Genomic DNA, 72,089 nt, shown 5'->3' with positions numbered 1-72,089 from the left:
CTAAGACTAAAGGTCTTAAGCCGGATTGTATATCCGACTAACAAAAAGTTATATTCGTACTATAGGTGCGAGATAACAAGGGAAAGACCCACGGACGGTGTTGGAAGCCGATCCCAATCAAAAGGTGAATACGCCTCAAACTTTTACAAAATTGTTTTCAAACGAGTCAACTTGCTATATGAAAAAACTTTACATGAGACTAAGTGTCTCTATAAACATTATGAATAAGAGTAAAAGCCTAGCCCTCAGGCTGTAGTATACGTTTTTCTGGATCCTTACATATGTGGTAAAATGCGGTGGGCACATCACACCATGCTTGGTCACTACCTCCAGCCACGATGGGCCGGACCAAAGTACGTTCGAATGAGACTGACCATGTGTATATTTATTGTACCTAAGTATGTCGAAACGCTGCGGTGTTTTGCTGGGTTGACCTAGTGTAGAGACTCAAGTATATAATGATATTGTTTTAACTTGATTATTCCTAAGCCAAGATGGGCCGAGGCTTACGTGGTCTCGAGGGGTAATTAAGTAAGAAAATATTTTTAACGTCAGCATATTCACCAATTCGTTGCTGACGTATTTTCTTAACATTTTGCAGGTAATCGAAAATAGGGCTTGAAGAACGAAGTGCACATGATTCCGATGGCTCGGATATTTTATTAAACTTATTTATAACTAATGGTGGTTTCGTAAACTTATAAACAAGTAAACTTAGATGAGACTTTTGTCTCATCTTTTGTAATGTAAATATTTACAACTTAAATCCGCATGTTTTATAAAGTCTTCCACATTAACCTGTAACTCTGATTTATTTAAAAATGTGGTACCAATTGTTGGTCGCACTCCTAGGACTTAGTTGGGGGTGTGACATAAGTGTCTTTATACAAGTCTTGATAGCTAGAAACACACTTGTGTGTTTTAAGCGAGTGAAATCAGTTTAGTTCATTTTGGTTCGGTTTCCAATCCGGAATAAGACCAAGAATGGTTACCACATGCCCAAACATCAAAGTACTTGTATAATAATTTATAAGTGATGATACTTAAGTTTTACAACCGAAAAGTTAACAATAAAGTCTTTAAATGAAAGTTTGGTTTTCGGTTCGGATCTTGTTTCGGGTTAAGACCGAGGTTAGATTCTACAAACCCATAACCATGGAACTCGTAAAAATGATTTTAGAAACTTAAATCTAACATAAAGCATGTGTATACAATTATTTAACAAAACTAGTAAACAAGTTCGGTTTATGGTTTGGAGCTATTAACGGTTAAACCGAGGCTAGTCTCTTCAAACCCATAACCATAGAACTTCATAAATATGATATACAAACTAAAATTGTGCAGAAGTTAGACATGGTTAGTAAGCATAAACAAGTTATATAATTATATATATATCAAGGACCATGGAAGTCCTCCATGAAGCCTTGCCGTACGAGGCCCGACACTCCACCGACCGAGGCCGAGAAATGACCACCAAAGGTAAAAAGGGGTGTATATTATATATATATATGTTGTGCCACCAGTTATAAGTATTAAGATGTTAGTTAGAACCAAGTATTATGGTCAGTTTGACTTTTGAAAGTCAAACTTCCAAGAACAATGAAAAACAACCTTAAGAAAGCTTGAATTTGAGAGAGAAGATGAAGTATGAGCAGGGAATTATGAATAGGAGGGTCTTGTATATATAGGATAAGATTGAAAGGGTTATGCATGAGGTCTAATATATAAAAATCGGATTTGGATAAAAGGATGTAAAGCACAAACAAGAAACAAACATGCTGCTGACCTGCAGGGCATCGTGATACGCGATCCCATAGGGTCCTCACCCATCGCGTGGCGCAATGGGGTGGGAGGCCAGATTTTCAAAGTTTGCTAAAATGGCAGTTTTGGTCCCTAGAGTTGGTTTTAAGCGTTTTTAAGGCATTTTAAGGACCAAAAATGATGTTTTTGAGACTCGACAAGTATAAAACAATATTGTAACATGAAATCTATCATTTTGATTATATCGGAGGTTTTGGTTTACAAAACGAGTCGGGTTACATGATAAACGAATACAAATAGGACCCGAAATTGACGAATGTCACAAAAAAGACATTGATGATCTTGATAAATTTGAAGAAGGTTATCTACTCCTAATTGTTTATTATTTGTTCATGAGTCAATTTAAAAGTTAACTCCTAATTGTCCATTATAATATTATATGTTCTTGTATCTTGTAGAGATGAGACTTCTATGGATCAAATAAAGACTTGGTGGCCCTTTTGGTGAAGTATGCAAAAGGTACTTTTATAAGTTTAGGGTTGACTTATGAGGTCACTTGTTAGTGTTTTGTAAAATAACTTAACTGATCATGTCAACTTTATGCATATCTATTAAGGATAATGGAGCATGTTGATGTGCAGTGTGTTTTTTGGAACACAAAGACTTTTTGTTTGAAGTTTGGCATTTGTCTGCATTGTTTTAGTTTTCTTAATTATGATGGATTTAGTTAGACTTTTTTATGAAATTTTGACTTTCGTTCATGTACTGTTTTTATCTTTTGAATTGCGATGGATTTAGACTTTGTTCATGTATTATTTTTATTTTCTGAATTGTGATGGATTTAGACTTTGTTCGTGCACTATCTTATTCGTGATTTTCAGTTTGTATGTTTATTTAATTAGAATTTTATTTGTATGTTTGTTAAACAGATTATTCAGGTGATTTCGAATAGTATGGATTATCCAAATCCGATCCGAATTAATTCGGATCGGATAAGAAAGTTCCCAATTCGAACGGATTTCGGATAGGGTTCAAAAATTTTCAAATCCGAACAATCCGAACCTAATAAACCATTATCCGACCCGATGAACACCCCTAGCGCAAGTGGTCAATTCAGGATCGAACCCGACACATCATGTTAAAAAATCGTAACGGTCGGCTTGTTGTAAGGTCGTGCGCATGCACCCTTTGAAGGTTTCACATAAATGATCAAATAAGAAATGCTTCTCCTTATAACCCATTCAAAGTTTTGTTTCTCTAGTAATGTGGGACAAGTTCCCTTTTCTTTCACTTAATTTGTTAAAGTTGACATCTTTAACATTCCAAACACCCAACTTCGGACATCGATATCCCATTCATCTTATGTTCGTTTTACTCCTTTTGGACATGGTTTGGTTCGGTGCGAAGCTCTTACAACATAGAACGCAAACAAAATAGTTAGCAATTATATTAACCTCAATCACTAATAAGTTAACTATGTTGCAAAGAAACTCATTTTTTCATATTTTATCCAAACTTTTCTAACATTATTGTCTTTTACATTTGAACATATGTTGCATTTTCTATCAACAAAAACTTTCTTTCTTTCTTTTTGCAAAAAAAACATTGGTTATTTCTTTAAAATATTTTTTTCACTTTTAATACTGTTAATTTATTAAAAAGTATATAATTTATGTACTTTGGATAAAATATTTATTTATTTTTGTGTATGGTTTTTTTGTTATTTTGAATTAACAAAACTGATTATTTTTTAAATATATAATTTAACTTTATTTTGAATTAATGAAAATTAATTTTGATTATGTTACTTAGTATTTTATAAGTTTAAATTTATAAGTTAAGTTTCATATTAATATTTTTTTTTGAAAAGTTCTCCATAATTCTTCATAAACTTTAATACATCCGTATAAATCTCTATTCATTTTCTACTTTTGATATTACACTCTCTTATCGTTTGATCATTCTCCATCCACCCATAATACCTTATGTACATTTAGGGCACTAGGGGTACTTCTCACGAGTACCCTGAAACTCCACCAATTATGCATTGTCACGTAAATTTTCCAATCAACTACTTTAAATAACTCTAGAACCCTATCTTTAATATCATCACCCCTTTCAAGTACATGAACCATTTCTCTTCTTCATTTTCTTTTTATTAAATAAAACATAAATTAAAGTTAAAAATAAACTTTCATTATAAATTAAAATTTACATACTTCAGCATAAAAAATCTAAAAATCACAAGGCCAACCATATTTGGGTTTCTCATCGCAACGGTTCAAACGGTAAAAATGTCAACTATTGGCTCGCTACAACGGATAGTAGGAGGTCTTGGCATTACCGGATAACAAATTGGCTGGAACATATACATTTGTGGGTGTGGGTGTGGGTGCGGTTGTTGTGTAAACATTTGTTGTAATTGGCATTGACTTGGAGTCAATCTCGAACCACTTCCTCTCAAGCTAGATACACCTCTTCTCGTGACAACTCATTGAGATATGTTGCTAACACCAACGCATGTTTTTTTGTGAATGCATAGAGATAACTTTTTGTGTGTGTAAAATATCGGTAGAAAATAGGTTTTCGATGAATTGAATTGATAAAAAGAGTGATATTTAAAAAATTAAAAACCCCTTTTTCATTATTGCAACGGTATTATAGTTTTTCTCCAATGGCTCATGCACGCACAACTTATCAGCAAAAAGAATCCGAGTGTGCTACTTGCCCGACCTACCATAATGGAAATGTGTAGCGGTGGTGTAGCCGTACGACAAACTCAATCTGGGTGGGTTACCCGAATACGCCCCTACCCCCTTATAAACTTCAAATAGTTATTAAATTATAGTCAAGATTTATATATTTCATTTTTCTTACTTTCAAAAAAATCCTAACATCCAATTATATAACATTGAAACACATAATGAGAGCTAAGTAAATTTAATGGTACAATTTCTTTTAGAGAATTCAATTGAACACTTAAAAAAACTTGATTACTATTAAGTGAAGTTATCATTTTAACTTTTGTAATTTGCTATAAGATATCTAATTATTTTCTCGTTTCTCATCGTCGTCAATTCGAGACTTTGTATTTTTCAAAATACAAGTTAAAAAAACCTATTTTGACCAACAATATAATCTAACTATACTATTAAACCAATAGGCTTTAAGTCCATTTTCCCCATTCCTATTGGTTGTTGATTAAACTTTCCATGTATATGAACGAGTTCTCTAATTTTCATGTTAATAAAATAAATCAATAATATATTTAAATAAGATTCGTCAATTCATTTAAATGTTCTCTTTCATCTTTCATTTAATGTTTCATTTTAAATTTTGAATTTGAATTTTGAATCTTTTATAAGTATGTTTCTAACTTACTAATTATAACTAATATTTAATTACAATTTGTTTATTAGACAAAATAAAAACAATTTCATAAATATAAATTCATTAAAGTATCATAAAGGTATTATCTAAGTATCTTTTAAAACTAATTTTATTTTATTATTTTTGTTTAATTTCATTCACAAGCTTTGTTTCTTCCACCAGGTTTAATTTAATTTAGATAATAGATAATATATAATTTAGATAATTCATTTCTTTATTATGTATACTATAACTATAATTATCTTTTAAAACTAATATTATTGTATTATTTTTGACTGATTTCATTCAGAGGCTTTATCTAAATTATAGATAATATATAATTTAGATAATTAAAATTTAGGAAAGAATCACCCTTTTGATTAATGAAAATTTTGAATTACGGAATTTGTATATTTGAACTAATTATTGTATATTATTTGATTATTATTTGATTAACTATTTGATTAACCATCATTATGCTTTAACATAATTACGAATGTTGACCCATTCAAATATTATTGATTACCCATTGCCATACCATTTCTTTATTTGAATTACGTTAATGGTGTGTGTGTGTACGGATACAGATGTTGGCCCATTAATGGCTCAATTGATTTAAGGATTTGATTAACCACCCTTAACATTTACTATAAATACAAATGTTGACCATTCTAAATTTACCATTTATTGATTTAAATATATGGTGTTCATTTTAAATATTCTAATTGATTATATTGGTTTTGATAATTAGTGTTCAACTATATGAAAATTGTGTAATAAATAATTATATTATGATGAGTATTTTTATAACTTTCGATCATATGATTCAGTAGTTCATTATATCAGAATTTATTCTAATTTTATATATTACATACATGGTTATTTTATAAATTATATTTTACATTAATCATAAGATTCAGATTTCGTTATTTCAGAATTTATTATAATTTTATATATTAGATACATGGTTATTTTATAAATCATATGATTCACGGTTATTTTTATAACTTATAGTTTTCACATTAATAATATTACATTTATAATAATCTAATTTTGGAACATCACATTTTAGTAAGTAGTAATTCAAAATTTGAAAATCCATTAATCCTTGTTCCTTACTTTTCGCAATTTTCATTTAAGTTTTTTGAAATTACCTTTTTTTTGTAGATATTTAATTCGGTGTATACCTTCCTTCTAACATCCAGTCCAGCATATTTCAATCCGATAAATACTGAATTTTGATACAGTAAGTCTTGCACCATCAAACCATCTTTCGCAAAAATCATTATCTTTGTGTGTAAGGTTTTGATTTTGTGTTGTGTTTATATCGTCCATTTTTGTATTAATTTTTTGGCTTAAAAGTTTTATTGTTCATAAATTAATTTTTTTTATTATAATTTTTCACCTCTATGAATATGGAGCCAACGAACATCACCATGTTGAACCAATTGGATGTTCTCAACAGTGAGTGTATCATAAAGGTGCGTATTTTGAAACTTTGGCGGCTGAAGGACAATTCAAAGCCCGGGCAAGATTGGTCGATCGAAATGATCGTGCAAGACGAAATGGTATTGTTAACACATTCATTAATTTACTATATCATTCATACAACTTTGTACTAATCTTAAAAATAATGTCGCAAGGCAACAGAATGCAAGCCTATGTAAGGAAGCAATACATTCCCAAGCATGATGTTTTATATCAATTACAATTATTTTTGTTTTATGTTTTTGTTTGTATTTATATTAATAATTATATGATTTTTTCTTATAATCTCTTTAGTTTATATATCAAAATCGAAGATTCAATGGAGATCTTCACTATTTCCTTTTTCCGGTAACGCGATTCAAATTTTCCGGTTGTAAATTCTAACATCAATTTTACATTTTTTCACATGATTTAAATCTTCCATAATTTGTAATTTATTAATTATGTGATATTAATATTTAATTTTATTATTTCAGGTTATTGTCCCCAACTTGATATAGCTAATTAATTTCATGGATTGAGGATTGTTTGATAAGATGCCTTTTATTTTTGTTTAATATTAATGTATATTTCTGGTAGTATTCATGTATTTATTTATTTTTCACAACTTATGTAATTCAATTGATTATTTTATAATCCGGAAATGAAATTTAGTTGATTATTCTATAAGACATTAAATAATAATAGTAAGATAATCAATCTTATATTGTTGTTGGTCAAAGTCCAATTAATTTACCAATGTCAACGCAATTTAAAACGTTATTATACTTTCCAATATTATCTTACGTTACATTTTTATATTTATACACATTTAATATGGCATTTTCGAAACCGATTTCCCCCTTCAAATGTCATATATATATATATATATTTAAATTCAATTCTCATCATTTATATGAATTTTACAAAATATGTTATAGAGTTTGAATTTCACCATTTGTTAAAAAATATCTTTGTCAAATCCAATTTAATATATTTTCATGATTTTCATTATTGGTCAAATTTTATTTAATATATTTTCATGATTTTAATTACGTAAATACAATAATAAAGTTTCCATGATTTTCATTTATTTCCACATTTTTATGATTTTTATTATTGGTCAAATTCTACTTAAAAGTTTCTTGTATTAAGTGAAGTTCATATGGTTTTTTAAAATTTTATATTATCTACATAATATTTCCTATTAATATCAAATGTATTTTATTAATATAACCGTCTATTAAGCATAACTAATTTATACCATATTAAATACGTAATTTGAAAAATTTTAAATATGTTTATAGTTGTCAATCTCATCAAACTTTACCTTTACCTTTTATTTATTTTAACTATATATTATTTAGTTAGTCAACTTAAAAAAATGGAAAGTTTTTTGAATTTTGAATTCTAAAAAAATATTTAATGCAGTTGATTATGGAAATTAATTCAGATTCCTTAATAAGTTACGAAATTTGACCATCAATTTAGTATTAAGTATAACAAATTTAGATCTTATTAAATATGGAAATTGACAAATTTAAAATATTTTTATAGTTTATAATCCCAACTATCAATATTAATGTCTTCAATATTAACAAACTTTTAATCTTATATATTTGACAAATTGTTAATTAAACATAAATGTCAAAATTAATGTATAAAATTGAAAAAAAATAAATATATAATGAAATTGATTGTTAAAGAAGGTACTAATCATCATTATTTATTTTTAATATTTGCAAATATTATTTCACCAATCTCAACAAAAGTTAAAAGATTTTTATACTTTATAAATCAGTTGTTGTCATTTTCCATATTATTTGTTCGATATATTTTCAAAAACCGTTTATTATAAACACAATTAACATTATATTATGATCATATTACCAAATATCAAATTTCTTAAATATTAATGATTTCCAAAATAGTTATAAATCTAATGGTTTTGACTATTAACGCTTTCCAAACATCCGGGTAATTATGGAAGTCAAATTAAATCATTTAAACTCTAATTTATTTTAATTCACACTAATAATATTGTTACAAAGATTTTTATATTTTAAGAATGATTTCAAATATTATAACAACTAACTATCATTTGACCAAAATGATATAATCACAATTAATGATACTATATTTTGTCAACTTCAAAACCATTTATACTTAATCGTTTGATTTTAAGCCTTTACAATATATGTTTACCACTAATTAATTTATTAGTTATGAGTTATGACGTTTCTTTAAAACCAATTTTGGAGGACATTTATGACACAATTAGACGTTTTACTTTTTCAATAATTCTTAAAATGGACTTTTTTTCAGATTTTTCAAACGTTTACGTATTACATATAATAATTTTTAACTTTTATTATATTTTTCATTCGTAGAGAAAGTTTATGTCTCAAATTCCTATGGCTCAGCTGTCAGTCGTGTGTTTATCTTTGATTATTTGTTGAAATTGAAGATTACAAAAACCAGTATCATAAAAAACTACGATACTCATTAATTATACACACACACACATATTGTTTATATTTGTTGTAAAATTAGTTATGCAAAATGTGTATAAGACAATACATTTTTATGTTGATTTCATTAGAGTATTATGTTTTAATTAACATATGTTATTTGTACTCATGATTTATAAACATGTTTTAAATTTTCATTTATCTCTGATTGTATGTGTATATTTTTGTATTTGAATTAAAATAACAATGCTACGTCTTGTAATTAATGTAAAATGATCTTTTTTTAATTTAACATCTACATTTCTTGAAAATTATAATAGATGCATATATATGATTTTATAGCTTCCAATATCATCAAACGTTACATTTTATTTATGTGTAAATGTAAATAATGTCTAAATTTCAAGATTTATGCCTTAAATAAAACCCGCATATTTCCGATAACCAATTCTAAATATATATGTTTAAATTCACATTGCAAACTATTATCATTATTATTTTTGGTTTGAATTAGCAAGTAACTAATGTAACCACAAAACATCTTTGTTTCTATTTGTTTGCTTTCTATGGTAATAATGGAGTTATTTGACGTCCGGTAACTATTTTCCGTTTAATATTACAGTATGACCGGGTAATATTATCATTTATTTATAAATGCAACAATTGCATGGTAACTATTTGTTAGTCTTTGTATTTTTTTGTATTTGATTCAAATAAGTTATGATGTCTTATAATTCATGTAAAATTATCATTTATTTATAGATACAACATTTGCATTTCATTAAATTTATATGATGTTATGTATATATTATATTTTTAAATATGTTCCACCCGTATGTAACATATGTATTATCCTATTATTAAATATGTTATGATTTTAACTATATGTGTATATTTAATTAGGATGCTATTGTTTTTTTTATTTTTAGGTGGTGAAACAAAATTAGTTTCTTTATAGAATGTTGAAGAACTTGATGGTGGGTTAATATGAAAGAACAATGTTAGTCTCTGTGAATGTTTTTTTTATTCGGTGTATATTAAGTTATTTTAACTTTGAACTTTTAATATCTAGACAATCTAAATGTTCAACTTTTTGGTCAAAACCTTGTGTATCATATTTGTGTTGCTTGAATATGTTGTGTATATTTATTAGGTTTGTTGATATGTCTTTCCGCCCATGTATATTAAACATCGAAGAAGTTGATAGTGAGCTAATATGATGATAACATGTTCATGTCTTCGTTTGTTTTTTTAATTTAGGTGTATAGTAAGTTTTTGTAAGTATTAAGTTTTTATGTACACAATCTAAATGTTTAATATTTTGGTTACAAGCTTATGTTAAATATTTGTGTTGGTTTAATATGTTAGTTATGAAATTTTATGGATGTCTATATTTATATGGTTGTTTCTATGTTTTCAACCCATGTGTAACATGGGTTTCTATTATAGAATATATTGGTGGGTTAGATATTTTTACATAAATGAATTTCTGATCATCTATGTCGATTCAAGTTATCCGATAGTCTTCATATCCAGTTGAGTAAGTTGTGTTATTGTTGTTTCCTGTATAATATTTCTAATTTTCATGTCTTTAATATCTTTGTAAACACCAAATATAAATAACCTACAATAACAACTTATGTTGTCATTTCAAATGACATGTATTTGTTCGAAAAATTAAATATTTTCACACGCGTCGTACACGGGTTAATAACCTAGTAACATATATATATATATACATATATATATATATATATATATATATATATATATATATATATATATATATGATCAAGGTGCACTAACCAGTCCATTGACACCTTTGCTTCCTACAATTAAATAATGTAAAAAACCAACAGTTGGAATTTTGAACTGAGTTTAAGCGTTTCTTCTCAAGTTTATGATGTACGGTTCCCTTCTTAATATAGCAACCACGAATATAAAAAGGGATAATTCCCAAAATGATCCTAAATAGGAGAGAGAGAAAAAAAAGATCCTAAATTGATCCACATTCCCAAAGTAACCCATGCAATATGTACTGACCAGACGCTTTGGGAAAATAAACGACGAGCTTTGTAATCCAATCAAAAGTTGACACTTGTAAAGGTTATGACACACCAGACGAGATTTTTAAAAATCTCGTCTGTTCCGACCATATTCCTAACTAAATCCACTTTTTAAAAAACAATCCACCAAGACTGTTTAATAATGTTTCTTATCTGGTCAGTCCATATTTTTTTTTCTTGAGATTCGAGCTTTTTAAATTTGGTCTTGGTAGACGCATTAACATTGAATTTCGTTTTCCAAGTTCATATTCTCAAATTTTCTTTTTATAAGTTTTAAGAGTTTTAATATCGTCTCGACCGATAGGATTATTAGTATTCCGTCTTGACCGACAATATTTTTTATTATTCCGTCTACTCCGACGATATTTTTAATTAAGTTTTAAGTGATCCCACTTTCATAAATAAGTATTGATCTTCTTCCTTGTTCTTAATGTTCTTCCATGTTCTTCGAATTTATCTTCAAACTTCTGTAATTATCTTGTTAATCTTCAATTAGGTTTCATGGAATTTGATAATATTGTAGTGTGTTATGGTGGTGAATGGCAAAACAAACGTGGAGATTATGTTACCGGCGTAGTACGATCCCAAAAACCCGGGACCCAAATCCGAAACCTCTACTCGATCTCCTCTCTTATACTTCATCTCGCTAAAGTGTAGTTATGAGATTGATGGATTATAGATGGTTATAGATATAAGAAGATGAAGATATAGATAGGAGAATAAAAGATGATTTGAACTTACAAGATAAGAAAATTTGAGAATATGAACTTGGAAGACGAAATTCAATGTTAATGCGTCTACCAAGACCAAATTTAAAAAGCTCGAATCTCTAAGAAAAAGAAAATATGGACTAGCCAGATAAGAAACATTATTAAACAGTCTTGGTGAACTGTTTTTTAAAAAGTGGATTTAGTTAGGAATATGGTCGGAACAAACGAGATTATTTGGTGTGTCAAAACCTTTACAAGTGTCAACTTTTGATTGGATTACAAATCTCGTCGTTTATTTTCCCAAACCGTCTGGTCAGTACATATTGCATGGTTACTTTGAGAATGTGGATCCATTTAGGATCTTTTTTTTTTCTCTCTCCTATTTAGGATCATTTTGGGAATTATCTCATGTAAAAAATATCTTTTATTTAATCTTATAAACCGACTAAATTCAAAAAGAAATTTTGTCAACAAACGTTAAAGAAAAGTAGTTTTATAATCAACACGAGAACCTGCTACAATAAAAATAATGTTGACCGCTGACTTGGAACAAAAGTAACCAATAACAAGATACCGTGAATCAACGATTATGGGCTGAGTCAAAACGAGGTGGTTTCACCAAGTCCCACGTGAATGACTTTAGTCACATGCTTTTCATCGAACATATTAAATTAAAGAAAATATTCATATAACATAAAATAAAACTATGTTTGGAATGATAGACGATATATAAATCCCTTGTGCATCTAATATGTTTACAACGCTACATTTAGAAGTCTTCTTTATTCATGTAACACTATCTTTTATGTTCACTAAATTAAATAACTTTTCTAGAAAAAAAGCATATCTGTTATAATGTTACATAGTTTTCGAAGTTCCGGGCAAACACTCAGCTCGTGCTAACATTAATGTACATGTTTCGAAAACGAAATAATCCCAAACCGTGATACGAAACCAGAACCGTAGTAACTGTTATGTTTGGTTTCACTTTTTAGGTTAGAAATATCTACTAATGATTTGATATAGGATCTAACCTAGCAATTAAAAAGAAGCAAAGCAAACAATTATGAACACGTATATATAAACTAGCTAATATTTAATTATATATAATAGATTTAATTTTTTCTACTCTCCACTTAAAATAAAATAAGTAAAAGGTATGAACGTACATAGACTTTAGAATACTAATGATATTAGCTGTAATAAGTGTCGTGATCCATATCTTATCCCAATATCAAACCTAAAAGTTTCTATAGGTGCATCTAAAATCTAAAACGATATATGGCTTGAGAATAATATTATTAATAATTAATTTTCCTTGGGTCTTTTTCATAAAGACTAGCTACAGTTTGCACCGACAGTAGGACAAGTTAGGACTTAGTATGCATATGTTTTTATTGTTAATATTATATCGTAATAATTGGTTGTTATGCACTTATGCTTGTTTTATGTTTATATAACATGGAGATGATTTAATAAAAGAAAATTAAATATGAGAACGTGATGAATTTTAACTTGAAGAGGTTGGATTGCATGTGACGGTGATGTATCATAGATCCATGGGTCAAACATTCATGTTAAGATCAAGACCGCATGCTTTCATGGAGTTGGAGTTGGTAACTGATCAAGTGGCTATAACTACCACTTAAAGCTGAAGGTGGTTGTTAATAAAAGCTAGGCATGTCTTAAATTCTAAACGGATTTGAAAGACATAAATGTTAAATTTTTATGTCGACAACATTAAAAATATAACATTTCTGTTATTTTTTTATATATATTTTTATCAATATTTATAAATAGTTTAATATATTTTCTGACAAGTTTAATATTAAGCAAACTTTATAGAGACAACTTCTCCTATGCGTCCTTGGAGAACGGCCATTGAGAACATGGAACTAAGGAGGGTTGTTTGCAAACGTGGAGAGGAAAGAGGACGTGGCCACAAGTGTGGAAGAATTAGTCGGTTAGGTTTATCTATATCTATAATATATATAAAGGAGGAGTTGTTAGAACCCGTATGACTCGTATCAATAACAATAACAACGAACAGATCTCAGATCTGTGAATATACTATTAATACGTTTAAGGATCTAGCTCATAATTAACTTTGATTCAGTGTTATGTATGTGTATATATTATCAATATGTTGTTTGTATAATATTAGGTTGAAGCTTGAGAGAATTTGGACAGCAATACGTTAATTAACTCCAAAAAACTTATATTAAACAGTGAACATGGTTCACTATATATAGAAGGTGATCTGGTTCGCTAACATCTCCTAGCGAACCAGCCTCTCCTTCGTTACATACATTAACATAGCGAAACACCCCCTGATTCGTTAACATCCCCTAACGAATCAGGAGGGAATACATTTACTGACTAGTTCGCTAACATCCCTTAGCGAACTAACTCAATAAACAAACTATTATTACATTAAATCATAAATAAAACATTAACGTTAAATACAAAGACTCTAGACGCAAAACCGTGCACTAACAGACACCCCCTCGTCTTGAGCTCTTTGTCTTTAACTTATTTGAAGCGCTTTGACTGCCAGTCTCTGCAACTATGAATTCCATGTTCATGACACACACGAACGACTCGTTGGAATTGCATAGCCAGGTCGTAATCTTCTTGGCGCTCGAACAAGATCTGCTTCCTGAAGAGCACATCATTGTCTGTCTCTGATAAATTAACCAACCACATCGGGTCGATTATCTTAATGAGTTCAGTCTTCAGTCCACTTCCAAGAACAATGACGGCCTCGCCAGTACGATTGTCATAGTACCAGCGGTTGAAAGAGAGATGTATATGTTGAGGCATCGTCTTCACAGGAACCTTTTTCATCGTCTTTGGCGGCTTCACTTTCAAGACAAGTTTCTTCCAGCCGGTCCTTGGATCAATCTCGTCAATGCGCTTACGTCTTGGGACCTGGGGCTTGAAGAATTTGAAGCCATGATTGACCTCGAACAGTAAATGTTGGTGAAACCACTCAGCTGTTCGGTAACCCCCACGATTAATAAATGGACGTCTCGCGAGGGTACGAACATCCCACCGCGGCAATGTAAGAACATCCACTATTTTCTCGTAATACTGGACACCCTTTTCCCACTTGACTATACATACTTTAAGGTCAGAATCATAGAGCCAGGAGACAATATCACCATGTACCTTAGAAACGGTCTTGAAGGTGGTCACTTGATTTGCTTTAACCCAGGCTTCAGCTGTGTCTTTGCGTTCTTGGTCAACAATGCGATGTGCCTTAATAATCTTACCCACTGCTTTAAACCTGAACCAACTTTTAATCTCATCAACAGTCGGATCATAAGGCTTAGCAGTATAAAAGCCTTTTCCTTTGGACTTCACTTCAAGACAATCCTCAGCTTCTTTAATTACTTCTTCATGAAATACCGGAGCACCTTGATCAACGTTTGCGTGTTGATACAAGTCCGGATACTCTTCAGCAGTCACATCCTCCATCTCTACATCCTCATTCTCATAAACAAAATCCGTATTCATCTGAATCGACGGATCAACTTCCAACCCTTCCTCATTCCCTACCTCAACATCGGGCTCAGCTTCTAAAGCATTTAGCTGATCATCATTCAGCCCAAGTAGTATAGAAATCTGCTCCCGTGTCAAAGATCTTTCTACAAACTCCCCAACCTCTAACTCATCTCTATTCACCACACTCTTAACCACCCCTGATCCATCAACAAATATCACTGTGTTAGCTGCAATCATTTCAATTGGCTTGGCAGCTGTTGGATCTTGATAAATAATAATTTGTTTGCTCGAATCATCACCGCCACTAACACCAGCACCAGAGGATGAACCATGCGATTGTTTAGGCTCACCTCCTGCACCAGATTCGTCAGGATCATCGTCGTCATTCTTGAGTTTCTTGAGGGCATCTTCTTTACAAGTTAATTGTAAAATCAACTCTTCTTGTTCCTTTAATTTCACCCCCTGAGACTCAACAATCGTACGCAACGACTTAGTCTCCTTCTGACAGAAAGAAATATAACTCATCATTCGTCGTTGATTCTCCATGAGTCGTTCTTGATTTTGACGGTTAGCTGCCATTTGATTTTCATATAGATGTAGCAGATTTAGCAGCATTTCAGTTTGACGACTTGGCGGCAAGTTGTATAAAGATGGATGAACAGGTTGAACTGGTCCTTGAGGCCGAGTAATTCTCATAAATGAGATATCACTACGCGGAGGTGGAGGAGGAGGAGAAGTAGTTGTTGGCGGAGGAGGAGGTCTCATTGATGTAGTAGGAGATACTGTAGACAATGCAGTAGGAGGTCTCAGTATCTCGATTAACGCCATTTGAGGAATAAGACCGAGCCTCTCGTGTGACACCAACGTCGTCGTCAAAGTAAGCATCGGAGTGCTAGTAGTTAGCGGCACCGCCGAGCTTTGAGGCGTTGTATGACGTGGTGGTGGGGTTCCAATGATTACCCCAGCCCCAGCAGACACACGGGGCTTCTTTGATGGTTCACCAGTAGCTACAGCTTTACCCTTTCTTTTTCTTTCCAGTTGAGCTTTCATGGTGGCAGCTAGAGCAGCATCGACTGCATCTTGTTGTTCTTTAAGAGCTCGTTCACCAGCTCCACCATCACCATCATTCCCATCATCATCTCCACCATCATTGTTCCCACCTTCTCCCCCTTCACGCTCGGAATCCGAATCATCATGAATCCAGCGTTCATTAGAAGGACATACATAGTCCGGATTGATTATATGACCAATCATCCGTTTGTCCTGTGGCTTTTCCTTTCTATAAGTTAACATACGATGCACTGTCTCAGCTGTCATATGTTCCATATCAAGAACATCGTTCACCAACGTCCGATCAATCACCAAATTCGGAATCAAATCTTGAATAATTAGCTGTAAAAAGCGAGGATACATCAAGAATTTCTTTGACTGAAGAGTTTGCTGAACCTGTTCCTTCAAATGATCAAATACTAACTCTGAATAATTATACGGCTTGTTCAGAATCAAGGCAACAAAGGCCGACTGCAAACTCAGTCTACACTCATCAAAACCACCGCGACGTCCACTCATACAATGAAGTAGAACATGCAACAGATACTTGTATGGTGCAAACACCCCATTCTTATTCAACATGGACTTAAGAATATTTCCATTATAGTGCAAACGGGTGAATAGTCCTCTAACTAATGACCTGTCAAATTCACTCGGGTAATCGTCATTATCATCGAATTGAAGTACTCGGCGAATCATAGCAACATCAATTTTAATTGGAGTTTGATTGATTGTAGCCCTGATGATCTGATTTTCTTCAACATATGCAGTTGTGTTCCAAAATTGTCTGATAATACTTAGATACACCTTTGGTCTAGCAGTGATAGCATAGTGTATCTTTGATCGTCGTAAGAAAGTCAACAAATCTCCAAATGTTTCCAAATCAGGTACATCTTGATCAACATAAGCACAAATGTTGTGCTTTTTATCAAACGACAATAAGATCACTTCAGCTTGTTGATCTTGTTGATCCTGTGGAGGTTGTTCTGGTGGTGGTTGATTTTGTTGTTCTTGATCAGCCATGTTTTACTGTATAAATAAAATTGAATATGAGAAGAGATATCAAAATATATCAACATATCTATAGATGGTGTATATACGTAATCAAAGGATATGTATAATTAATATATTTACGCGTATTAGACGTTTTAAATTCTTTAATTAAATTAATTGAACATCTAGTTAATATAATTAAATTAAAAAAAATGAAATGTCATTCGTTAACTTCTCACTGATTCGTTACAATATTGTAACGAATCATGCGATTCGCTATCAAGTAAATTAACTAACGAACTGAGCATAGCGAACTACTATTTAATTATGACGAACTAAGATCTAGTTCGGTATATTTTAGACGAATCCACAACTTATTCGTGTAATGTCTTATTCGCACAGCTAGTTCGTGTAGAATCTTAACGAATTGGACACGAAACAGTCCCAATTCGCTCAGACTAACGAATGGTCAAAAATTAAGACTTTCTCTTTGACTCGCATAGTCAAGGTCAAAATCAGGAAGAACAACAACAGTCAACATTATAAACCCAGATTCAATTAGGCCATAACTATCGTTGAACCATCGAGATAATGATCTCGTTGTACTCGGAATCACGCTCATAAGCTAAGATCGATGAGATTGAGGCTCAACATCTCTAAATACCTAAGTTAAACTAACTAAACATAAACACCGAGACCATGAACACATAATTAACCCAGCAAACAATAATCAAATGTTGATTAGAGTCCACCAAGGGTATCGAAATCACATTCAGATCACAATGACATCTAAATCATCAAGTTATTAACATAAATTATACATAAATAGGTTTAAAAACTCGGAAACCCTTAAACCCTTAAAAAAATCAATAATTTAGCTAACAAATCACAACCATTTTTGACGAAAATTAGATCGCAATGATCATCTATACCTTAGAAATCCAAAGATATCTTAGAAATATCAAAACGTGAAGGTTGAAATTTCAGAAAAAATTTTGAATAAGGTTACTTTAAGGTGAAGGAAGAAGGCGAACAGTGAAGAACTGTTCGTTTTCTTGTCTTGCACACAACCCGAGGTACAGCTGGCATGAAGTAGGCACTTCGTTTGAATTAAAGTTAGCGAATTAGATCATTCGCTAATTCATTCGTTACCTTAGGTTAGCGAATCACTTCCTGATTCGTTTCATTAAGTTAGCGAATCAAGATATGATTCGTGGCTTGATTCGTTAAATATGCATAACGAAGGGATGATTCGTTACAGAGTGCGGAAGCGAATTAGGTGAGCGAGCCAGAAGCTAGTTCGCTAAAGAATCACCTAGTTCGTTATCCATAAATAACGAATTAGATTCTATTAAAAAATCTTTTATTTAATTTTAAATTAAAAAATTAAAAAATATATTAAATAATTAAATAAAATAAATAAATTAGGTTATCGAAAATCTTTTTATCCCGACAACCAAATACCTTAAAAACGTTTCATTTTTCCGAAACATAACTTAAAAAAATATGTACAAAGAAAAACGAAAATATTTTTGGTATTTTGAAAAAATAAAGAATGTATTTACAAAAGAATATCCGAACAATTAAAAATAGACAATTTTTTTTTGTGTTTTCATTAATTTTTCAAAAACAGAACATATTTTGTATTTTTTATTGAGTTTGAGCAGAGAATCATATTAACCAAATTGCCCTTCCATCACAATTTTATATTTCAGCGATATTATGACTGGCGATAAGTCGGTCATTGGTATTGTTATCCACATAAATCTAATAACACACATTCAAGTATTTTTGTGATATGATTAATTTGTTCAATTAAAACACAGAATACCAGAAACTATAGCCTCTAATCTCGGTTCAGGCTTAATTTGATTTTTGCCAAATCACCCCAACTTGACTTAAACCATTATATTGTTGATCAAAATTTTTGATACCAATTTTGAAATTTTGAGCAATGCATCAAGTTTCCTTTACTGTGAGTGAGTATGCACGAGTTCATCTGTCGGCTTATATACATTGTATCCCCTGGGGTCCGTTTCTTAATGGTATTAAGACGCGCGCAAGGGAGGAACAAATGTATGACTAACAGTGGATTTTGATCAAGTCAGTAATTTGGAAATTTGTACTAAGTACAGCAGTGATCAAGTTTAATGACTTTGGGTTTGCTCTAGAAAGCGAGTGAAATATTCATGCTTATGAATACCCAGATGATTAAACCGCATAAAGACTCACAGTGTCCAGAATCCTAACGCTTGTTATTTGCTTTATTTTATTTTTGGATGATCAAACAAGTATAAGGCTTGAGTATGACTGGTTATTACATTTCTGTCATCCTCACCGATAATTTTGCTAGAGACTAACACCCCTTTCAATTTAGCGTTTCTTTATGTTTATATCACATACTTTACTCTACTGGGTTGTTTTAAGACCTACCAATGCACCAATACAATTAAGCACACAATCTTTTAAGCTTACTTTTTGCTGGATTTGGGGTCAAGATAATCAATGTACTATCATGTTCTCTTTTTGCTTCAAAAACTCAAAATTTTGAGGAGCATAAAATAAAGAAAAGATAAATTTAATCGCCCAGTTAACTTAAGTTTATAAATAAATGGCTAACCATCAATTCACAAGTGAATAATATGACCAAGACATGCAAGCATGCTTCACAAACTTAAATAACCGACATAATTTTCAGCGAGAAAATAATCTAAAAACGCCTGCAAAAATCTTTTTGGTTTTTCTCTATAAAACTTTAAAAACACAATATTTTTGTCTTTTTCAATTTTCTTATAAACAAAATAAACTTCACAATCTTTTTGGATTTTCGGATTTTTCTGTACAAACATAAATCACATTCTTTTTGGTTTTTCAAAATTTTAAAATGTTTTTGGTTTTTCTAAATATTTAAAAGAAAAACATTAAAGAACAGAAATCACAATATTTTTGAATTTTGAAATTTTTTAATGTTTTTGGATTTTATCTATACAAACGAAAAACACATTCTTTTTGTATTTTCTAGAGTTTCACCCCTTAAAACCAAAATAAATTTTAAAAGAAAAATATGACAGAAAATAAAGATAGTCATCCTTGTTTAAGGATATCAGCGAGGGTCTTCAATCCGTTTAAATCAAATAAAAATTTAAAACGCATTTTGTCAAAAGCTTTAGTAAACAGATCGGCTTTCTGAAAGTCAGTCTCAAGGTCAATCAACTTCTTCTCAAAGCAATCCCGTATAAAGTGATATCGAATTTCGATATGTTTTGTTTTCGAATGTTGTACGGGATTCTTTGTGATAGAAATTGCAGCAGAATTATCAATCAAAATAGGAGTAGTAAGAAACTTCAAACCGTAGTCGCGAAGATGTTGTTGTATCCACAAAACCTGGGAACAGCAACTCGAGGCTGCAACATACTCAGCTTCGGCGGTTGAAGTGGAGACCGTTGTCTACTTCTTACACTGCCAGGAAACAAGCCGGTTTCCTAAAAATTGACATCCTGCAGTCGTTGATTTGAAATTGATATTGCATCCTCCATAATCTGAGTCTGAGTAGGCGGTAAGATCGAAAGTATTATCTTTGGGGTACCATAACCCGATGTCAGGATTTCCCCATAGATATTGCAAAATACGCTTGACCGCTGCCAGGTGAGTCACTCGGGGACTAGCTTGATACCTAGCACAAAGACAAACAGCAAGCATAATATCAGGGCGAGAAGCCGTTAAATACATTAAAGAACCGATCATGGCACGATAGAGGGTAGGATCAACGGAATCCTCAAATTCATCCGGTGATAAATTGTGCCCTACTGGAAGAGGAGTAGAAGGGATTTTTCCGGCAGAAATCTTGAATCGGCTCAAGACGTCGTTCACATACTTAGTCTGGTGAATAAAAAATTCAGTGAGCAGACTGGTGAACCTGCAACCCTAAAAAGAAATTAATCTCTCCCATCGAGCTCATCTCGAACTTTGTTTGCATGTACTTCTCGAACTCCTTACACAATGTGTCGTTTGTAGACCCAAAAATAATATCATCGACATAAATCTGGACTAGGAGAAGATCGTCACCAACAGTTTTATGAAATAAAGTGCAGTCAACAGTCCCTCGTTTGAAGCCATTATCAGTCAGATGGTCGGCGAGCGTGCCATACCAAGCTCTCGGGGCTTGATATAGTCCATACAGGGCCTTGTTTAATCGGTAAACACGGTCCGGATAATCAGGATCTTCAGAACCAGGAGGCTGTAAAACAAACACTTCCTCGTGTAATTCACCATTGAGAAAAGCACTTTTAACATCCATTTGATAGACCTTGATATTCTTATAAGCTGCATATGCCAGAAAGATTCGAATCGACTCTAATCTTGCCACTGGCGCATAAACCTCAGTGTAATCAATACCCTCTTGCTGATGAAATCCCTGCACCACTAAACGTGCCTTGTTTCTCACAATTACTCCACGATCATCCTTCTTACACTTATATACCCACTTAGTCGGAATTGCCTTCTTGACTCTAGCAGGTTTATCAATAAGATCCCAAACACCTAAACAAGCAAATTGTTGTAGTTCTTCTTGCATAGCTTCTACCCAAGAAGGATCTTGTAAAGCCACACGAGGAGTTGTTGGCTCGACTTGAGATAGAAAATAGGAAAACTTAGCAACAGCTGCAATTTCAGATGCGTGTAAGTCAGCATGAACACAGAGAGCATTATTGTCACTTGAAGAGGCGATTTTATGTCGTGTCTGAACCCTACATCAAGGTCTCCAATAATGTTTTCTTGTGGATGATAATTATGAATCCTGATAGTCGGATTTTCAGACACGGTAACATTTTCAAATAAGTTAGTATAATGTTCACCCAATTCAGGAGATGAAACATTATTCCCAATTACTGAAGCATTATCATAAGATGAGGTAGAAGCAGTATCAAAATGAACAGGAGCTTCGTTTTCAGGTTCTTCAGTTGGAGCAGCAATTGGAGCTTCAACATCATTTGAACTTGCAAATCGTGGAATTTCCAAATGTTCTTCAAAATACGCACGAACTACATCTTCATCTGGATGATCAGTTGATGAGGTGAAAGAATTAAATAGGCCATTATAATCAAACATCCATTCGGGACCTTTCCCTTGTGAAGGAGTAGTGTACTTCTGACAATTAACATGGTACCACTCTTCGACACAACCAGATGTATAATTAAAAACCCGTTTCTTAGGTGACGCATACCCTAAGAAATACCCTTCAATGGCTTTCTCTTCAAATTTACCCGCATCCTTCTTCAGCATAGTACAAGGGCACCCAAAAGGTTCCAAATACTTTAAGTTAGGCTTACAATTGTTTAATAATTCATAACTGGTCTTCTTTAGTCATTTAACCGTCAGAACTCGATTAAGAGTATAGCAAACCGTATTCACAGCCTCATTCCAGAATTGCACAGGAAGCTTAGAATCAGCGAGCATGGTTCTTGCAGCTTCAATCAAGGTTCTGTTATTTCTTTCAGCAACGCCATTTTGTTGAGGTACATAGGGTGCACTATATTTTCGGTGAATTCCCTTTTGGATACAAAAGAAATCCAACATAGTGTTCTTGAATTCTGTTCCATTATCACTCCGAATTCTCCTCACCTTTTGTTTGTAAAGTGATTTGATTTTCGTGATAAGGTTTTGTACCAAAACAGGCGTTTGATCTTTCGAGCTCACGAATATCTCGAATAATCATCAGTCACGACAAGACAATACCAGTCTCCAGAAATACTCGCACGATTCACCGGACCAAACAAATCCATATGAAGTCGTTGTAGCAGAGTATTAATGGAATTGAATACCTTAGATGGGTGCGATTTCTTCTTTTGTTTGCCCTTCTTACAAGCAACACAATGATCTGATAACTTAAAATTTTTCAACGACACCCCCTCAACCAAATCGTTCGCCATTAAATAATTCATCTTTCTAACGTGTATGTGACCCATTCTTCGATGCCAAAGTATGGAGTCTTTCTCGGTTGCTTTCGAGACAAAACTCGTTTCGATCGATGTAGATGCTTTAGAGTTCATATTCAAGACATAAATATCATTTGATCGTGGTGATCTAATGACAACCATATCTTCGGGAATCACATATCCCGGTTTCAAAATAAGACACTCTCTATCAGTAAAAACGGTAGTGTATTTCTTATCACAAATTTGTGACACACTCAATAAGTTATGATCAACTTTATCATAATAATTTACTTTCTCAAATGTAATCTTCCCATTCGACACTTCACCTTCTTGTGTGATCATACCCCCAGAATTCCCAGCAAACGCCACATAACCCCCTTGAATATTTCTCACATTTGATAAGAGGTTGAGATTTCCAGTAATATGGCGAGAACATCCGCTGTCCATAATCCAGTTTTCACCAGAAATGGTCTTGGATGAACCCTACACACAAACAAAAGTGATTAGTTCAAAAAGCAGCCCAGGCCTCGGTCTTGGGCACCTCTTGGTTTTCTTGGGAAAAATTAACTTTACTTGCATTCATTTGTTGTTCAGAAACTTGTGAATAAGTTGCAAGTTTCTTTGACTTTCGTCTTAGATACGCTGCCTGAACCACATTTGAATTTTCATTCTTACACAAAGGAGCAGTTGGAACAAACTTGGATTTAACTTGACCATGAGTCTCATTAACATGAACCACCTTACGAGGATTCACATTAGAGAACATAATATGAGTATCATCAGCATACGACACAGGTCATTTCAAAATCTCCTTTACCACAGGAATCGGTTTGGAATGGTCCTTGATAAAAGGATGAAGATTCTGCTGATACTTCTGACTACAATCCCTCACAACATGACCAAGTTGATCGCACAAGAAACAAGTTCGCATGTCTACACGATGATGATGCGATGTATTTGGAATGAATGACTCAGAAGTTTGTTGATGACCCACATTTTTAGTCATGCTCTTAGCAAACTCATCAGATAATTCAGATTTCTTCTTTAAGTAAAAATCTAAATTAGAACAGTTTGAAAAACTTTTCAAGGTGTCAGTTCCTGTTGACTTAACAAATTTAACTTGCTTAGCTTGTTTTAAAACTTGTTTTGCTCTTGTCATTGGATCTGATGAAACTGATGTTTTCTCTTGAGCATATTGACGTTCAAGTTCACGAACTTTGGAAGTTTCATTGTAAAACACACTTTCAATTAGTTCAGGTTTAATGATACTAATTGGAATGTCTTTTTCAGTGAACATTGTGTCCATTCCCCTTAACTTAAAAACTCTAGCAGCAGATGGCTTAGAACTAGAAGGATTAATGAAACGCATTAAATCCTCATCAGAAATTTTCGGTTTTTCCGACTTCTTTGCCTTCATAGAGTTCACTTTCATTGAATTTTCCTTTTTCCCTTGAGGTTTGTGTGAACCATACACTGCTTCCTCAAATTCGTGAGGCCGTCACAGAATATGATTAGAACTAGGAATGTTCTTATTCTTGTGTATAATCTCGGGTTCAAACACATCTTCAATAATCACTTTGTCAACATTTTCAACAAAAACCTTTTTACTTTCCACATGAGGTTTTTGAGGAGCAACTTGGGGTTTGACAATTTCAGATTTAACCAATTTAGGTTTTTCAGAAATCACAGATTCTTTTTGAATCAAATCCTCTTCTTTTCTTGCAAAAGGATTAATTTTATAATCATTATGGAAAGGTAGTGGAATTTCAACAAAACCAATACCTTTCTTGGAATCCTTTTGTTTTCCAGATACCTCAATGATTTCATTCAACAGAAAAGATGAATTTCTAAATTTCCCCAATTTGTTCTTCAACTCAAGAACCTCATTCTCAAGCTCAGTTATCTTTGAACGATGTTTCAAAATCTCTTAAAATTTTTGTTCATTAATTGTCATCTTCACAGATAACTCAGCCTTGAGATCGTGGTTACTTGTCGACAATGCTTCAATCTTTTCTCGAGATCTCATTTGAGACTCAAGAGATTGTCGATAAGTATCCTTAAGAGAAGCAATTTCTCTTATTAGACTATCATTTTGATTTTTCAATGCTTCTAACTTAGATTTGTTAGATTCACAGTCAACACATGATGCTGTAACAGATGAAGTAGCAGAAATAGAATTACTAACCTCGTTAATCTTGGCCATGCAAGCAAACATTGATTCGGAAGGCTTGTCGCAAGAGTCGTCAGAATCAGATCCAGAATCATTATCAGAAGACATCTCACTACCAGTTGCATCTTGACAATCTTTATGTAACCCAAACATAGCCAAATTTGCTTGAACATCATTGCATAGTAACCGTTGTGACCAGTCGGTTCCATCTGCTAACATTGCTTGTGTTGTAAAAGAAGATGGTTTCTTTTCAGCATCACTTCCTCGTGGTGTAGAAGCATTTTGACTTTGACCACGAGGACCAGTGTATTCTTTCCTTGGTTTGTCACATTCCTTCGCAAAATGCCCAAATTCTTGACAATTATAACACTTTACTTTTAATTTGTCAAAACCCAACTTCTTGTTTAAAGCTGGAAGATCTTTTCCAGTTCTCTGCATGAATCTTTTAACTTTACGGACGATCATAGCCATGTTCCATTTTAAATCCATGATTTCTAGATCATCAGGATCTATCTGATCATAGTCATCATCTGTTAAATCACTTGTGGCAATCTTACTACTCACTAAGTTTTCATATGAAGACATAAAAGCTGTCAGAAAAGCAAAATTTTGCTCAGTTTTCTTCATATTAACACTAGGTGGTGTAGCAAATGGATTTGTATTAGTTGAACTTCCAGAACCATCCGAATTACCAACAGAGTAGAAACAAACTTTTGGATCATTAACCATAGTTGATTCTTGTTCACTTGCAGCATGAGTAAGAAAAGCAGTGATTGGAGAGATCGTTGAACTAAGAGGCATACTTCCACCATAGAAAGCTGGATCTTGATTTTCTTTGGAGGATTTTTGACACTTAAGATCATACTCTCTGGCTTCGATCTTTTGTAAAAATTCAAGTGCCGTCAAGTCTTCATTCAAGAAATAGTCATTTTCTTTCAAGACCATTAGAAATGTTGAGTAAGAACTTGGAAGCACACTTTTAATAGTGTCAATTTTATCCCTTTCAGAAATTTCCATTTTCATCTTGTCCATTTCAGCAATCAAGTGATTGAATCTTGTTGTCATTTCTTCAACCGTCTCACCTTTCAATATATTAAAGTTTCGAAACTGAAACTTAAGCATTACTTTTTTACTCTCTGCTGTGTTACCCATACTTCTCATGCGAAGATGTTGAAATAAAGACGCACATCTCTTGATACTACCAACTTGATGAAAGATATTTTCTGGTAATGCCATAGTCATAGTAGAATAGGCTTTTATCTCGATTTCTAAAGTTTTCTTCTCTTCTTATGAGTATTGAGAAACAGCTTTAGGAGTATACCAAATAGTATCACCACCAATCATTGGTGCCACATAAACTTCATCAAGACAGTAAGAGCAATCAGGATGAACATATCCCAAATGTGCACGAAACCGAGGTTCCCACTTGGCAAAGTCACTGAACTTCATAAATCTTGGACATTTAGAATGTTAACCTATCTCGGTATCAAGTTGCAACATCTGTTGCATCAACATGTTTTGAGACACCAATGCATACATACCGGCCATATTTGAAAATTAAACAAGTTTAAAGAACTAGGTTTAATGAACTGTGTAGCGAATTGTGAACTATTATAGCGAACTGAGAACAGTTATAGCGAACTGTTAACAGTGTTTAACGAATCAACTCTTAACGAAGTTAAGACTGATCAGCAACGAAGTACCTTAACGAATGAGGTGTGTGTTTTAGCGAATCAAAAGTTAACTTAACTCTGACACCTTATGCCACGTGGCAAAGGTTTTTAGGACACAAATTCCAAGACGAACACGTGTCACACGAATCAGTTAATCTAAATAGCGAACTAGATTACACGAACCAATAACTCACATGAACTGGCTAATGAACAAGGTAACGAAGTAACAAATTTGATAACGAATCACGAATAATCACGAATAAACATATAGCGAATCACCAGGAAGATGATAGCGAATTACGTTCATCTTCAAATCTTCAAATATTCAACATAATTTTCCAGAAATTATGAAGAACAACCCAGAAACCCAGAATTGTCAAATTTTAATACTACCTCGTTATTCAACCAAATCGCACAAATTACCTATCAAACTCCTCGTAAACACCTCGCGATTTCAACCATACAATCCTCATAACCGATTAACACCCATAATCAAACCAATTTATCCAATAACAATACTCTGTTTCGGACTTAAACCGAAACTAAAACCAAAACACACAAATCCAATTCAAATCTCAATTCCTCTAATCCGAACCCAGCCAATACCTTAACCAACACAAACTCAATCCAATCCGTCCATAATTCAACCAATTCAAATACAAATTGATTCAAAACCTCTTAAACAGAAAATTTAATAAAAATGATAACAAAATCAACACCAAACCAAGTGTATGAGCACCAACAGCTCTGATACCACTTGTTAGAACCCGTATGACTCGTATCAATAACAATAACAACGAACAGATCTCAGATCTGTGAATATACTATTAATACGTTTAAGGATCTAGCTCATAATTAACTCTGATTCAGTGTTATGTATGTGTATATATTATCAATATGTTGTTTGTATAATATTAGGTTGAAGCTTGAGAGAATTTGGACAGCAATACGTTAATTAACTCCCAAAAACTTATATTAAACAGTGAACATGGTTCACTATATATAGAAGGTGATCTGGTTCGCTAACATCCCCTAGCGAACCAGCCTCTCCTTCGTTACATACATTAACATAGTGAAACACCCCCTGATTCGTTAACATCCCCTAACGAATCAGGAGGGAATACATTTACTGACTAGTTCGCTAACATCCCCTAGCGAACTAGCCTTTAACTTAGCGAACTAACTCAATAAACAAACTATTATTACATTAAATCATAAATAAAACATTAACATTAAATACAAAGACTCTAGACGCAAAACCGTGCACTAACAGGAGTGAAGGACCTCTTAAATTTTAAGAGGTCCAAATTATTATGCAACTTGTACAACTTTGAATGCATATAATTTTATTTGGTATTTACACAATATTCACTTGTTTCATTTCTATTCTATACTTACAATAATTACCCTTCTATAATTATAATAATTGTCCTTGAACTTTAGATAAGTTTTGTAATATTTAAGAATAGTTACACATTCAACCCCTCATCTTTATCCAAAAAAACGACAAGTTGATTTATTTGTTTGTTTTTGTCTATATCTTTAAATATAAAGTGTCTTTTTAAAAACCGAACCTACCATTACGACGTGTTTATTTTTGTCGACGTTTTGATATAAAAAATTTTCAAAACGAATGCTTAGATTATAATGTACAAGTCAATAAAGCATTAAAGTACAACTTCTTTATGCAACTATATAAATACATTTTCATTCTCATTCTATATTTACAATAATTACCCTTAAACTTTAGATAAGTTTTTTAATATTAAATAATTGTTACTCATTTAACCTCTCATCTTTACAAAAATATGACAAATTTATTATTTTTTTTTTGTTTTCCTTTATATCTGTAAATACATTATGTTTTTAAGAAACCGAACCTACAATTACGAAGTGCTTATTTTTGTCGACGTTTGGATATAAAAAAATTTCAAACCCGATGTGTAGATTATAATGTATAAGTTAATAATAAAACATTTGTGTACAACCCTATATACATGTATCAACCGAACCAATTAAACAATTAACGTAAGAAACTTTTGTAAAGTATAACACAATTAAGAAAACTAACATACGTATAAGTATTGTACAATATATCACCAGATGATTGATAAACAAACATAAACAAGTATCGCATTGAAAATTGTTGTTGTCGTAGCATCGCGCGGGTTTCATACTAGTTGATTGTTAAGTATGACATTCAAACAAATACTAACAAAAATTACTAATTGAATATATCTTTTTTCCAAGGCCATGTGCAGTGTAAGAACTACAAAATTAAGCGATTTGTGACATTTAACGCCTAGTTAGCAAATGGAAAATTTTTGTTTTAAAAGTGTAGTGTTGTTATAGCCCAATATATATACACAAATATATTACATCACACGCATAATAATAAAATTATAATATTTCCAAAATCATCAACAATGACAAAATCTCCCCCCCCCCCCTCCGCCCCACTTATCATCGGGGGGGGGGGGGGTTGTTTTCTCCACTTATTGTCCAATTTTGGGCAAATTGTCGCCCCAACACAAGCCCTTAGGCTCTCCGTAGTGGGGCGATAAATGCCCATAATTTGAGCGATATTCAGCCCCCAACACCTGTCCCTGCAATATGTGGGGCGACATGGGGGAGGCGACGATAATTTGTCGCCTGTGTGTTTTTTGATTTTATATTTTTATATTAACTATGTGTTATATATATATATAGGATTAGGTGTATATATATATATATATTTGATTTCATTTGACAACCGCTTTGAGTTTTAACAACTTGAAAGAACTCAACGTAACTTATTTTTTTATTGAATTTTTTTACACATGTAATATATGTAGGTTACATGTACGTAGAACAATTACAACATTTTTACGCACCGAGTCTACTTTTTACATAGGTGTAACATACGTTTAAATTAATATAATCACTGTACATCTTTGTTCTCTAACTTACTTAATTATTTAATCAAATTTAATATTAACCACACAATCTAACTTATTTAATTAAATTTGTGGCTAAGAATGATGTTCTTATAGTTCTTAAAACTCAACAAGTTCTCAAATTATTCCTCCTATATATATCTAGGGTATGGTTAACATAAAAAACAATAGTTTTGTGAGAAACATAAGTATAGATGTAGACTCTTGGATCTAGGATATAGTGGTTGAGATTGATAGTTTCTAAACGTTATATAGTTTTCTATTTACATGGTATAGTGTCTTATTTATGTGGTGTACTTTATTTTAAAGTCTTCTCACACTTCTTACAAAACAATTATTTTTTATTTGAACACTTTATATATATATATATATATATATATATATATATATATATATGTTTGATTTCTTTTGAGAACCACTTTGAGTTTTAAAAACTCGAAAGAACTCAACGTAACAATATTTTTGTTTTTGAATTTGTTTTTATACATATATAATACGTAAGCGTAAGTAACGTAAAAATAATTACAATATTTTTTTACATACCGAATCGACATATTACACATGAGTAACTAACATTTAAACTTGTATAATCATCAAAAATATGTATTCTCCCTCCTGATTAACTTTTTAATCAGATTTATTTTCAGCCACATATTTCATACTCATTTAATTAAATGTGTGGTTTATATTGAGTTTTTAAAGTTCTTAAAACTCATCAAAGTTCTCAATATATCATTCATATATATATATATATACACATACTAGTTTTTATCCCCTGTATTACGGGGGTTGTTTTATATTATTTGTTTCTAATATTTATTTATTTTTTTAATTTTTATTTTTTTAATGTATGAAATTTAATAATATATTTACGGTTTGATGATAAATTATTTCACAAATAAATGAGATGTTATAACCCGGTTTAAAAGCTATGTGGGTTTGATGAGACCCAAGACCCATTTTTTTGAAATATAAAATTGGTTTTTTAATTATAAATAATATATATTTTTTAAATAAATCAGATATTAATTTTTAGTATATCCCTACTTTATAGGATTTTTATATCAAATATTTGGTGAGATTAGTTTTTAATTTAATGAGATGTTATAACCCGTTTAAGGACTGTATGAGTTTAGTAAGACACATACCCGTGAATTCTGGTCAAATACATGAGAAGCCTCCATTTAAAAATTAAGCAATCTGGTGGCTTCCAAAAAAAGGGGGAGCGACCACATCGCGACATGTAGGATTTTTAGGTTTTCGTATATATATATATATATATATATATATATAACCTGCGTAATTATGAGAATAAAGTAGAGTAATTAAATATGGTAGTTATTACAAGATTAATGTAACTAATATGAAAATATATTTTTAACATGAATATTTATTTAATAAGTGATTCTTACATGTGCCATTAGGGCACATGTTATGGAAATTAAAAGTGATGAAAAAGTATTTTAGAGAGAATTAGAAAATTTATATTAGATAACCATGAATGAATGGAAGATTTAGGAGAGAATAATAAAAAGTTAAATATGATAGTTATTAAAAAATAAATACAACTAATATGAAATTATAGTTTCAACAAGAACATTCGGTTATTTAATGTTTTTTACATATACCCTTAGGACACATGTTAGAAAATCCCATAATAATAAAGCAATTTCGTAGACCATTTCGTTCTTGAAAAGACTGAATTAATGTGTGACTGTCGCATGTAGACCTATTTGATCATACCCACACATCCTCCTATTTCATTTATTGTGATTTGCTTAAGCGGTGCCATCAATTGGCCTATTTCACTCCATTCTACATTTGACGCCGGATCTCTTCTACATTTAGAAATTAAATCTTCAACAATTAATACAAAATATATAGAAATTAAAAACCATAAACCGACCATCATGTTTATATACTCACAAGTCAAATTAGATGTAGAGCCGTAAATAGTGTATATGAACCCAAACATAACATAAAATTGTAAATCGTGATACACACTTATAACTCAAAACATTATAAACTAGGATTGTCCACAAATAGTTATTTTTTCAAACAACAAACTTTCATTAAACGTGACAAACTAGTAAGATGCTACGCTAAGATAACACAAATTTTTTCTATTTAAAGACTTAAACAAGAATTTGTTTTTTATCCATAAAACTTCAAAGATTCTAACGTTTTAGATCACCCCGCCGATCATAATCTCATTTCCTTCAAAAATAAATTTGTTTCTCTCTTTCAAATGCACAAACAAGCTAGCTTATTTTCATGTTTAATAATTAATAATGATTTTATTATAAGAAATATAAAATTCTTTTAGCCCAAAAGCTATTATTATTATTATAAAATTATTAAATTTTTTAAAATATAAAATTCTTTTAGCCCAAAAGCTATAATTAAAAACAATAAAAAAAGAAAAAAAGAAGGCAAATTTCTGAAGAGCCAAAAACTAATAAAAGTAGCCGTACAATTTCTATCATTTATAAAAAGTAAACAACCATACACCTCCAAATTCTTCCCAACCAATATACGCTAAACTAATTACTTCATCTTCTTCTTCTTCTTCTTCTTCACACACAAGCATTAAACTTAATACATAATATTCTTCTTCTCTCACTAAAATGTCGCCTGAGTCACCACCAGTTCACCACCAGTAACCAAACTACATAATGGGTAAGGCTTCAAGATTCTTCAAAGCACTCCTGGGATTCAAAGCCACCACAGACTTACCACCAGATCAACCTAAGAAGCCACTAAACCGACGCTGGAGTTTTGGAAAACCAAGAACAGCTGTTCATGTTCATAATCGTCGTACCAAATCTATCGATGGGTCCTCGGTTCAACGTACCATGTACAAGAATGAATTAGAAGATCCTAACAAGCAAGCGATTGCATTGGCTGCTGCTACGGCTGCAGTAGTTGAGGCAGCTGTAGCTGCGGCTCACGCGGCGGCCGAGGCGGTACGGATGACCGGTGGAAGTGTCTGCGGCTATGGTGGTCGTCATGAATTGGCTGCCGTTAAAATCCAATCATGTTTCCGAGCTTATCTGGTATGTATGTATGTATAGTATAATTACGTTATTTAGTCTTTTGTTGATGTTTTTTAACCAGATTGGTTACCGAATTGAATCTGTTGAGACCGGTTTAAAAAACGGATGAAGTCAGAAGTAAATATATATATAACTAATTTATAAGACAAAATGTTAACTAATTTATCTTATGAAATGCATTTACAAAATGCTAACATGAAAATATGAAAATTGTCATGAACGTAAGATCTAGCCTCAAGTAGTATAATTATTAGGAAATGAGATTTTGTAAGAACAGAGAGAACAAATATAATATTTGAACCACTTGTCTATTTCGCATGTTTAAGTGTTTATACCATTGATAACTGGTTGATCAACATTAAGGTCGACTCAACCAAGTTTGTTACATAGACGTTTCTAGTTTGATTGTATGTTCTGTGCAGGTAACAAGAACATTGGTTTTTTTTTTTTTACCGATAATTAATATGTGTACTAAATAAGGGTGGCAAACCCAACCTAAATGGATTGTTTTGGGTCAAGATAGATAAACTTTAAATATAAACTGGGTTAGGATGGATCATAAAATTTCTTCAAGTGGGTCAGGACGGGTTGGAAATATATAAGTGAGTTTCATTTATATCATTATATGTTACAATGGGTCAAAACAAAATATACAAGTTGTCCAAAATTTATCTAATTCAAAATACCCAAACTATGACGTGCAAAAAAAACCTCATCCGAAACCCAAAAAAACGATCAAAACGAAACAAAAACCCGAACTGACTAAAACAAAACTGAACCGAAATAGAAAAACGACCAAAACGAAATGAAACCAAAAAACTGACCAAATCGAAACAAAAAAAAGCGAAACGCAACCGAAAAGCTAACCAAAACTAAACGAAAACACCGAATCAACCAAACCGAAACAAAATTGAATTGAAATAGAAATACTACCTTAACGAAACAAAAAAACCGATATGAAACCGAAAAGTTGACCAAAATGAAACAAAAAAAAGCGAAATGCAACTAAAAAGCGGACCAAAACGAAACAAAAACACCAAATCGACCGAAACAAAACAAGAAAACCAAAACGAAACTGAACCAAAATAAACGACCAAAACGAAACAAAAAAAAAAAGCGAAAAGCAACTGAAACCTGACCAAAACAAAATAAAAACACTGAACCAACCAAAGCGAAACAAAAAAACCGAAATGAAACTGAACCGAAATAGAAAAACGATCAAAACGAATAAAAAAACTGAATTGAAACTGAAAACTGATCAAAATGAAACATAAAAAAACTAAATGCAATTTAAAAACCGGACCAGAACGAATAAAAACACCGAACCGACCAAACGAAAAAAAACAGAAACGAAACTAAAACCGAAATAGAAAAACCACCAAAACGATACAAAAAAACAGATATGAAACCGAAAAGCTGACCAAAACGAAAAAAAAAAAACGAAATGCAACCAAAGCGAAACAAAAAAACTGAAACATAGCCGACCAAAATAAAACAAATGAATTGAAACGAAACAAAAAAACGAAATGAAACCGAAAAAACTGACTAAAACAAAACAACACTGAAATCGAAAAAACCGAAAAATCGAAACCGAAATCGTTGAAACTGAGCAGATACTGAACCGACCGAAATGAAAAAAAAAAAACAAAACCAAACCGAAAAAACCCCCCGAAAAACTTGAACCTGAACCGGTACAAAACTGCTTTTTTTTTATGAACGAGGATGATGGGGGAAACATTTTAGTTATTTTACATTTTGCGTTTGTATTTATATTTTGAGATATTATTTAAAAAAAATTGAATGTTTTTTGAGAGGTTTTTAAAACCATTTATATGTCAACCTTCACTTGGGTCAAAATGGATTAGTTTTACCCATCTTGACTCATATCCATCCTAACCTCATATTCATCATGACCCATACCCATCCTAACTCATCACCCAAATCCAACCCAACTCACTCCCATTGCCACATCTAATACTAAACATTGTATGGGGGCGTATATGAGCATACTTGTTTGTGAGTAATTCAAGATCGATTTGCGAAAATATGTAATCGAGTCGATGAGTTTGAAAACTTACAACCTGAGTTTGATATATGAATATGAAGCTCTAATTAAACGAGCCAAGCTAGAGTTATATCAAATTAATCCCTAGGCTAGAGATTGGTCAACTCATTTACACACTTATGAGATTGCAGTTTATTTTTAATTATTTTATAAATCTTATAAAAAGAACCTGGTTAGTAGTTAGAAATAGAATAAAAAACACACCATCCAAGTATAAATGCAAATATTTCAATTTAATACTGATGGGTGTATGATGTGTGAAATTATTGGAAGACATGGTGACTTATGTGTGGTCACTATCGTTTTTCTGGTTTAAACCACATCCCGCAATTAAATGCACAAATAATTCCATGAACGTATTTGTAATGTCATGATGTGACGTTTATATAACTATTTATCAAATTCGATCTGTTTGGTTGTTTATTCTAATTAATTTGTCTTATATATAAAACGAAACAAATTGTTTTATTTGTAAAATTAAGATAATTTTTATCTAAAATACACATAATCTATAATATATATAAACGAAGATCCAAAAATCCTAGGTGTCGCGATGTGGTCGCTCCCCCTTTTTTTGGAGTCACCAGATTTGCTTGATTTTTAAATTGAGGTTTCTCATGCATTTGACCCGAATTCATGGGTATGGATCTTACCAAACCCATATATTCCTTAAACGGGTTATAACATCTCATTAAAAAAAATTATTCTCACCAAATTATTGATGTAAAAATCCTATAAAATAGGATATACTAAAAATTAATATCTTAATTATTTTAAAAAAGATATATATATATATACTAGTTTTTATCCCCCGTATTACGGGTTTGTTTTATATTATTTGTTCTAATATTTATTTATTTTTTGTATTTATATTTTTATATTGTATGAAAGTTAATAATATACTTACGGTTTGATGATAAATTGTTTGACAAATAAATGAGATGTTATAACTCGGTTTAAAAACTATATGGTTTTGATGAGACCCAAGACCCAAATGAGATGTTATAACTCGGTTTAAAAACTATATGGTTTTGATGAGACCCAAGACCCATTTATTTCTTTTACTATAAAATTGGTTTTTTAATTATAAATAATATTTATGAAAGTTAATAATATACTTATGGTTTGATGAGACCCAAGACCTGTTTATTTTTTTTACTATCAAATTGGTTTTTTAATTTAAATAATATATATATCTTTTTTAAAATAACTAAGATCTTAATTATTAGTATATCTTATTTTGTAGGATTTTTACATCAATAATTTGGTGAGAATAATTTTTTATTTATGGAGATGTTATAACCCGTTTAAGGAATATCTGGGTTTGGTAAGACCCATATCCATGAATTCGGGTCAAATGCATGAGAAGCCTCCATTTAAAAATCAAGCAAATCTGGTGACTCCAAAAAAAGGAGGAGCGACCACATCGCGACACGTAGGATTTTTTTGTTTTCGTTTATATATATATATATATTATTTAAATTAAAAAACCAATTTTATTGATAAAAAACTAAACGGGTCTTGGATCTCATCAAACCATAAGTATATTTCATAAATATTATTTATAATTAAAAAAACCAATTTTATATTAAAAAAAATAAACGGGTCTTGGGTCTCATCAAAACATATAGCTTTTAAACCGGGTTATTAACATCTCATTTATTTGTGAAATAATTTATCATCAAACCATAAGTATATTATTAACTTTGATATAATAAGAAAAATATAAATTCAAAAAATAAATAAATATTAGAACAAATAATATAAAACAACCCCCGTAATACGGGGGATAAAAACTAGTATATTAAATATATGTAGTTAAATAATCACAAAAATAAGTTTATAAAAATGCACCACAATTACCAAGTTTAATGTCTAATTTTGCAAATTTCATCTCACTTTTGGAAATACTTGACAAGTACATTTTTAAGTTTTTAACAACTCTATTCGTATGCCGAGTGACAAATTACAAGTTTTGTGACTGATTTCTTAATTATCATATCACTTTGATAAATATTTGATCAATGCATTCGAAGTTTTCTAACGAGTTTCTTTGCGTTTAGTATTTATATCGAGTAAGAAAATTTGTAACTGCCGGTGAATTAATCAAAGTGAGAATTAAGTTTAGAAAACTATCAAAACGTTTGAGCTAATAATTAACATATCAAATATTATCTATAGGTTTAGTTTTTAAATTTTTATCATTTAATTAAAATTTAAAAATCAGTTAACAATATAACAAGTGTATTAAATAAAAAGATATTCACACAATAATATTTTTCTGGTTGAACAATGTACACACCTACATGGCTACATTCCTACATCATGATCGCTATGTGTCGCTATTATTGTTGTACTTTAAAAGTTATGTGCTTGTGACAATATTAATTTTTTACGTTAAAATTTTGTAAGATTATTGTATAGTACAATAATCAAACTGCTAAAGATGGTAAAATTAAGACTGATTTTGAATTGGATTTTGCAGGCAAGGAAGGCACTAAGGGCTTTGAAAGCGTTGGTGAAGCTGCAGGCGGTGGTGAGAGGTCACATTGTGAGGAAGCAAACCACGGATATGATGCGACGTTTGCAGGCTTTGATCCGGGCCAAACGTGCACGCGCAGTGCGGTCCCAGATCAATGGTTCAACCACCAAACAACCATCTCACTTTCAGCGCCATGTAAGCCTTCTTCACCCTTTACTCCCTTCTTAACTTTTTAAAATTGTTATAACTCATATTTTAAATATGAATTTTCAGGAACCTCCAACTCCCGAAAAAGTTGAACATGTTCCACATACGAAACATTATCATCGCTCCATATCGAAGGTACGTTCACTATAAGTATAAGCATTCATAAAAAGTCTGTGAGTGTTAAATGGATCGTGTTCATGGGTCGGTGAACCAAACCTCACATGAACCAAAAAATCGTGTAAGATATATGGACATGAATGCAACACGAGCTCTTGTGAGTTGACATAAACACGACTCATTTACCTGAAACTTCATTTAATTTAGTTTAATTTTTTTTTTTTTTTTTGCATATTATTACTCTAACGTTAAATTGACAACAAAAACTACAAATTTATATAATTTAGTTGCATTTAAACTATAAACCATCATTGTCATTTTCCTTTTATCTTTTAAATTCTATAGCATAAATTAGCAACCAGTTTAAGCTATGACATAAAATATATGTTTATGAGTGTATAGATATAAATGTGTTAAACTGGTTACCTCACGAAGTAAGAACCATCCATATATGTTGATCCAAACAGGCGAACATGACTTGTTTAGCTACACCTGTTTGTGGTTTGGCCCAAAGCTGATCACCTCCACCTGTTTAGACTAAACCCAAAAACCTGTGAATTCATGTTAGGTTCGTGTCATGTTAGAAAATCACACTGTTAACGAGGAAAATATGAAAACTAATCAAGGTTGATATATCAAAAGAAAAGTAAAATCATTGTATAATTTGAACTCCACTATAATTATGAAATCATTACCAACCATATATAATGGCTATTATTTTGGTCGAATGTGGTGTGGATGGCTGCAAATTCCAATCACTTGTTACCAGTACTTTACTAATCAACGGTTAGGTTTATTAACTTAAGAAAGTTAAAGCTCAACTTGCTAATTGTGAGATTTTGGACATGTTATACACAATGATACTAACATTAGCCCAACCATCGAGTGCAGAGGAACGGTTCAAAATCTTATGTTCGAGGTATAACTGGTCAAGAAAGAATGTTTCTTGACGGCTCAACAAACCAAGAAATTGACAAGATAGTTGAAGTAGATACTGGGACATCCCATGTAATGAGTAAAGGAAGAAAGCTCTATCAACCTGACCAAATAAATAGTCAGAGTTTGACCACATCAAGAGGATCAACACTTCAACAACCAACAAGCTCAAGCCCTTGTGCATCTTGTGAAGTGAATTCTTTTTATGATTCCAGAAGTTGCATTAGCGGCTACATGGCTAACACACAGTCGTCACGGGCTAAAGTCAGGTCTGTTAGTGCTCCTAGACTAAGGCCTCAGCCCGAGGTTTCTAATGCAACAAAAAGGGATTCGGGTTACAAGTATGTTACAAGTATGCAACACGGACCCACTACGCGTGATAGTTACACTAAGAAGATATATCATGGGTCTGGTCGGCTTGATCCAGTTGAGATGTCGGTTTACGATAAGGAAAGCGAATTTTGTGTTGGTTACTGGAATTAATGTTTTATAGAACGGAGTTGGTTGTTGACGCTTATTTGTATGCATGTAATAGGTTTATATATGTTTTGTTTGTTGTATCATGAGGAGACATGTTATAGTATGCGGTAATATGTCTTTTCAAGATACTACAACTTGCTTATCAGAAATTGATGTTATAGTATGCTTACTTTAAACATGTGTGTGTATAGCTCTTTCTTGCGTATTATATTCAATCATAAATTTATCATTCGGAACGTTGAATTCACAAACGAACCAAACCTTTATATTCAACGAAAAAACCAAGAGAAAATAAATAAGGTCTGCAAATGACCTCATGTAACTTTGTTTTAAGATTGCTTCTCTACTAAGGTCTTTGTTTATTCTTAGCTTTAAAATGCATCACTATTTGAGTTCAGCGGTTTTTATTGTTCTGCACACAATATAACTGGAAATGAAAACAATACATACTAAATCGGTGTTTGGATGTTAACATTTACTAACAACATCCAAACACCATGATATCTAAACAAACTGATATCATTAGAAGGTGCGTGTTTTGAACTAAACGCAATCTTTAATGTAAGGTCAGGCGGACTCGAGCAAGAAAACCAGCTGTTTTCATGTTTAAAACTGCTTTCTAAAGTTGTAGAGTCACCATTTTCAATAATCCCGAGTGTACGTAGATGAACTAACAAATGAAGACCCGAGTTTCAAATCAGTGACACCATTAGCCTTAAGCCTTTTAAGGGTTTAGACATCATAGGGGGCAGTTTAAATCCGTAACCTTTTGCAAATCAAGCAAAGCCTAATGCCAAGTTGGTTGAGCAAACATTTGAATCACTTTCTAATACTTTTCTTTGATTCTTAAATTAGTTGGCAGAACGGGAGGCCTATTTAGATCCAACTTCCTGATCTTGCATTATTAGACCTCCCTATGTATAAAAATAAAAAAAACACCCAAAACAGATTTGGCAAATAGAATATGTTAAATTGATCAATGAAAATACATTGTGACATTTATAAATCATTTTTGAAGGTACTACTGCGTAAAATTGGAATGAACCTATTTACCTAAACATGTGATGAACTTTCGTTACATTAAATGCTAAAATTTTAAGTTCATTACATTTTTCAGTAATTATACTAAAGATTATTTCGTTTTCATGCAATAAGGTCTTTTTAATACGAGTGATCAAGTTGTATACATTACACTACACTTTTTTTTTTTTCGAACGGCTTACACTTTGAGTGACTCTAGGCTCATTTTTTTATTAACCATTAAAAGCATGTGAGGATAATTTCAAGCATTCGTTCCAGGTAAAAATTTGGCAATTTCAGACCATTTGTTTCCATATATATGTAAGGGTCAATTCCTCTTTGCTCCATGATTCTTTCTTAATAACTGGATATAAATGGTTGTCACCTAAAAAACCATAATGACTTAGAGTATCCATAACGGGCTATTCATCCCAAGGTCCAGATGATGTGGCCAGGGGCGGACTTGCCTTGAAGGCAGGGGTAACCCTCGCTACCCCTCAACTTTCGCTCGCTAGTGTAAAATTATTTTTTTTTCGGTTGACTTTTACATTTCGTTACCCCTAAAAATATATAGTGCTACCCCTCGTCAACATCGGAACTACATGAAACTACATCGATAATTTTTTTTCCAGATCTACGCAATAGTTGCAGGTTTATCTTATGGAAAAGTGTTGCGAAGAAGATAAATGATAGTGTTATAATAATACAGTTAAGCTAACTAGATGTCTATGGTCTAGGCCTATAGTGGTCAATGTCAGTATTTATTTTCCTTTTCAAATACTTATTTGTTTTCTTAAATATAAAGAATAATACTAAACAATATCAGAATATTAATATATTAAATTGTAAATTAACATAAGGTTTTTATTTAATACATGCCTTTTCTTTTTTAGTTATTTATACTTTATTCTTTTATTTAATTTAGTTAAAAAAATGTTTGGATTTTAAGTTTCGACATTCTCCTATTATGTTAGTTTATTTACATCACTAATCGAATAAACCAAAAGAATATCATTACTAATCATCATTTTAAGTTGAAGATTTTAATACGATTTTGGATGGGTAAATTTAAAAACTTGAAAATAGATTTAGTAAGGTCTCGACTGGTTTGTTAGAAAACATGATTTAAATTTTTGTGATTCCTTTTTTAATTAAGTTTGACATATCCAAGATGGTTGTATTTTCTAATATGTATTCGAATGATTTTAATTATGAAGAAAGATGGTGTATTTTGGGTGAACCTATGTGTAACATTTCGGGGTTTTCCACCTTTATTTTGTAACTGTTACCCGACCCATTTATAGGTCCGGGCTCTATAATTAATAAAATCCCGCATTTATCATTACTATATTATTTATTTATCGCAACACTTATTTAAATTTGACGTTTTTAACCCAAAATATAAAGTTCTATCTGTTTCTATATCCATCTCCAAACTTGAGGACCTGTTTGTAAAGTCTGTTATAATCCATTTCACAAGATGGATAATCCATCCCCAAACCCGACCCATATTCAAGTTTTCTTGTACCCGAGATCAAGCAATCAATCAATTAATAGTCCATAATTCGTTTGTAATCAATCTATGAATTTGGAAATCGTTTATTTATGTTAGGCGCGGCTCACCGACAATCTATATATGTTAAATCGCATCATATTGATTCATTATTTCCTTTTACATTAAGCCGACACTAACTGACAGCCAATGACTGCGTAAACGTTGATTATTTTTCAATTAAATTCATGAATACCTTCCTTATAAGGTGACCGACAATACCCCTATATATAATTGAATTCATTTGATCTGTAATAGCTCGTTCATTGCGTTTCTTTGGCCGGCTCTATTCTCCTTCGTTCTTCCTCTTCTATTCATCAATCTAGGCCCTAACGTTCGCGTGTAATTCTTCTCTCATTCTCACTACTATAATCATCCCCGCTCATTCTTGAGGTGAGTACCACATTCCCCTCCATTTTACTCGTTTTATCACGTTTTGGGGACATATGCGTAACTTAGTATATTTTCACGCTTTATCTATACACAAAACTGCAACCATTTCTTATGTGTTAACTAATCTCATGCCATACTTGTTACATGTTTATGTGCTCAATGTGAACCGCATTCGGAGAGGTCCAACATAATCTCAGAAAATAGTATGATCATACGCTAGTCGATTTAGCCTTGTGCTTTTCGACATCTCATTTTATTTGCTCATTGGTTGATTTGTTAATCTCATATGACTCGTTGCAGCTACGTATTTTTATATATATATATATATATATATATATATATATATATATATATATATATATATATATATATATAACTGAACTGGTGTGTTGCTCACTCAACCTCGTGTTGACAAATTATATTATTTTCAACGCATATGCATGTCACCATTTGATGTGAAGTGTGGACTTAGAAGAATTGTTTTAAGGACTTATGCTATAAGAGTTTATTTTTGAGACTATGAATTTTCATTTGAATCATTTGATGTTTTATTTACTTTGGATTTTTTTGTAATGAATAATGGGTTATTTGAATTAAATAAATAAATATTTGAATTTTTATATTTGCTTAATAGTAACCTTAAGAGCTGTGACAATCAGTCAACGCCCCGGCATTTCCGCCGTAGGTTGGGTTGTGACATTATGACTTTCTGTCACACTTTAAATGAATATGATAAATTTGTAAAATTTGGTGAATGTGTGACATTGTTCTTGTAATGGTGGAAACCGGAAAACACGTCAATTTTCCTTTGGTTTATCGAACATTAAAGCTAACGTTGGTTTTACCAGCTGCAACCACAATCGTTGAAAGATGTTTTTTAAATATAAAGCTTATCAAGACAAATTTGCGTAATCAAATGGGTGATGAGTATTTGAACAATGCGTTAGTTTGTAAGATCGAAAGAGAAACTTTTGATAAATTAAAAGAAGAGGATGTAGTCGCTCAATTTCAAGCATTCAAAAACCAAACAGGGAAACATATACCCAATGTGCTTAAATTTATTTATTATCGTGTTTTTATTTTTGTTTCGTTTACAAAAAATTTTAAACGTTACCCCTGAGATTTTAGTTTAGATCCGTCACTGGATGTGGCTAAGCACGAACTTCAACGTTGTGGCCATCAATGCTGGTAAAACAGTTCGGGACTGCAACCGGCATGCGAACGTGAAGATGTGGGGCTATGCTTTATCTCCATAAATAAAGCATATCTGAGGTGTTGAAAATAATTAAATGAAGAGGAGATCGGAATTGAACATTCAAAAGTGGCTTTAGATCTGAAAATATTAAATAACGTTGATAAAGGTGAAGTGACTGAAGATTTCAATCGACTGTTGCCATTTTATTATTCTAATTTTTAATTTAATTTTAGAATAAACTCTATTATTTAAGTATTATATGTCAAATATATATTATAAATAATAAATATATATTATAAATCATAATTATATTATATAAACTAATTGGAGGATTAGCTGATGATGTGACAGCTTGTGAAGGTTTGTTGTTGTGGAATATATGAAGGTTTTTGATATAAGTTTGGAATCTGACGTGGAGCTAATGTCACGGTTTGTGAACGTTTGTTGTTGTAGATGCTCTTAGATAACCATCTTACTAATACCATATAGACGAAACATACACATACAAATTTTATCTCTCGTGACATTGCTTGCCAATTCGGCCAGGTAAGTCCTTGGCAATAACTGACAATTTCATACAACTATGCGCCTCAACTGACTTTATAATATGATCATATTCCTAAACACGAATGAAAAATTAAGAAACTAAAACGAACTAATTGTCACACCCCTTCTAAGGCCTAGGAGTGTGACCAATAGTTGGTACCACATAAATAAATCAGAGTTACGGGTTAGTACGGAAGAATTTATAAAACATGTGGATTTAAAGTTTTACTTGTTTATACTTTACAAAATCACCATTCGTTAATATTTAAGTTAACAAAATATCCGAGCCATCGGAATCATGAGCACTTCGTTCTTCAAGCCCTAATCTTGGTTACCTGCGAAATGTTAGAAAATACGTCAGCAACGAATGCTGGTGAATATGCTGACGCTAAAAATATTTTCTTTTACTTGATTACCCCTCGAGATATAACTTAGGTCCGGGCCATCGTGACTTAGGAATAATCAAGCTATAAAACAATACAATTTATAAACTAAAGTCTCTAATCATGACACCTCAGCAAACACCGCAGCGTTCGACATTACTTAGGTACCATAGACATACACATGATCAGTCTCACTCGAACGTACTTAGGTTCGGCCCATCATGGCTGGAGGTCGTGACCAAGCGTGGTGCGATGTGCCCACCGCATTTTACCACATATGTAAGGATCCAGAAAAACGTATACTATAGCCTGAAAGCTTGGTTTTTACTCTTGTTTATAAACGTTTTAGAGACACGTAGTCTCATGTAATTCATTTCACATAACACATTTGACTCGTTTGAAAACAAGTTTGTAAAAATTGGGGCGTATTCACCTTTTGATTGGGATCGGCTTCCAACACCGTCCGAGGGTCTTTCCCTTGCTATCTCGCACATATAGTACGAGTATAACTTTTTTATTATTCGGATATACAATCCGGCTTAAGACCTTTAGTCTTACTTTTATAATCGTCACCTCGATTTACTTTAAAACCTTTAGTTTATAAAATAATCTCTTTTCTTTTCTTTTCTTTTTAAACCTTTAGTTTAAAATATCTTTCTTTATAAGATAACCTATAGATATCTTATTCATAAAACCCTACGTTTCTTCTTCTATAAAAAACGTATATCTTTCTTCTTTATTATTTAAGAATACTCATTATACATAAATAATATTTATAACAAGATTTATATATATATCCACACATGTATTTGAATATACATTTATATTTCTTTCTTTTCTTTTCTTTGTTATATTTTATTTTCTTTTATTTATCGAGGTATCAAGTATTTACTCGACCTTAGGTTTTAAGCCTTTTTAATATTTTATTATTATTTTATTCGGGCATTATGCCTACCTTTTCTTGGCTTAATAAACCCTATATACTTGAGCAGCACTTCGTCGCCGCTTGATTTCCTTATCTTTTGATCAACACCTTTTTTCCTTGCACACAACACGAGACACCAACGCTTCTCTTTATCTTGACACGTACTTCGAGGCACCAATACTTCACGGCACACACTTCAGGATGATCGTCGGAACGTCGGGATAGTATCACCTTCTTGATATGAACGTTGTCGGGTGGTGGCACGAATATCGAGGTTATGGCACGCAAAACTAGGTAACGATCGAGGATTTGGTACGAACTTCGAGGTAGTGAGAGAGTGGTTTTTAGAGAGAGAAAGAGAGAGAGAGAGAGTTGATTTTGGGTTGTTGGGAATGAGAGGCCAATGGCCTCTATTTATAGGTAAAATTTTGGGGGGCCATCGCGTATCTATCTGAGCCCGTCGCCTATCGCGACGTAGGCTCTCTAAGTCACCACATAGACCTGCCACGCGACGACACGTAACAGACGTTGTGCCGCGTGGCACTTTTGATTTTATTAAAAAAGTGTATTGATAAAGATTTTAAATATATTTTCTTATTTTTTGATTTATTTATTTTGTGTCAAAAATTAAAAACCATTAAGAAAATAAAAAAGTGTGTTTTATTTTAAAAGTTGTAAAAAGTATTGCATAACGATTGTGTATTAACAATGTTTAATATGTTTATTACTCATTGTATATCGGTTATTTATTAAATATTGTACTTTTAATAAATTATCCGTGTGCAATATACACGAGTCTCAAACTAATAATTATATTTAAATACTATAAAATTCACTATTATAAACTCATCAAAAACAATAAACCTTATAGAAGGCTATAATAAAAACATACTTTTTAATAAGCGATATTGGATTTTAATAATCACATCTAAATGTTATTAAACGATAATAATCCCAACTGAGTTTATCATCACCGGTAGTTCCATATTTAAAAAAATATGCCCCCCAGTAGTCCCCCGTTTAATGCGTTTATATTTTTTTATCCGAATTTCAAGCTAATGATTTAGAACTTTTAATCCGAAGTTGGATACAAGTCGATTGATGTACAAAACTTAGTTCGAAACAGTGCTCCAAAACGACAAAACAATGTTTCAGTTTGGGTGTTTGAACATCCAATTAACAAAAGTCAGTCAGTTTTGATCATCGTTTCGACGTATATTTTACATCAGTCGACTTGTATTATCCTTTCGATTAAAATCCCTAATACATTCATTTTAAATTCAGAAAAATATATATCTCCTTAAGTGGATTTTAAGGGGAGATTAGTGTAGTCAAAGCATTCTAAATGTGAGAGCACCGATAATGATAAACCCACATAGAATTATTAATGACCATTGTTAACCAATATTCCTTTTTAATAAAACGAAAGGATACTTTTTATTTTACCTTAAGAAAGCAACATTGGTTAAAAAAAAACACATCTGTAATTTAGTACCTGAGCTTCCAACTGAATCTGACACGTAGGTTATACCGGACACGTGCCAGTCACTTGTGTCCGTTACCGGTTACAAACACACACATACATAAACTCATGTCCTGTATTGGATAAACAACATCTTCTTTTTAAAATACATCAATCAATCGGAAATGGGGACTGGCTCCCCTTCGACTGGATAGTTTAATCTTAAGAAGGTCGATGGACGAACGGTCAAGCTAATTAATTCTTAACTCTTGTCTTTGATTTGGTTTAGACATACGAGTACTTGCTTGCATGTGGTGTTTACTTTGTTTCCTTGCCAATTGTCTAACTCTAAACTTAAATGGTAGATATGATATACTAAGTAGATCCAAGAGTTAGCAGACTCCTACTTGGCATAACTTGTTCTACAACTGGACTTATGAGCCCTAGGGGTGTAAACGAGCCGATCAGAGCCCGTTTTGACTTACGAGGGCTTGTTTCAAGCTCTTTTTTCCAAAGCTCGAGCTCAGCTTGAGATTGTTTTTTCAAGCTTGACCTCGGTTCGGGTTCAGCTCGTTTATTATTTATTAATAAATTTATATATGTTTTAATTATTTTTACATATTTTGAGAAAACCATACACGAGGCTAAGCTAGGCTTGAGCTCGTGTAGTACTTTAAACAAGCCAAAGCTCGGCTCGAGCTCGGGCGTGGAGTGTGTAAAATTAATACATAGAATTACAAAATAGGTAAAACTTATAAATACACAAGGCTCGTGAAGATTCGACGAACCTAAACGATCTTCCCATACAAGGCTCGAGCCCGGGTTCGATAACTAAAAGAGCTTTATTTGAGGCTCAGGCTCAGCTTGAACTAGAAAAAGCTCGGCTCGTTTCTAGCTTTTTATCGATCCGAGCTCAAGCAGCTAGGCTAGTTTGTGGCCCTATGAGCCCATAAGCAGTGGAAGTGGACAGAAAGGTCATAACGAGCCTGATCATGTGACAAACGGTCGTAGATGGTTTGACCAAACTGGTAGACCTGAATTCCATCATTTTAAAACACATAAATAATTGATTATCTAAATTTACCTGTTTATTTATGTCTTTAATTTCACTATAGTTATTAGTTTTCAATTTTGAACATTTGAGGATACATACCCAAAATTTATAATTTTCTATATGAAGGACCCCTGATATAATGTCTTATTATTCATTCAATAGTATCACAGTTTCTGTCGAAATTTTATATTTGCATGCTTCCACTTTGCATCAAAATCATCATTATATTTGAACAGGTGTCAAGTTATTTCTTTTTTTTTAAGAATCCGTTATCGTTGAAACTAAAAAACTGCCATTTTGACATTGTCGATGTTGCAGTGTTATGATGATTCTAAAGGACACAAATTCTATTCTAAGCCGGACGTGCTCGCCTATCTTAAGAAGACCGGCAAAAGTGCAGTTAATGAGAACACTGTAATTCCCACATTTTGGCAGTTAGTTTTCATTTTTAACACATTTCTGTTAACTCCTAGCATTCTTAAAGTCCTGTTTATTGTTCAGCAAAATGCGGACAACTCAACTATAGACTTCTCCGCGGATCTAAACGCTCCCCATACTAATGAAGCTTCTGAATCCTTACCAGGCGGACGGCCCACAAAACTGACACCTAGAACTAGCAGACGGAAAACCAATTCAAGGGTATTAAATCGGGCTTTACTTATCCATGTCATTGGTTAAATTCATTTTATGGGTCAAAACCTCTAACCGATGTGTCAGTTAAAACGGTTTGGTTATATAAAAATACGGTTCGGTTAATTCAGTTAACCGCTGTTTTCAAAGTGGGTCGAGTCAAGCTCATTTTAATTAATAAATCTAGTTATATTTTTGTTCAAATAAAAAAGTAACAAACATGTTATTTTATAAGGGAGAATTGAAGGTGTAGATATGTTGGTAATTAAAAAGCTGTAACAAAACTATTATGACATGATATGTTGTTTATAAATACTGAAAGTTATAAAAATTGGTTTAAATGGCCGTTCGTTAATTCGGTTAACCAGTTTCGGATGTGTGTTGATTCAAGCTCGTATAGTTAACACTCTGGTTCAAATAAGAAAGCAACAAACATTTAATATGTTATTTTTTGAAAAAAATGTAAGAAAACTTTTACAACATATAGTATACTACTTATAAGTACTAAGAAGAATAAGGTTGGTTTTAATGTTGTTTCGGTTAATATTTTTTAATTATATATATATATATATATATATATATATAAACACAACTGAACCATAAAAATTGGATATCAAAAAGCCATGATGGACCATCAGTGGTTTCTCAATTGGTTCATTTAATCCGGTTGCTTAGACAAATATAACCGTAACCAAGCCATAAAAATAAGTGGTTTCTTAACTGGTTATTTCGATCCACAAACATGATAATTTATAAAGGAGGATGAGGGGCGGATAATATGTCATTTATTAAAAAAATGTGGCAAAAGTGCAAAACTTGTACGATACATAATATATTATTTATAAAAACAAAAATATAAAGGTTGGTTCGGTTATTGATACGCATATAATCATAACAGAACCACAACTGGTTATCAAAAACCAAAACCGAACCATCATTAGTTCCTCAACTGGGTCGGTTATTTTGGTTATGGTTCAGTTATTCAGTTTTTTCTCACCCGTATATTCTATTATAGAATCTATCTGAAGATGCGATGGCGGCTGATGGATCTGCATCTGAGCCTTTATCATCCGAAAGAACAGATAAAGATTCTTGGCTACCTGAAGGGTGGACCGTGGAAGTGAAGGTCAGGCAAGGTGGTAGCAGTACTGGAATGAGATATAAGGTAATTTTAAAACATATGCCAAATGTTTTTTTTCTGTTAGGAGTTTTTATGACAGCTTTTACTGTCTGTTATTGTAGTGTTACACGGATCCTGAAACTGGGCAGAAGTTCTTCTCAAAGCCACAAGTTCTGCATCATCTTGCCAAAACAAACAGGAGTGCCGGTAAACAGAAAGAAGTGTTAACAGAACCTATTATCGCTACTCCAATATCAGCATGGGTATTCATTTTTTTCATTATTTTATACCACAATAATGTCAACTAGAGGGTGCAATTTAAAATGGGTCGATTTGGGCCGTGTTTATCTCTAACGGGCCAAATTAAAAAGTTAGCTGAATGGGAGTGGGCCAAATATTTTAACTTTAGGAGTGAGATTTTTTTTTTCACAAATAGTTAAAACTTGTGATTATGTTGACATACAGAACCAATCTCAGTTGCTATCTGATTACCAACCCATAGTGACACAGCTTTAATTTAACCTTATAGCTTAGTTGTAAAACTAGAAAGTAACTAAGTATCTAGAAATGAAGATGCAGATAAAACAATATTAAATTAGGAAGTAAACGCTAAAGGGGTGAACAAGTAAAACAACTTAACGCGTACAGCCTACTAAATCGTTTTATTTGGTGATCATGATCACTATTGTAGTGATACTAAGATTTTAATCATATTCAACCTACACTTTATAACATAAAAAAATGACAAATGACCCATTTTAATCCGTAATAAATCATGTCACGATCTGTTTTGACCCATAACCCATATTGCCAGCTCTAGTACCGACTAGGGGTGTTAATCGTGTCTTGTTGGCGGGTTGACTTGTTCAGCCCAAACACGAGTACACGGCCCATATTTTATTGGTGTAAAAAACATCAACCCTAACCCACACACACTTAAAATCGTGTAACCCAAAGTCCCAGACACGACCCGATTAAACCATTTATCTAAGCGCGCCAAACAAGTTGGCAGGTAATAATCAAGTTGTAAACGTGTTAATCGGGTTGACTGGCTGTAAAAAAAGGAGTCATAAATGGGCTAGTTCATAAACCTGTTTAACCAAATAGGTTGGCATGTCGATCTGTTTAACTAAACAGGTTAAAAAGGTCAACTCAAACGTAACCTGTCTTTTAAACAGGTTAGATATGCCAACCCAAAAACTGTTTATTTTCGTGTGTCGTAAATTGCCACCCTTGGTATCAACTGTTCAAGTTATAAAATGTTAATTTTCTGTGGTTAACAAACCGATTGATGCTAACTTGCACCTTAACTCTTAAGCAAGAGAAACCCACTCCAAAATCTGGCAAATCCAAGACAAATGAAGTCAAGAAGACCGGAACCGGAGTCACGGTAAAAAGTGTCCGCTTCTCCTCGGACTACGAGGTTTATTCCATTAAACCCCCCCAAAACATGTTTTTAAGTTTGAATATTGCATTTGTCAAATGCCAAGTTTATATATGTATATAGGTCATCTCAAGGACTCCTGTCGAAGGGTTGCCTCCAGGATGGATAAAAGAAGACCGATTAAGAAAAAATACCAATAAAAAGGATCCGGTAATCTTTTTTTGTTTTAAAAGCAATACATATTATAATGCAACGTTTTATAATTATATGTTTGATGTATCGGTGCAGTATTACCTCGACCCGTTAAGTGAATACGCCTTTTTCTCGAAAAAGGATGCTTTGCGCTATCTGGAAACTGGTGATGTAAGGAGTTGTGTCATGAAACCGATTTTAAGGGATGTGAATAATGTTTCACATGATGATATCGTAAGTTCTTAGTTACATAAAAAGAAAATTATTGTTTTTGTTACATACTTATTTTTTTGTTATTTTTAATGAAAAAGTCTCTCAACCAAGTTTTGGTATCTTAAAGTCATGCAAACTGTAAAAATACATGTAGATGACAGTAAACTAACGTTTTTATATTACAGATTTACAGTCCCGTAATTCATTTGTGAAAATTCACAACTCTTGTATGTTAAGAGTCCCTAAAGTTGCCTACAATGTAAATACTTCTGACTTTGCATTCATTGTTGATGGATAAAATGTTTCCTCATTGTCTCCCAACAACATTATGTTAAACAAATGATAGTTATCATAATCATCCTCGAATATTGAAAAAATGTCCTTTTATTTGTCCTTGTTAATTGATATTTTCTATTTAGAATATTCAAAATGTAAACACATAACTGGAATATTCAAAAAAGGAAGAACCAACAAGGACATGTAAACGGAATTTTTTTATTATCAGGCGTGAATATTTAACATTTATCCATTGTTTAACATAATGCTATTGGAAGACGATAAGATTCATCGTATCTGTTAATGATGAATATGAATACAATATGAATACTGTACGTGCATTTTATACAAGTTTAGGGATTTTAATATAAAAAATTAGTTTAGTGACTTCTACTTGTATTATTTAAAAGTCGAGTCTTTTTCATGAAAATAAGTGAGTATTCCGGTGTTTTAGGGCATTAAGTTGATACTTTTTACCCCTCTTTTTAACCGGTTGAGTTATCTGTACTTGAATTTTTTTTAACTTATTTCTGTTAACATGGTCCAAGTAAATTCTTTTTGTGTTCAGCATAATGCTAATTTGAGTGCGAGCATAGAAGAATTGATTCCACCTAGTCCACCCAAAGTAACTGAAACGCCCAAAAAGTTACCAAATGCTTCTGTAGAAGAGTCTAAAACAAACGAAAGCGGTACACAGAGCTCGGTAAAGCACAAGTTATTTTGGATCATTTTTGTTATATAATAATGCGTACATTATTTATTTTTCTAAACTAAATAACAAGAATAATTTTGTGATTCAGAAACGGCTTCGCTCTATAACCGGCGGAGTTTTCAATACACCAGACGAAGAAAAAAATTCTGATTGGCTACCTGATGGATGGGTTGTTGAAATAAATTATAAAAATTCTGGAATGAAATTTAAGGTGATCATAAACTTTGGTTTCAATCTTGATAATGTTATAAACATTGTGTTTTTCGTTGACTTGTTATAATTTAATTTTTTTTATTTGTTGTAGGTTTTCAAGGAGGTTGCAACTGGGAAAAAGTTATATTCAAAACCGCAGGTGTTGAAACTATCTTGGTGGTGGCAGTAGCAGCAACTCTATAAAGAGAAATGTATGTAATATTCATTTTCTTATATGTATGTTCACCTATAGGCATAAAAATATATCATCAAATTATTTAATATACTTGTTATATATGCATATAATATTTGAACAACATTCACGAACATCAATGAGCGAACGTGAAACTTGTTCATGTTCGTTCGTTAACTAAACGAAAATAAAATTTGTTTATGTTGGTCCACTAAAATGTTGCTGAACGTTCGGTTCGTTTACAACCTTAAGTTAGCATCAAATATTTTAATTTACATTTGTCATTTTTTTTACCTGACTTGTCATTACTCCATTTTTTTCTCAATATTCAAGGAAAGTAAACCCTCTGCTGCGCCTGGTTCAACCTCAAATGCGACATCTGCTGATGCCACACGGCCTAAAAGATCCGGAAAGAAGACTGATGACAAGAAGAACTCTGATTTCCAAGAAGTGTGTTTCTTTTCCCTTGCAGATAATGCTAAATATATTATTACTGCTAATTATTATTATTATTATTATTATTATTATTATTATTATTATTTTGTTTTTATTCTTAATCGCCTGATACTGGAAACGATGTCTAGATTATCACAACATCAGCAGCAGATGGGCTGCCGCCGGGATGGATAAAAGAAGTCAGAACTAAAATATATGCAACTCACAAAAGAAGCGACCCGGTACTTTTATTTATTTTAATCTTTTTTGTTATTTTTGAAATTTGATATTAATAGACCTTTCTGCAAATTTATCATTGTGTATCATGCAGTTCTACACGGACCCTGTGAGTGGATATATCTTTCGCTCAAAAATGGATGCTATGCGCTTTTTGGACACCGGAGATGTGAACTTGTGTGCTATTAGACCAAAAGTTAAGGATGAAAATGGAAAGGAAGTGGTGAGTCCTCCACTTGTAAGCTGGTCAGACGGGTTGAATATCACCTAAAGTGTACTTTTAATGCACAAAACCTCATAAATATAGTTATTATAGAAGTTAGGTTACGGTTGAAATATTGTTTTGTAATCATGCTTGACACTAAATACTTTTTAAAAAATGATTGGGTGGGAATTCTTACTTGGTTGACACTAAATACTTTTTATTTGGCAGTTTGTATCTTCAAATGATGCGCAGAAACCAGCGAAGCCCACAACGGGGAAACAGCCCCTTGAAGGTACGTGATAAACAATTCAAATTAACCCTTTAGATGCTATTTTATTGTGTTTATTATGCATTTAGTGTCATAAAAAGCCAATACATTTCTCATTTTTCATGAAAAGCCCTCCACTTTTTGCACATAAAAGTCCTTGTACATGCAAATTTTGAACACGATGAAAAAAAAATAATTAATAAACAACTTATAAATGATTTTGTTATCGTTTACTTGAATGACCCAACATGAACACATGTTTTGTTCATTCATTTATGTTTGTTAGTGGTATTCATGGTTCGGTTTTAAACCGTGAAACCATCCAAACCAGTTATCGGTTTGGTTTCACGGTCGGTTTTTATATTTAACTTTCGGTCGGTCGATTTCAAAACTTCTTCGCTGTTACGAAAGGTTGGGTTTACGGTTTATGTCAAAACCCTGTAGGATAAAACAGGATTGAATTGAAGATTAGTATATATTTTAGTTTTTAGATATTTGTATTACGCATAACTAACTAATTTTTTTTATACATTTAAGCTTAATGGCGTTAAAATTTAAAAGTAAATGAACAGATTTGCCCCCAAAATCATAAACACGGTTGCGGGCTGCCATCTATCATTCCCACCAAACAGTTGATATGCTATATGTTTTATTTTTGTTTCCTTAGTTCAACCTGCTATCTAAACCGACTTTACATATAAAAGAAATCAAGAATTCAAGATACCTTCTTTTCTGCATCAGTATTTGAACTAATGAACTATGTATAATTTAGAGCTAAAATTAATTGTATTATGGTCATTAGATACTAATTATTTTACCAACAGATTGAGTATAATAAAAATGTTTCAAACCATGAACCCAAACGAAAACCAAACCGGTACTAATGGTTCTATATGCAATAGATGACCTTTTTAAGTTGTTTAATTTTCTTTTTTCATTATTGTGTTCAAAATTAGCATGTACAAGGACTTTTATGTGCAAAAAATTGTTAAGGGACTTTTATAAGAAAAAACATAAAGTATGTTGGTTTTTTGTGGTATTTCCCCTATTAAAATCCATCAAATTCTAGAATTATAAGAAAAAGTCACTAAACTAATTGTTGTATATTGAAGTCCCTAAGCTTGTCTAAACTGCATGTACTTTTGACACCTTTAATAAAAATTTGGTAAGGTGGCATTCAACATTTTTGCTAAAAAGTTATATGGGCTTATTTTATTTTTTTTCAGTCTAAGAATTACAAGTCATTGTTTTAATAAAGGCAGAAGTTTGTGCATTTTAGACTAATTTAAATCAAAAGTATGTGCATTTTAGACTGATTTATGGACATTTAGTTTAGCGAGACTTTTTATTTTTTTATTTTTTTACAAGGAGGTGAATCTAATAAATTAAACTTTTTCGCAAAGTAATAAGAAAGTATAGTGGTTTTTATAGATTAACTAAGGGTTTGCATGGGTCGGTTTTGGAAAACTGTTTGGCTTCGGTTTTTCGTATGGGTTTAGTTTAAGTTTGGTTTCGGTTTTACATTTGAGCTAAAAATGTTTGGCCTGAAAAAATAGGCTCAAAATAGTGAATATGGGCCTAAAACTTTTCGATTTTTGGTTTGGTTAATCGATTTTTATATCTGGTTCTCATATCAACTTGTAAACATAATAGCCAAAGACGGCGACGCTCCAACTGAAAATTACGAAGAGAATCAAACCACCGACAACGCAAAGCGCAAGAGCACAAAGCAACACAGCCCTGCAGCCAGTTCACCTGGACAGCGTTCTTCAAAACGCCAAAAAGGGATAGATCCCGGGCCTAACCCAACAAGTGAGGGTAACAAGTCTGGTCAAGCGAAACCGGCACCATGGGTGAATCTGGAAAAACAACCTGCTGATGATGGCAACCTGGCCTATGATATCCCAGAGGATGATGGTTGGACTGACCAGTGCATTGACTTTGCGGTCAAAACACTTGCAAATGAAATCTTGTTTAATGGTCAACCATTGAATGGGCCTAGTGGTTTTCAGGACAAGAATGAGACTCCAACTAAGGTCAACTGATGTGTGATGATGGAATACTGTGGGTTTCTCAAGTGATTAGTGAATTATTATTATCTAGTTAAATATGATTATGGATTTGTGGTTAACTTAAAGTAGTGTAATTGGTGTTTGATGTATAATAATGAACCGAGTTGCGTCACTGTCCATGAGGAAACCCGAGTCGTAGGTTTGAATATGAAGTACTGGTATGACCGATGAAGTGTCGAACAAAAAGTTTTCTATCGTTTGTCGCTATTAATTGGTACTTTTTATTTTGGAGTATTGATCTTAATTATCATACAATTTAGTGCCTTTTAGCTCAATGTTGGAGGATTATAATAGTTGGGAGGATTATAATAGTAATTCATGAGGTGTAATAAGGAGTTTAATGTGGTAGGAAAGATTAAATATGGTGAATCATGATGTAACATTAGTAAGGTAGAAATAACTATAGATTTAGTATTCAACTCAAATTGTTATGTGGATTGAATGATGTGTAAACACCTTAAGTTTATTTGTTGATTAAATAAGTATTTCAAACAATTTCTAACAATTTTTTAGAGTTTATCTTTGCCAACGATCCCAACGCAAACTGTTGAGATAAGGTACTCAAATAACTTCATTTAAATAGGAGAGGTTATTAGTTCAACTCCGAGTGTTTTTTTTCACTTATGATGAACTTTTTTAAGGGTGATTTTTGGGTCAGGACCGATGAGGCTGTATGAGCTTCCTTTTGGGGACGTGCTAGCGTAGCACCCCCATGATTCCATACTCAGAGAATGAAAATGATTAGGTTGGCCCGTTAGTGATCCAAATGGTCGTTCAAGAAAAAGATAATAACCTGTGGATTCATGTGTATGGACTCATCTAACGCCAGTTTATCCATAAACATACAAACAAATACATCATAATAACCTTTTTTGAGGAATTAAATTATAATGTTAGGATACATGTTTATTGCATCAAAATCTTTTCATAATAGGAGATAGTGATACACCATGTGATTATCTTGTGCACTTACGATAGTCTAATATGCAACATGACAAAACTAGTATCCCCACAAAGGGCTCGCAAAAGTAGAAATCTTTGCGCTCACATTTTTCTCAACGGCCTTATCTATGATCTATAATGGTGAAAAATAAAACCACTATCTTCTTGTTGAGTGTAATATGCATGGCCATCCACGAGAATCTCAAAAAACTTTATGGGCGGAAGATGAAAAAATATTTGGGTCTTTAGTAATTTATTTTTTTATTGGGCTTAAAACAATTAAATTTTTAAATAGACTTATTGATTATGATTTGGATTGGCTAATTTGACAACTGGAGTTGCCTAACACCAATAATGTATTGCCATGAGTACATGTCGGCTAACCATAGCCTTTTATATTAAAAACATAGATCTATTGCTTTGACATTGAATGAAAAAGGTAAGAAATATGAACAGCATGTCATCAGAATTAAGAGTATCAAACCCTTATAAATATGAATTAATTAGCAGAATTGTAGATCATAGATCATCATACGCTTGCTATCGCGTATTACATTGTATCTTCATGAAAAAGCGAGTTTTGTTTATGATTATACACTACTTAATGTTGCATATCATATGAATTAAGTACGTATTTTTGATAAGAAAGTCTGATACACAAATAAAAATAGACACGCTATCTGGAGTTAAATATCTAACAAGAAAAGAATGACATGCAACATTTTTTACCAAACAATAAGTGACAAAAATTTCATATATTTAAAACTGACAAGTAGAATACAAAGAAAGACAAGGAGCTTTGTCAGCATGTAACTCGCCTTATACTCTTACATTAGGCGGAAAATTTACATAAATTCACCGAGCGATCAATAAAACAACAATCTTTAATCGGATATTAATAGTTAAAACACATTATATATGTTTAATTTACAGTATGTTAGCTTTTATTACTCAAATCAAGATGAAAGCGCAAGCTCAGCCCAAGCTAATGAGGATGCCTTGAGCTCTGAAGAAACCGAGGTGTCAATTTTGCTTTCCAAAATCGCGTACAAATCTTGCATTGATACTTGATCGCGAGGTCTTAAGTGAATGCAGATTGAAACTACTTCACATATCACCTTCAAATCTTCCTCGCGAAAGTGTTTTAGTGCAGGATCAACGACAGAAGCCATCTCTTGGGGCTTTTCAAGATAATCTTTAGCCTGTCAATGTATTCAAAGATTACAAGTTATAGAAAATGAAATAATTTGTGGTTTTTTGAACTGGGATTGTGTCTCTTCCACTTAAGGTTTAACAAAAATTATTAACATTAGATTTTTTGGGTACATGCATAATTACCAAACTACCCCTAAATATGATAACTTTGAAAAGATTATTGAATATGAAGGAATTTATGGTGGTTGTGTCATTTTCGCTAAAGCTACCACTTTCGACTTTTCGAGCAAAATATAATTCAAGAACATGTACACATTACAAAATGCAAGAAGAGTTCTTACCCAATCCACCAGGCATCCTTTATCCTTGCAGAGTGGCGGTCGTCCACTGATTATTTCCAACAAAAGAACGCCAAACGCGTAAATATTACCTTGGATGTCCAGCTGGCGTCCTTCCAAAGAACTTGGGAGAACACAGAGAGCACCCTCGTTACTAATACATCGCGAGTTATTTTCTGACCTCGTAAGAATTGCTTTCCAACTTTCAAAATCAACTAGCTACAAGAACACGAAAAACACAAGTCAACCAAACGTCCGTACAACGGTAACGGGTTCAGGCCAAAACAAGCAATTTTTTAGTATGGGATGAATTGTCATTTCAAAATTAAAGGTTAAATAATTAGTGGGTTATATATGGCTACAACAACTAAATTGATACAATAATATTATAAAGGTTTTGTACAATACAAATTAGCAGGCTGTATGCACTAACAATAAACTTTGGATGGTTTTTAACAGTTTGGACCGTTTTCCTTTTAGCTAAATTTTCAAATTCTACTCAAAACCTATTGAGATAAAACATAACCCTAACCGATAATCATAAGTATATGTGTCGAAAATGTCACCCCTATAAATTGCACATTCCATACTACATATGAAACAAAAGCCATGCTCAACAAAACAGAAGAGATACATATAATGATATAAATAAACATAAAAAATAGAAAATAGCATGATACCTTAGGCGAAAAAGCTTCTGTCAAGTATACCGCACTAGAATTCAACTCTGATATAGTAAAAGGTGGTTCAATTTCCGTGTGAAGATACTTTAGACCTTTTGCAATGCCTAAAACAATGTTCATTCTTCTTGTCCAACTTAGTTGACACCCTTCTTCATCTAAAGTATTAAAAAAATCAAAATGTTATAAATTTTACCCTTTGAGATAATAATAATAATAATAATAATAATAATAATAATAGTAATAATAATAATAAATTGAAGGCGGGACCAGGGCAGGCCAACAGGGTGTAGGTTGGACTTACAATGAAGGTGTTCATACAAAGTCCCATTTGACGCGTATTCAAACACTAACATTCTGGTAAATGGAGTGCTATCTATACAATATCCCAACAGTTTGCCTGTGTTCTCATGATTTAGCCTTGCTAAATCTGCCACCTGGATAATTTGCAAGGATTTAAGCAAAAATAAAGACTTTCATAGGGTATAATAAGCAAGATTTAGTTCTTCATTTCCGACCCGATTACCAAAAAAAGGCTCCAACTGGTCAAACGGGTCAATTTATAGGGAGGTGATTTGTACTCAACAAAAAGCAATTCATACGCAACAACACAAGTGTTTTGACGATTTTACCCTTACATCATAAGAAAAGATAAATATAAGTGTTTAATATAGAAAAGTAAAGCTTAAAAGTGTTTAAAATACAAGGGTAAACTCACATACAACTTTTTGACCAATAAAAAAAATTAAACGCGTTGAAAATCTTGCAACCGTGAATTCGAGTGCTTTCAACCTCCTTAATTAATTATATTTTTATAATGTCAAAATTAAACTACTATCTCATAATATAGTTTTTGGAATCATATTTAATACATTAAAGTGTATATTAAATTTTAAAACAGACAACCCAACCCGACCAATTTTGACCTGAACATGCATTCGCTTTACCTCCTTTTGATAATAAAGCTCAAGATAACCACTCCAATGCTCTTCTTTAACACAAAGAGAAATAACCGCGATTTCAGGCCCGCCTTTCATATTTCCTTTATAAACTAAACTGTCCGACGATGACCCGATTATATTGCTAAAATCTTCACACGCTACTTCAAGCTCATGTCGATTGTATTTCGTCACATCCTTCAACATATTAGAATCTACACACACCAACAAACATGAATAACAAACGTCTTATTGTAATATTTAATTATGATTTTTTTTTCATTAATAAGCCCTCACCAGTGTAGAATGCCATGTGGTCCTTATCACTTGCAGATTTCTTCCAAGGAATAATAATTGAAGATTTGTTTTTGCATCTATGAAAAGTTGTGAAAATGGCAACTAAAAATAGAGAACCGATCATTACTCCTGTCACTATTTCAAGAACTAAAATCCATGATGGTTTTGAATCCGAAGCTTGTTGTGTTTGTCCAGCCGTTGGTGGGCTGTGTTTCGTCTCTCCGGTTTTATGCTTAGCTGGTGGAGTACCGCTGGCTGTACAAAAAAATGTGCAATTACCAAACTACCCCCAATCTTAACTAGGATGTAACTACCATAAATTACACTTGGAGGATCAAGATATGGTAAAACATGGTTCAAGCAAAGAAAACAATTCACTTATTGATTTAAGTTTATATATGAAAATTACCAAGCTACCCCTAATCTGAACTAGAACATTAAGTACCATAAATTACAATTGGAGAACCGAGATAAGGTAAAGCATGGTTCATGCAAGAAACATAGTTTCAAAAAACAATATCCAATGTTGATTTCTAAATATACAAGAATTCATTTAATTAACCACATAAAAACATACCACATTGTTCAGCTGTTCGTTGCTTGATATCTTTATATGGTAGGCAGTTCCCCTGAAAGCTCGTCCTGCAAGGATAATAAAGAACATGATTGAACACACACACACATAAGTATGCAATGTATGGAATACAGAAAGAGAGAATCACACACATACCTAGGAAGGTATCCCAAGCATTTAGGTATGCTTCCAACAAGAAAGTTGAATGAGAAATCTGCAACTTTTAAGGCAGACGAGCGACAAAAACCGAATCTCGATACATTTGAAGCATACCTAATCCAACACAATCTTCATATCAGATGCATACATTGGAATGGCTAATAAAATTAGCTCAAGAAACTTGTTAAATTTATAGTGTTATTAAATATAGCGACATAAAGAGTTGACTTACATTCCTTGCGTGTTGGAAACAACTGAAGCATTGGCACCCGGAACATTGCCATGCAACTTATTTCTGTCCAACCGAAGTTGTTGAAGATATTTAAGATTGCCAAGCTCTGCAGGCAGTTGACCGGTCAACCCATTCGACTGCAGGTTTCTGAAACAATATAAAGAGGCTTCACACATAAGAGAATTTCTCATAAAGATTCATAAAGGACAATTTTTTTATCAAAATAATGAAGAAAACTTACATTATAACAATGTTAACCAAATTCTCGATTTCGTGAGGGATCGGTCCGGATATCTGGTTCATCCCCAAATCTAAAATTTTCAGGTTCTTTAGTGATCCAATTTCTTTTGGTATTGAACCTATGAGTTTGTTGCCATGTAAAATCCTACAAGCATAACCATTTTTATTTAAAGTTTTGATTTTTATTATGTTCTTGAAGGTGAAATAAAATGTTGAAAGGAAACATACAATTCTTGTAAGGAAGCAAGCTGAAAAAGTTCACGAGCAATAAAACCCGTTATAGATGAGTGAGATATATTCCTGGAGAAAAAGAACAAAAAAAAAAAAAATTAAAATACATACTTATTAGATTCATTGCTTCAATAATACCAAACCATATAAATTAATGTACCGTCATCTCACAGTTAGAAGCCATTTTGCAAAAATGTTTATTCAATAATAATCCTATAATTTAGTATACAATGACACAATTGCGTTTAATTTAAAACATCCACTTCCTATAAATTGTTGTCTAGAGCTTGGTTTAAAAAAGGAGGCGAGACGTTGCTTTATGTACAACCAAATAAGCTTTATGTACAACCAGAAGTTGCGTCTCTCTCATCTCTGTTATACATATCAATCTTTTTCTTAAGTAAACCATTCATACTTATTTATTCCTTAATTGTTTTACATATCAGTCTCCTACAAATCTTTTAGATATGACCTATTTAATCCAGATTTGCATTGCTTTCCGGATCGCCTCACACACCTCGCAAACCAAGACTCTAAAGTTATCATTTTCAGAAATTTAACTAAAATTACCTACTTGTTATTGTAATAATGATAATTTTTTGATGTTGTCATTTTGGTCCAAAATTTCCTAAAATTCACATATCCATTTCATAGAGTTTGAGTCAAACTTGTCTGCTACACTCACAAATGTTAATTTCAACTGGACTGAAAATATGAAATAAATAAAAAATAAATAATAATGAAAAGTCAAAGAGACAGCTTCTTACAGCTTTGTCACCTGATTTCCAGAACAAGAAACACCAACCCAGTTACAAGGATCTGAATCAAGAGCATTCCAGCTTGATAAAACCATTAATGGGTCATCAAATATGCCTTCTTTGAACTTGGAAAGAGCATGAACTGCAAAAAATCAAGAATTTTAACATACCCACAAAAAATAAACACCATTTTCAATAAAAATTGTAAATTTCTCACTACATTGCTAATAAGATCTTAATTCAAGATTATAAAACATAAAAAATCAAGAAAAAGCATGAACTGCAATAAAAATCAAGAATTTTAACATACCCACAAAAAATAAACACCATTTTCATTTAAAATTGTAAATTTCTCACTACATTGCTAATAAGATCTTAATTCAAGATTATAAAACATAAAAATCAAGAAAGAGCATGAACTGCAATAAAATCAAGAATTTTAACATACCCACAAAAAATAAACATCAAAACTGTAAATTTCTCACTACATTGCTAATAAGATCTTAATTCAAGATCATAAAACATAAAAAAGATAAGCTTTTTATTGATTTCAGAGTTAAACTTGTTCAAGATCTGAATAAAAATATACCTTCAATTGGTTGAGTAGCATCACAAGTAGCTATAACAATTCCCAAAGTAATCAAGAAAAGCTGAAATGGAGTTGATCTCTTCATCTTCTCTCTCTAGAACACTATGAGCTCATCAAAGCAGAAGTCTTGAAGAAATTACCCAAAAACCCATTAAAATTTCAAGAAATGAAGCAAAAATTTGAGAACAATGGTTAAAAAAATAATCTTTTTCAAGTAGAATCAAAAGGGTATTCAAATCTGTGAATGTTTAAGAAGCCTAAAATCAAATTAGAGTAGAAATCTGAGTAGGTGAAGTATAAAGATCAAAGCAAACACCAGTATAAGAAAACTTGGATTCAAAGACAAGTTTGGTGGCAGACTGGCAGCAATACTACTTCAAGAATTTAGAATTCATATATATATATATATATATATATATGAATTTTATGAGAATAAATAAAAGGATCAAGAATCACAGAGCTTGAAAAATAAAAAATATATGAAAAAATGCAGATGAAGGAATTTTATAGAGTGAGAATGTTTTGTTTCTTTTGGTTGTTTTAATTGAAGGAAAAAGGTAAAGTAATTTTCGGTGGTTTTCTTTTTATTTTCAAATTTTTAATTTTTAATTTTTTATTTTGTGTGTGTGTGGTGTGGGGTGGTGTGGGGTGAGGGGGGGGGGGGTAGGTAGGTTTGGACTTGGAGTGCCGTAGCAGGTTTATAACCTTCAAGTAGAGGTGCACAAACCGGTTTTTTTAAAAAAACCGGTTCGGTTATTAACCGGACCGGTTTTTTTTGGCCCAGAAAAAAACCGGTTCGGTTAATAACCGGTTTTTTTCTGTCAAAACCCTAACCGGTCTAACCGGTTAAGACCGGTTTAGAAACCGGTTAGAACCGGTTTATTAACCGGTTTTTTTATTAACCGGTTTTTTAATAACCGGTTTTTAGGTTAACCGGTTTTTTTTTTTTTTTTTTTTTTTTAATAACCATTATTTTTTCACAGTATAAACAAACCGGTAACTACAAGGCAAAACGGACTGACCGAAGCCATTCTTTGCTTTCGTTGTTAGGGTTCTTTGCTTGGAAGATGAGTATGAGTGTGTGTTGGTGAATGTGTTTTCAACAAACCAAAGATTAAAAACACATAACTTTCATTTATAGTTTTTACATTAAAAATACAAACATTAAATCGTTATCGCATATTCGTAACTCAAAAATACAAACATTAAAGAATGCTTAGACACGATTACATGAACAACTTGCTGTTTCTTACTCATGATTTGCCTCCATGTTTGCTGTTTCTTTAACTAATTTTCTTCGCTACCCGATCCCGAGATATTTCTTAGGTAATCGTCGTACGCGGCTTCTTCATCGCGTATGAAATAAACGTTTAGAGCGTTTGGAGTTGTATAATCGAGTGTGATAGACCAATACCCAACCTAAACTATATATAGATGTTTGTGGGGGTAAAATGGTAAAAAAAAAAAAAAAAAACGGTCAAAAAAAAAAAAAACGGGCATATAGCCGTTACAACGTTCAAAACCGGTTATGGAGAAACCGGTTAACCGGTTTTTCCACAACGGTCAAAAACCGGTTTTTTTATAAACCGGTTAACCGGTTTTTCCATAACCGGTTATTAAAAAAAACCGGTTTTTCCATTAACCGGTTCGTTAACCGGTTTTGGATCTAAAACTTGTAACCGAAATACGAACCGGCGGTTTGTAAACCGGTCAAACCGGTTTTTAAAAAACCGGTTTTCGTAAAAACCGGTTTCCGGTTTAAACCGGTAAACCGGTTCCCCAACCGGTTTTTTTAACCATCTCTACCTTCAAGTGCTGATCAATGATTATTGTTTTTGTAATAACAAGTTAATAGTTTGTATATTTAAAATAATACATAAATTAATAATTAATAAAACTAGATATTTAGCAAGTATTGCTTCAATATACAATTTGGGGAAAACTCAACCACCTTGATTAGTACCAAAGCCCTAATTAAAGGTTTCATAATTGCTACAGAGGTTGAGCTTGTGAAGCATTCAATGATTACTTGCTCAAATAGTCAAAGGGTGGGTTCATTGGATTCACATGATTTTTAAGATTATGTTTTTTCAAGTTACTGTACTTGAGTTTTTTAATATTTTTTTTTCCTATAACAACTCGTTAACAATGAACTTACGTAATCTTATAAATACCTACTAACCAGTAAGTACATGTAAAACTCGTATGGGTTCATCTACTGATGCTTCTGTTTGCGGAGGGCAAGTCAGTCTTTTTTGTTTATTGGTGATTCAATGTTTCGTGCACCCATCACGAGAGTGGTCACAACTCTCTTACCAGTCAAACATCGGTAGTGCAAGCACCTCCATTGTATACTTTAAATAGATGACTCTTAAATATTTAACATGTCATATCATGCTTAATTAACCGATGATCTTCAAGAAAGATTGAAACTAAGTTTTGTTATCCAACAAAACAAAGAACTAACATATTTAATTTTACTATAAAAGCATATTTATTTAATTTTGCAGCTTTGCTTTCGTAACATTATTTATTTTATGTGTGTTTCGATTTTCTTTTAACCCAACATAATTTATTTTAAGCTTGTGTATGTTTTTCTAATCCTTTATACAAGTTGAACAAGTAAATTGGTTAGATCCTCTGTTTATTAGGGTTGCTTAACAAGGGAGCAAAGCTGAGTTGGCTTTAACACGAGTTTGAGCTTGAAGTTGAACGAGTAAGCTTGGCTCGGCTTGTTTGTGTTTAAAGAGATAAAATTTGAACTCTAACTCGGCTCATAAAAGGCTCGAGTTAACTTGTGGCTCGTTGAACCAACTCGTTTATTTTTTTGATTTTAACATAAAATATTGTTATTATTATTATTATTACAAAAATGCAACATTTACAAAGAGACTTGATACTAGTTAAATGAGCAAGCCAACAAGCTAAGATTGACATAAAACTTGGGCTTAGGAAGATTAACATTTGACTGCTACTTTAGTTTATCGAGTCAAACAAGTGAGCCAACGAGTGAGCTTACTTCATTTCAAGCTTGGTCCGTTTACAAATAAGTAGATTTCAACAAACTAATCTAATAAGATTCAAGATCTTTTTCTACATCTCATCGGTAAGTAAGTTTTACATGTCTTTAGGCCAATGATCCATTTTCTCAACTTAAAGTCGGTTACAATTTAAGTGCTATCTAAAGTTGCTTTTTTTTTCCCTTGTTTTCTAGATTTAGGGGAATATGTATTAAGTATTAATGCACAAGACAAGCAAGTGCCATGACTCAATGAGCATTAATGACTTTGAGATGAAGCATATGACATGTAGAGACATTGTAAGGCAACTTGTATGCATGATGGAAGAGGGGGCGCTTTAATATGTTATTCTAAAACTCCTTTTCTTCATGTGAGATTTTGGGATCTAATCATATTAAATATTGTCATTTCATAATTAATTTTCAATTCTGCTCCATTAAAAGTAATTTAAAGACATCATATACTTCATTATTTTTACAAATTTTATATGCTAAGTTATTCTGTAGATTTTAATGTGTTTTACTGTATAAATAACATTCTACATAAATAACACATGTCATCTCTTAATCATGTTTGGAATCACCCCCAATACACGAGTGAATATTTCTAATACGAGATGTCAACCGTTCATAGTAACTTTAACGCTTCAAGCCTAACTCATACATAAACACCATCAAAAGTGTTAGTGTGTTACATGCAGAATTTGTTACATATAAATAGTGTAGGGGTCAAAAGATAATTGTTGTATAGTATAGGGGGTCCTTTTACATTTGCATAGTTATTTAGTTGTTAACTTCAGTACTTAGTGAACGACCAAGGTTAATAGAAGATATTGATGAATTTAATAAAGTTCTTCTCTTTTGGTTCTTCTTCTCTGATCTTTGATCACTTTATTTTGATACAAAACAAGTGGTATCAAAGCTATCCAATCCTCAGAAGCTCCAATTTTTCCTTAATTCACTAATTTTTTTAATTCCGACAACCAATTCCCGCGATAACATGCAATTCACTGTGGCTTAGTTCGATCAGTTCTGACAACAATTCAACGTGGAGATGGTTTGATTCATATTCAATCGGTTATTGTACACCATCGTTATAGTAGTGACAACCAAAAATTTACACCAATGATTATTTAGGATTTGATTTGAATTAGGCGGTAATACAATAAAGACATGCGACAACTTAAGCGACTATCAACATTAACAATTCACGGCGGTGATTCATTGATCAACGATTAAGACCATAACATGTTCTTGCCGGTAACAATGGTGTTCTTATGTTCATGTGGGGGTTTGATATGGGAGAATGCAATAATCCCAAAATGTGTGAACCATGGGAAAGTAGGGTTGTCCCACGTTGGTGAAATGGAAAATGAATTGTCCCACATTGATAGAATGATAAGCTTGAGAACTTCCTATAATGAGGAGGGCTCACAAGATAATATTCGTGTATGACAAGACACGTCCAGTGGCATTAGCGATGGTGCGAAGCATCCAACGCGCACGTGCACGAGAACGGGCTTGGGCGAAGTGCGATGGGTGCAATGTGACACTTTGATGGCTCACTTTTCACTTACACTGGTGTAACATCGTGAAAATATCGAGTTCAAATCATCAATTTTCCAAAGTCAAGGGACCAAAAGTGTCAAAATCCAAGGGTTAAAAATGAAAATTCTGGTTTTCCTCACCCATCGCGATACGTAATGGATCAGAAGGGAAACCCATCACGTATCGCTATGGGTTGTCTGACAACGAGACGCGTGGCATGCTAAGTGGCACATCATTCGCCACGTGGCACACCGTTCGCCACGTGTCAACACGTGGCACAACGTCTGCCACGTGGCGGGCCTTGTTGATGACTGGCCAAGCCTACGTCACGATACGCGACGGCTGAGCCAAAGGGCCATCGCGTATCGCGACGGCCTCCCGGTTTTGCCTATAAATAGCAAGGTACGAGATCTTCACAATCCACACCTCAAATCAACTTTCCTCTCTCTCTCTCTCTAACATCTCTCTAAGTCCTTAGATACATACCCTCGATTACCTCGAAGTTCGTGCCCTCGATTCTTCGTAAACCGTGCTTATATACCGACGTTTCCTCGATAATCGTGCCACATTCCATCAACGATCCACAAAGAAGGTGCTACCATTCCGACGTCCCGACGACCATATGGAAAACGTGCCGTTAAGAGTTGGTGCCTCGATAAACGTGTTAAAAAGGAGGTGTCAATCAAGAAGATAAAGAAAGAGAAGCAATGTTGAAGTACTGCTCGAGTGTGTAGGGTTCATAAGCCAACAAAGGCTGGCATAATGGCAAATGAAATAATAATAAAATATTATGAAAGGCTTAAACCGTAAGTCGATGTTATACTCGATACCTCGATAAAACAAAAGAAAAATATAACAAAGAAAAGAAAAGAAAGAAATTATGAATAATTATATATATGTGTGTGATTATATATATGTGATTCTTTGTTATAAAATATTATTAAGTAATAATAACTATTCTTAAATAATAAAGAAAAGAAAAGAATATGTTTCTTAAAAAATAAGAAACGTAGGGTTTTATGAAAATAAACTAAAGGTTTATAATATAAATTAAAAGAAAGACTTTTAATTTAAGAATATTTTTTAACTAAAGGGTTTAAAGTAAAAAAAAGAAAAGAGATTTGAACTAAAGGTTCACGAAAGAAGATTCGAGGTAAAGATTATAAGAAGACTAAAGGTCTTAAGCCGGATTGTATATCCGACTAACAAAAGGTTATATATAGGTGCGAGATAGCAACGGGAAAGACCCTCGGACGGTGTTTGAAGCCGATCCAAATAAAAAATGTGAATACGCCTCAACTTTACAAACTTGTTTTAAAACGAGTCAAAACATGTTAAATGAAAATGTTTACATGAGACTAAGTGTCTCTAAAACATTTATAAATAAGGGTATAAACACTGGCCTCAACTATCGTGTACGTTTTTTTTGGATCCTTACATATGTACACCTGGTCACAATTACGCTGTCTGCGGGGAGTATGACCTTGTGTTACGCATAGTACTCAACTAGTCGAACGTTGCGGTGTTTGCTGGGGTGTCTAGTGTAGAGACTTGAGTTTATGAATTATGTTGTTTTAACTTGGTTATTCCGAAGCCATGATGGGCCGAGACCTACGTAGTCTCGTGGGGTGATTAAGTAAAAGAAAATATTTTTAGCGTCAACATATTCATTAGCATTCGTTGCTGACGTATTTTCTAACATTTTGCAGGTGATCAAGGTTTAGAGCTTGGGATTACGAAGTGCTCAAGATATCTGATGGTTCGGATCTTTTTGTTAAACTTAATATAATATGAATGGTGGTTTTGTAAACTAAAACAAGTAATCTTTAAACATTAAACGGGAACTTTTAAACCCCGTCTTTTGTAAATGTAAATATTATATTTAAATCCACATGTTTATAAAAGACTTCCGCTATTAAACCGTAACTATGGTTTATTTACAAATGTTGTACCAACATATGTGTCATACGCCTAGGCCGTGGTTTGGGGTGTGACAACTGGCATCACCGCGAGCCACTTGAGAGGTGCCTTAGCATCTTTGTGGAGTGGTACAACACAAAGAAATAAAACTTAGGTAGCGGTTGGTATGCAAGAATGACATGGGAGAATGAAATGATTCTTTGTTTGGATATGAAAAAAGTGGCGTTTGGTTGCTCAATGTAATGGAATCATCCATTACGCATGGAATCCCATTCAATCAAAACCATACCTTCCCACTACCTTCTTTTTTTCATCCAATTCCTTCTTCACCATACTTTCTCAACAGCACCACCTAACAACCACGACCACCACCATAGCCACCGCCACTATCGTCGTCGTCACAACCGCCTCTACCGCCCCCCACCACCACCTTAACATCAGCGCTTCCACCGCCACCATCGTCGCCATAACCACCGCAACCATTGTCACCGTCGTCGCATAACCATCATCGCCACCACCACTTTCGTTGCGTGACCGCCACCACTTGACCACCACCACCCCGCCATCGCCATCATTACCAATGCTGTCATCGCTTGACGGATGGATAAAAGGTTCGTCGCGATACGCGAAGACTTATAGTTATCCAAAAACTTTTGCGGCTTTCGCGCTACGCGATGAACAATAAATTAACCCTATCGCGATATGCGACATGCTGGCTACGCAGCCATGACTAGGGGTGTTCAAAAGAATCTGAATCCGAATCCGTATCTGAATTATCCAAAAATCCGTATCCGAACCATTCGAAATTTCGGACATCCGAATCCCGGATATCCGAAAATTTAGATTCGGATTCGGATAGCAATTATAAGATTTTTTGGATAATTCGGATATCCGAACTATCCGAATATTAAATTTAATATTTTTTAAATATTATTTTATGTAAAGTAACAAGATGAGAAAACCTAAATTAACATAAGCTGTCTTCCTCTTTTAGTCTTTCCACCCTCCACAACACACCGTCGAGACCGTTGAAGAGGTATGTACCCGCCTCAACATCGAGCGGGGCGGGTCAACCCACAAGATATATACAAGACATTAGAAATCAAAGATATTATCAAGGCACAAAGCCAAAACTTATGCGCACAGCGCATATCGCATATGCTCAAGCATCACATGCTTGCACATATCACGTGCTCATGCATCACATATGCTCGCGCGTATCACATGCTCACGCATCATATATGCTTATGCATATCACATCGTGCGTGGTGCATCCGCGCGCGGCGCATATCACATGCTCGCGCATCATACATGCCTACCCATATCACAGTTGCGCATGGCGCAGCTGCGCGTGGGGCATCCGCGCGTGACGCATATTACATGCTTGTGCGTATCACATCTGCGCATGAAATATCTGCGCGTGAGAATAAAGAGAAGACCTCGCGCATCCTCAGGATGGGCGCATATCACACATGCACATAATCAACCTCGTCCTTATCCAAATCAGGATTAGGGCAACCTTGATTGTGCACGTCAGACAACCTTCCAGAAGGCATCTTTTTAAGGAATAAGGATATGCTGATGTTGACAGCTGCTAAATGAAAGGTGGACAGCTCAGCATGACTCATGGGTTACCACGTGATTATAACCAATGAAAAAGCACCAGGTGTCTCCAAGGACACGTGGCGCAAATCTATTGGAGGAGGCCAACAAAACCCTAATTTGGTCTCAGCTCAATCAGTGGAAACCCTAGCACTATAAATACAGCATCAACTCCACAAGGAAAGATATACAAAAACACAGTCACACAATCATACAGAGTAACATACAGTATTCAGCTATTAAGCAATACTCTCCAGATTCCCTTACTCTCACATTATTATCTTCTCCTGCATATACTTATTCTCACGCCGGAGGGTTACCCCAAAGAGGACCCCTCTGTCCCTTTATGAGGGGTAAGTTAACGGCGTTGTTCATTTTGTAGGTGGAAGAACACAGATCCAGAAAAACCATCGGTGAAGAATCGTAACTACACCCGAGGAAAGTAGATCTGCTACCAGTGAGTAGATCCACGTTTCTTCATTGGCGCCATCCACTGTTACAAACGGCAATCAGATCTCATCAGATCTACATAAAAAAAATCAATCACCATGGTTTCTGGCGTTCGTAACGCTGATCAAGCTCTGGAGGATATTGAACGTGAGGGTGTCAATGAGGGACAGCAGTTTCTGAGGGTGCCGCGTGATTCTACGCGCACCACCAGTAACCGTCCCTTCATCACAACCCCTCACGGCCAGACTGAAACTCCTCCAGACGATCTTACGTTACAAAATCTTGCCGGCGCGAAACTGAAAGGACCAA

The 72,089-nt window shown here is 33.0% G+C and overlaps 3 protein-coding genes across 3 annotated transcripts; 2 read left to right on the top strand and 1 right to left on the bottom strand.

The window, feature by feature from the left end:
- Positions 1–32,734: 32,734 nt before the first annotated feature.
- LOC143529021 (protein IQ-DOMAIN 22-like) lies at positions 32,735–39,591 on the top strand. The gene is made up of 4 exons (XM_077024912.1): positions 32,735–33,162; positions 37,713–37,904; positions 37,983–38,051; positions 38,925–39,591. The coding sequence occupies exons 1-4, from the start codon at positions 32,782–32,784 to the stop codon at positions 39,450–39,452; spliced, it is 1,170 nt and encodes a 389-aa protein (XP_076881027.1). The 5' UTR covers positions 32,735–32,781; the 3' UTR covers positions 39,453–39,591.
- Positions 39,592–48,271: 8,680 nt separating this feature from the next.
- Positions 48,272–53,565, top strand: LOC143529886 (uncharacterized). The gene is made up of 12 exons (XM_077025571.1): positions 48,272–48,393; positions 48,481–48,618; positions 49,625–49,774; positions 49,852–49,992; positions 51,048–51,152; positions 51,237–51,323; positions 51,402–51,539; positions 52,363–52,497; positions 52,595–52,717; positions 52,811–52,910; positions 53,225–53,341; positions 53,476–53,565. Exons 1-10 carry the CDS (start codon positions 48,289–48,291, stop codon positions 52,886–52,888), a joined length of 1,200 nt encoding a protein of 399 aa, XP_076881686.1. The 5' UTR covers positions 48,272–48,288; the 3' UTR covers positions 52,889–52,910; positions 53,225–53,341; positions 53,476–53,565.
- A 4,250-nt stretch (positions 53,566–57,815) lies between these two features.
- LOC143529877 (putative LRR receptor-like serine/threonine-protein kinase At1g63430) lies at positions 57,816–63,597 on the bottom strand. The gene is made up of 13 exons (XM_077025565.1): positions 63,242–63,597; positions 62,662–62,794; positions 61,892–61,963; positions 61,665–61,808; positions 61,424–61,570; positions 61,189–61,305; positions 61,036–61,100; positions 60,459–60,713; positions 60,171–60,376; positions 59,528–59,660; positions 59,224–59,381; positions 58,547–58,762; positions 57,816–58,252 (listed from the first exon to the last, which is right to left on the bottom strand). The coding sequence occupies exons 1-13, from the start codon at positions 63,324–63,326 to the stop codon at positions 58,007–58,009; spliced, it is 1,977 nt and encodes a 658-aa protein (XP_076881680.1). The 5' UTR covers positions 63,327–63,597; the 3' UTR covers positions 57,816–58,006.
- Between the last annotated feature and the right edge of the window lie 8,492 nt (positions 63,598–72,089).

The sequence above is a fragment of the Bidens hawaiensis genome, unplaced genomic scaffold (genome assembly GCF_021521415.1).
Source record: "Bidens hawaiensis isolate Kalapana, Puna unplaced genomic scaffold, B.hawaiensis_p1.1 tig00000636_1, whole genome shotgun sequence".
Classification (NCBI taxonomy): domain Eukaryota; kingdom Viridiplantae; phylum Streptophyta; class Magnoliopsida; order Asterales; family Asteraceae; genus Bidens; species Bidens hawaiensis.
This window is presented reverse-complemented; position numbering and strand designations above follow the sequence as displayed.

Coding starts and splice junctions, on each gene's coding strand:
- LOC143529021 (XM_077024912.1), top strand. CDS start 32,782: ATGGGTAAGGCTTCAAGATTCTTCAAAGCACTCCTGGGATTCAAAGCC. Junction 33,163..37,712: donor CATGTTTCCGAGCTTATCTG/GTATGTATGTAT, acceptor TGGATTTTGCAG/GCAAGGAAGGCACTAAGGGC. Junction 38,052..38,924: donor ATCATCGCTCCATATCGAAG/GTACGTTCACTA, acceptor CATCGAGTGCAG/AGGAACGGTTCAAAATCTTA.
- LOC143529886 (XM_077025571.1), top strand. CDS start 48,289: ATGTTGCAGTGTTATGATGATTCTAAAGGACACAAATTCTATTCTAAG. Junction 51,153..51,236: donor GCTTCTCCTCGGACTACGAG/GTTTATTCCATT, acceptor ATATGTATATAG/GTCATCTCAAGGACTCCTGT. Junction 51,324..51,401: donor ATACCAATAAAAAGGATCCG/GTAATCTTTTTT, acceptor GTATCGGTGCAG/TATTACCTCGACCCGTTAAG.
- LOC143529877 (XM_077025565.1), bottom strand. CDS start 63,326: ATGAAGAGATCAACTCCATTTCAGCTTTTCTTGATTACTTTGGGAATT. Junction 60,714..61,035: donor ACGAACAGCTGAACAATGTG/GTATGTTTTTAT, acceptor TTTTTTGTACAG/CCAGCGGTACTCCACCAGCT. Junction 59,382..59,527: donor TTTGTATGAACACCTTCATT/GTAAGTCCAACC, acceptor TTAATACTTTAG/ATGAAGAAGGGTGTCAACTA.